Source organism: Orbicella faveolata, unplaced genomic scaffold (assembly GCF_042242905.1).
Source record: "Orbicella faveolata isolate gen_17 unplaced genomic scaffold, um_ofav_v1 contig_34, whole genome shotgun sequence".
Lineage (NCBI taxonomy): Eukaryota > Metazoa > Cnidaria > Anthozoa > Scleractinia > Merulinidae > Orbicella > Orbicella faveolata.
This window is the reverse complement of record NW_028301563.1, coordinates 13,798,128-13,869,312: the sequence shown is the minus strand read 5'-3', so window position 1 is coordinate 13,869,312 and position 71,185 is coordinate 13,798,128. Positions and strand designations below refer to the sequence as shown.

The 71,185-nt window shown below is 39.4% G+C and overlaps 5 protein-coding genes and 1 pseudogene across 7 annotated transcripts in view; all 6 read right to left on the bottom strand.

The window, feature by feature from the left end:
• Positions 1-19,784, bottom strand: part of LOC149104912 (uncharacterized) — a 31,128-nt gene extending 11,344 nt beyond the window's left edge. For both annotated transcript variants that reach the window (XM_089271441.1, XM_089271440.1), the window contains exons 1-8: positions 19,639-19,784; positions 17,915-18,011; positions 11,402-11,905; positions 10,512-10,942; positions 3,143-3,899; positions 2,509-2,620; positions 964-1,213; positions 1-266 (exon numbers count right to left, since the gene is read on the bottom strand). The exon at positions 1-266 is cut by the window's left edge and continues 526 nt beyond it. In XM_089271441.1, the coding sequence (XP_089127567.1) occupies positions 1-266; positions 964-1,213; positions 2,509-2,620; positions 3,143-3,899; positions 10,512-10,942; positions 11,402-11,905; positions 17,915-17,981 (2,387 nt within the window). In that variant the 5' untranslated portion in view covers positions 17,982-18,011; positions 19,639-19,784. The remainder of the gene's footprint in view (positions 267-963; positions 1,214-2,508; positions 2,621-3,142; positions 3,900-10,511; positions 10,943-11,401; positions 11,906-17,914; positions 18,012-19,638) is intronic.
• Positions 19,785-38,035: 18,251 nt separating this feature from the next.
• Positions 38,036-40,778, bottom strand: LOC149104911 (RAD52 motif-containing protein 1-like). Its single transcript, XM_089271366.1, has 4 exons — positions 40,691-40,778; positions 39,558-39,700; positions 38,833-38,955; positions 38,036-38,370 (listed from the first exon to the last, which is right to left on the bottom strand). Exons 1-4 carry the CDS (start codon positions 40,776-40,778, stop codon positions 38,215-38,217), a joined length of 510 nt encoding a protein of 169 aa, XP_089127492.1. The 3' UTR covers positions 38,036-38,214.
• A 1,904-nt stretch (positions 40,779-42,682) lies between these two features.
• On the bottom strand, positions 42,683-44,653 carry LOC149104910 (fibroblast growth factor 2-like). The gene is made up of 3 exons (XM_089271365.1): positions 44,536-44,653; positions 43,139-43,242; positions 42,683-42,930 (listed from the first exon to the last, which is right to left on the bottom strand). The coding sequence occupies exons 1-3, from the start codon at positions 44,651-44,653 to the stop codon at positions 42,748-42,750; spliced, it is 405 nt and encodes a 134-aa protein (XP_089127491.1). The 3' UTR covers positions 42,683-42,747.
• A 1,831-nt stretch (positions 44,654-46,484) lies between these two features.
• LOC149104909 (fibroblast growth factor 2-like) lies at positions 46,485-48,669 on the bottom strand. The gene is made up of 3 exons (XM_089271475.1): positions 48,543-48,669; positions 46,868-46,971; positions 46,485-46,664 (listed from the first exon to the last, which is right to left on the bottom strand). Exons 1-3 carry the CDS (start codon positions 48,667-48,669, stop codon positions 46,485-46,487), a joined length of 411 nt encoding a protein of 136 aa, XP_089127601.1.
• A 7,033-nt stretch (positions 48,670-55,702) lies between these two features.
• LOC149104908 (uncharacterized) lies at positions 55,703-60,479 on the bottom strand (annotated as a pseudogene). Its single transcript, XR_016201418.1, has 5 exons — positions 60,364-60,479; positions 58,846-59,095; positions 57,359-58,150; positions 56,353-56,597; positions 55,703-56,255 (listed from the first exon to the last, which is right to left on the bottom strand). The product of XR_016201418.1 is annotated as an uncharacterized LOC149104908 (transcript).
• Positions 60,480-60,552: 73 nt separating this feature from the next.
• On the bottom strand, positions 60,553-68,814 carry LOC149104907 (uncharacterized). The gene is made up of 4 exons (XM_089271364.1): positions 68,527-68,814; positions 63,918-64,373; positions 60,993-61,758; positions 60,553-60,683 (listed from the first exon to the last, which is right to left on the bottom strand). The coding sequence occupies exons 1-4, from the start codon at positions 68,812-68,814 to the stop codon at positions 60,553-60,555; spliced, it is 1,641 nt and encodes a 546-aa protein (XP_089127490.1).
• Positions 68,815-71,185: the final 2,371 nt, after the last annotated feature.

The window sequence follows — 71,185 nt, the reverse complement described above, 5'->3', positions numbered from 1 at the left end:
AGATACAACGGGCAAGGATCGGTGGGCGATGGCTCCAGTTTACCAAGGTCTTCAGGTGGCGACTTAAGCTGAGCGGGTACAAAGTACTTCACATTACTTGGCGAAGTTGAAAACTTGGCGATCAAACCAAATCGCTCCATCATGTCTAAGATGTCTTCCTTGACAAGGCCTTGCTGAATGAATTTGGAAAAGACACGATCGACAAGTTCCATGCTCAGGACACCGCTTGTCTCTACCTCCAGCCAATACTTAGATTCTACGGGATCCTACCAAAAAACAAAACACACTTACGTTGCATAATTATTTTTTGCCGAAGCAAAGGAGATTTGTGAAAATGACGTTCAACATGTCCCGAACATGTGACAAGAGAAAATCTGAATCCCCGACGGGATTTGAACCCATTACCTCCCATATATCAGCTGAGTGCTGTAACCACTGACCTATGGAGAAACTCATGGTTGGCGAGGCCAGAATTATACTACAATGCTAAGGGATTATTTTTCAGTCTAACCCTGCTGGACCTTGCGTTCTTTAATTTGTCTCATGTATGTTCACTTGCATCGGTAAAAGAGAAAAGAAACGGAAAACGCCTCTCCTAAAGAGTTTTGTCACTGAGGTATGATACATCTTAAGACTTCAGCCCGCATTTTACAGGTCCGTCTTTCACAATCTTTCTTAATCTTACTAAATTTATCTATCCCGGCAGCTTTTTGGTTTCACCAAATTTTAAGCTATTACTTTGAGACTTTATTTGAACGTAGTTTTAATCTATGGTAAATAGCTACTTTAGTAACTCACACCGCTAATGCGCTTGCCTTCGCCCAGAGGAATAGATCTCATTTAAAAGCTGTCCTCAATAAAAATCTACGTAGGTCCATATGACCAAGAGTTTGTTTGGGGAATACGCTAGGCGTTTCGTATAGAAGATAGGCTTTATAAGTGCTAAGCATAACGTCTTCGTACCGCTTTGTTGAAGGGTGGTATGGTTATCAGCATCTTGAATAGCTCAATTAACCATTGCGCCTTCAGTATGACTGTGCTGCGGTGCTTTACAATCATTCCGAGGTCATGATAAAAATGTAGCATGGCGTAGAACTGGTCTTCATCCTCGATAAAGCACACTTCTTTGGCATACGTTTGAAGTTGTTCCACATTCATGTGATACACATTCTCAGCTACCAAAGCTTCAACGACCTTTTCGAAGTTGAACCACCTAAAGAACAATCAAACAAAATAACTAATTAGCTTCGAAAAGTATTCATATATTAAACATCTCCCCCTTAAAATTTTTAAAAACAAAGTTAAACATAACATCTTACAACCATATTGCCAACATTCACCTGAAACTTACTACTCAATTATTTGTTGCTAATTTACTTTAGTCCTAGGTATTTAGTGATTTAGTGATTTGCTCCCGCCGTTTACTTATTTATTCAAATTTTTCATTTTTCCCTTATTTTGTCTCCTTTTTTTTTTGTAACCAAGAGTTTTTATCGTTTGGTGATAAAGTGTATGCTGTATTGAAATCTCCTAACCGATGACATTCCAAAACATGGGCTTCGAAAATTTCATGAGAGGGATAACTGATAGTTCCAATAGGAAAATTTCACAGAAAAAATCTTGGGAAATGCTATATGTTATCAAGATGACATATGAATGGAAAATTCCCATCGAGAGATTTTTACGGATATTTTCCCTGTAAAATTCGAAAGAAAGTACATGAAAAATCCCCATGTAATACTTCATAGAAATTTTAAGTTTAATCAAATGTAAGACATGGCTCGTCAGAAATCCTAGTTTCTCGATAAGAAGACGCATTTCTTTTTTACTAAATTCATTGGAGGGTATTTTCTTGCTTCTCTCCACTTATATAGCCTAAATACTCTCCTCGATCTTTCAATGAATGCAGTTACAAATAAAGTATATTCGTTCCAAACTCTCTTTCCAAGGATAGTATCATATTTTTTATATTAAATGTTGGTTCTCTAAGACAGAGTTGTAAATAAGCCCTTCCAGCATTTATTTGAGGTGTAGTATTAGGTTAAGCTCTAATGGTTAAATATATGGCTGTCCAAAATGATAAACAAAAACCTTTGCTAATAAACTCAAGACCAAAATCATGCAGTGAAAACTAAATGCCGGGTCTACGTACAAGGCCAAGTTTGAAATGAACGCCATAGAGTTTAATCGAGAAAATACGGTCAGCACAAAGTAATGAAAAGATTGAGGGAAAATGGAAGCACTAGTTGTGTTGATGTGATAAAATGACTGCAGACAGACAGACCCTAAATTTACTACGCTACCGATGTGTACAACTATGAAGTATACGAAAGGTTATAAATGAAAGACTTGAAAAGAAAGAGACATTCGCAACCAATTTAGTTGGAAAGAAACCCAAAAAGGTCTCAATGGGAGACCATAGCAACTGAATCCTTTTTACAGGCCTCTTGTGCAACTGTTGTTATCGCAAAGGTGTGAAGATCTCTTTCTCTTGCGATATCACTTTACTTGACTGGTATTTTCTCCCCCATGTATGGCTCCTTCCTCAAAACATCCATGATTTTGGTCCGAAGCGCATGAATCCCATCGTCACTAGCAACATCAGTGTCACTTCCTCGCCCTGTAAATTACAAATGGCGACAAGCTGTAAAGCATCCAAACGAAGTTAATCGTCAAGTCCTAGGTGAATGGCAGTTGTTACAGATGAGCTCTTATTACCTGTGTCTTCTCTACACACGTTTGCTGATTTGTGTTACTTTCTGCTACAATTCGAGAACATGGCTCAGGAAAGATATTATTAAACAAACATACTCTAAAATTAATGGTCCCTTAAACCAGAACAAAAATAAACCTTCTGAGGTATCTTTGGCAGAGGATGTAAACAATGTAAATCTTTCCAGAACTATCTTTACCGCAATACATATTCAAACTGCTCCCTCCACACAAAACGTCAATTCTAAGAAAGGCATGGCCAGTATTGAAGAGATCCTCGGTTTTACCAATTTGCTTTACTGATGAATTTCATGAATAAACCAAATGCAGACTTAAACCTGAGTTAGCTAATAGTCATATAAAGTGTCGGTTCATTGTAAGCTGAAATGTTTTATTTTAATCAGTGATCCAGCACAACAAAATCGTTTACCTGCTTGTCGTTTACGCCTTTGCGCAGGCTTGACAAACAAATTCTTCATCTTGCGCACCAATGACTTCTTGCCCAGTGTGTTGTCAATACTGAAAAATGGCCGGATAACATGCTTCTCGTATTCCTTACCAGATATTCCCTGCTGTATTTTTGATGTCGTAGCCTCGATATCCTCAAATGGTTTATCAGCATGAGTGCCAACAATGAACACTGGAGGTCGGAGATAGGGCAGCTTGCCGCCTGAGTCGCCAATCATTTCCTCTCCTGTTGGTCTGATACTGTGGATTGTTACAAGCCATGACAGCAGATTCTCCAGATTTGTCTCGTTGTTTGGGTTTTCCAAAAATTGATCACGTGTTCCTTGTCGAACACAGGGCTGGGCTGGGGCATCTAGTGCTTTGCTGAGGTTGTGCACCAGGATATACACCGCACGTGGTGACAGGAACACAGGGTGAGAAGCGTAGTACAGGTGCTGCCCGGCAAAATCCCACAAATCTACAGTGACTATGGTTTCTCTCTCGTCATCAGCCTTTTCAGCATCACCATGCACGCCTTTAAGCAACCGCCGATACGCATGTTTTAGGACGTCTTCTGTAGGTGAGACTATATCCATCATCAATGTCGAATCTTTACCAGAACTTACACCGCTGTCATCGGTGACGTCACCGACGGAATTTTTTGCTTCAGTTTGTACTCGCATTTCACTCTCTCGCGAGGAAATGGTTGAGTTCTTGAGAGTGCCAACACTTTGAGCAACCTGAAATGGAGTTTTTTGAAGAGGTAGCATTGTCGTCTTGTTAGGACCTGCTTATTGCAGTATCTATATTCGAAAGGACGCGTGCAAGAACGTCCCCTAGATTTTTTGGCCATTTTGAAAGTGCTCAAAAATAGCTGAATTTTGGCATGTTGGCTTCGTTTTACCTGAGAAACATTGCTCTGAATTTTTTTTGGCTGGGGCGCTCTTCGTTCTCGAGAAATAACGTATGCAAAAAACTCAGTTTTCCAAGCGGCATCTCTTGGAGATCTTTTGTTGAACAGAAAAACAAAAGAAACCTTATTATTTTGTTGAACAGCAAACAGGCAGACTGTTTATAGTGTATTCCACTGAATCTTAGCTGTCTTAAATCTGGGAACGGATTGTTTACATCGGTTATTGTGACGTGAACACAAAACGTGAATCGATCGAGCGGCAAACGAAATACCATCGAACAAAAAAGAGATGTGCCGCATTAGAGCTCTGTCAACTAATTTCTTAAGCATTGTGTTAAAGTACCTTGTATGCCTGCCTGGTGGTTGAGAGGCATCATAAAGCCTCGTTAAACCCGTAAGTCATCAGCACGTTTTAAAGAATCAAAATGTGTTCTGAAACTTCGAAGGCAGCTAATATACCGTAATCGTGTTATCGGCGTTCGAAGTCAGATCGAGCCAGGCAGCAAAGTCCAAGAGCAATTCTTGCCCAAGAAAAATACCCTCTGGTGAGTTGTGGCCCATTTGCCAAACGTTGCTAGTGTCAAAGTTTGGAAAGCGAGAACTGGTTTTTGACTTATAAAATTTGTCTTGTATCGACAGCCATGTTTTCCCGCGCACGAGGTGTAAAGACCCTTCCCGGCATGCATTGCGATTACGTTCTGCTCGCCTTTCTCGAACTGGCAACTAGATTGCTTCGGCTTTTTTCATTTAAAGATAATAATGGCCAACAAGTAGCGATCGATTGTAACATAGATCTGTGATTCAGGTTGCGTTGATTTTATTTCATATCGGCATGATTTGTAGTGTTTTGAACTTCTGGGATCAGCGGAAATGCAGATGTATGGAGACCCGTACGTTGCGCAGAAGGGTTAATTTGTTAATCTGTTAGGCGGTGCGTGACATAAAGCTACGATCGCGTTTGTCGAAAAATATGTATTTATGTCGTGATTTGTAGCCATTTAAGACGTTGCTGTATGTAACTGATGCTTATTTGTTCAGTGCAGATAATCATTGTCCCGGATAACCAAAGTAAGTTCCAGATGTTAACACTATTTTCCGGCCGCCATATTTTATCTATTTAAGAGGCGCCCTCTGTAATTTTCAACTATGGCCATTTGGACCAGAAAAAATCAAATTCCTCAAACTTTCTCAGATGAATGGTCTAGATAAGTGATTCACAAAAATATAACTTTCAGTTCAATTCGATTCGTATTTTAGCGCTGGGGCCACCATCTTGATTTTGTCCCTCTAAGAGGGCTTTCAGCGGCCATTTTAGGGCACATTTTTAACAATTTGCCATACAAAGAAAACGATCTAAATCCGGGTAAAAACCCTTTAGTCGAGACAAGCAAATGTTTCTTGTTACATTGAGAGGCTGTTTTGGCAATTTGATCATCACCTGATTTTTCTACAGAATTTTAAATTTCTTCCCTTTCGGACTACTCATGAAGCGCCATAAAAAAAGGCGAAGTTTAAAGGAAAATATCGCCAAAAGTACATCACTTGAGATCCCAAAACTACCGTCCACTTAAAGAGCAATGTCTCAAAAGCAGCATATCGCTAAGCAATAACTGTGAACGGCTTCCAGCTGACAAACTAGCTTTTATCGTATCCGTAGAAAAAATCATACTGAAATTCAACTGTAGATGGCATAATGCGCGCGCAAAACAACTGCGACAGACATCAGTGTTTAACTTACTTGGAAAGTAACAGGGAAAAATGTAACGGACACCGACAAAGTTTTCGAAAGGATGAAACAACTCATTTAACTTTTAAAAAAGGGGTGATTAGAGCTACATTTTATGGTATGAATTGGAAGTGGCAAGCCTATTCGACAATGCATTAGTTTTTAGCTGTGAGGAAAAGTTATGTAGACTGTATTTTGGCTAAGCCAGAGGAGTGCTGTTGCGACGATTCTGTTATTAAATACATATCAAGTGGTTTTTATGTTACCACTTACCACGTAGTTTAAAGATGATTTTTAATATGTTTAGTTTTCTGCATGTAAAGGCGAACCTTAGGAGAATCTGTGAAGAAATATCTTTACCTTTTTTTCAGAAAAATGCTATCGTCAGCAGTAGCTAATTATCTCGGAAAAATTAATGACTACCCCCCAGTTTTCTTTGTGGATTCTAATAACCCTGGCTAAGATCTACTTTTTCCACGTTTTCTTAATCTGGCGCAAACACGTTTGTATTTTGTTGGCACCATTCGTTATGAGCCTGAGGCACCCCACGGCCGCTAATGTCGTTCAGCTCTGTGATGGAACACAGCTGCATGTCTGCACAAGACTAGTTTTCAACCCTAAGCAGGGCGCTTTAAAATACCCGCATCTATCAAGCGAAGCACTAATATTGACGCTTAGCTTTTTAAAGACATTATAGATGCGTTTAAGGCACACAAGTTGAATGAGTCATAAGTAATTGGATGAGTTAACTGACACTTGTCAAAAATATCTGCAGCTTGATTCTCTGCGGTTGTTGTGTCTTCTTGGAGGACCTTCTCCTGTCTGTTTCTGAGTTTGGAAGCCATTCTCGAGAGGAAGGATTAAACGTGGCAAGGAGTCAGGAACTCACCACAGGTGAACCGCCTGATTTTGGCCTCATCTTTTGTGCGCCTCATCTTTTGTGCTACAGTAATTGCTTCGACTTTTATGACCGTTTCCTGACCCAAGAAAAACTTTTCTTGCGCACTGCTTCTCAGTCTGTTGCCTTTCGCAGCATTTGATGGCATTTCGGGCAGCGAAAGACACGAGTATAATGCTGAACAAAAAGAAACAAGGAAGAGGCTTTTTATTGGAGTTCTATCCGTATTCTGTTTGTAATAAATGAAAATTCTCGTCAAAAACTAATGGCTGTCAATGAGATTAGGATAGCTGTTTACAAATATAATGTGGAATGTTGTGCCTCGATCTCTTTGCAGACACAAAGGTTGCCATGTAAGAAATTCGTGTTAAACGGTACAGAATTCGGGACACATTTCATTCTCTGTTTATTTCTCCAGCCCCGTCTTTATCTATCCATTCAGTGTAACAAGTGTGGGCTTCGAAATTACTAACAAGGAGCTGCGTTACCTAACCTTAAAACCCCAAACATTTGATACAAAACTTTCATATTCCAACGTGATATAAGTACTAAGAGTCCAGAATAAATGCTTATAGCAGTTGACATACATTTTCTTTTATCCTAAATAGCTGACCATTGTTGAGGCCCCAAAGTGGGAGGGGGGGGGGGGGGGGGAGGTGTCGGTATATCCCTAATCCTATTAATTTTTGTCCTAAATATCTTGTATACTGTTAAATCCAGCTCAACGATTTTCTACTCAATTAATGTCCTGTTTTGTCTCATCTAAACATGCTCTACCCCATTAATATTTCCCCTAAATTTCTTGCATCCTATTAACGTTTTACCCAAATATCCAGTATCCTGAAAACCCCTAATAGGGCCTCACTGATGAACTGAGAAAGCTGATCAAGATACTCAGATCATAATCTTTTGACCTGATACTGTCTATCGTTTTCCTTTTTTTTTTTTTTTTTTTTTAATACACGACCCCCCACCCTCCCCCCCAACCTACCCTGCAAAAAAATGACCTAGGAAATACCTGCAAGCAGAAGCTCGTGTTCAAATCATTCTGGGAAAGCCAGTTACTAGTTTAGACACAGAAATGCTTAAAATGGCTTTAATGTCGGTTACATTTTCACTTCCTACCCAGCCTACCCCTACCCGTTGGAATGTGCATTTGTCAAATGTAACGCAATCTGTGGAATAATGGCGGGTGCACAACAGATCAAAACAGAACTGAGCTTAAACGAGTTCTTGATGAGGATCCTCGATTAAGAGGAGGATTTTAAAGGCTGCTAACAGACTTCTGGGTCAGTTAGGATCTCAGCAAATTGTTAAACTTCTTGTAAACGGCGGCTTATGAGGCGAAAGACAAATAATATTGATAGATGTTATGAAGCGAGCTTCATAAGAGAGTTGAAATCTGCTTAACCGTGGCGATGTCTGAGAGTGATTTCGTGCACTAATCACCGAAAATGTGGCTGAAACATACTGGAAATATAACATGAGGCATCGTGGAACATCCAGTTGTCGACATGTCGCGAGGTAAGTGGAATATATCATTATTTTCTCTGTGCATCGTTATTTTCACGTTATTATGCTAATTAAGACGGCGGTCTTTGTTGACAAAAGCACAGCTTAAACTTCTTCTTCTAACATTTTACAGTTTTAACTGCCCCAAAATTTTATTGCATGTTTTTACAGGTGAGACATTGCTCTTTAAGTGGACGGTAGTTTTGGGATCTCAAGTGATGTACTTTTGGCGATATTTTCCTTTAGACTTCGCCTTTTTTATGGCGCTTCATGAGTAGTCCGAAAGGGAAGAAATTTAAAATTCTGTAGAAAAATCAGGTGATGATCAAATTGCCAAAACAGCCTCTCAATGTAACAAGAAACATTTGCTTGTCTCGACTAAAGGGTTTTTACCCGGATTTAGATCGTTTTCTTTGTATGGCAAATTGTTAAAAATGTGCCCTAAAATGGCCGCTGAAAGCCCTCTTAGAGGGGCAAAGCCAAGATGGTGGCCCCAGCGCTAAAATACGAATCGAATTGAACTGAAAGTTATATTTTTTTGAATCACTTATCTAGACCATTCATCTGAGAAAGTTTGAGGAATTTGATTTTTTCTGGTCCAAATGGCCATAGTTGAAAATCACAGAGGGTGCCTCTTAAACATGAAATCAACATTTTTGAGCTTATATGTTGCGTGAAATCAACATTTTGCTATTTTCTAAGTGAAATCAACATCCTTGCCGTAACGCGTTAACGTGAAATCAGCATTTTTACCTATTTAGACCTGAGATCAACATTTTTGAGCTTATACGCTGCGTGAAATTAACATTTTGCTGTTTTCTAAGTGAAATCAACATCCATGCCGTCACGCGTTAACGTGAAATCAGCATTTTTACCTATTTAGACCTGAAATCAACATTTTTGAGTTTAAACGTTGCGTGAAATTAACATTTTGCTGTTTTCTAAGTGAAATCAACATCCTTGCCGTCGCGCGTTAACGTGAAGTCAGCATTTTTACCTATTTAGACCTGAAATCAACATTTTTGAGCTTATACGCTGCGTGAAATTAGCGTTTTGCTGTTTTCTAAGTGAGATCAACATCCTTGCCGTCACGCGTTAACGTGAAATCAGCATTTTTACCTATTTAGACCTGAAATCAACATCTGTGAGTTTAAACGTTGCGTGAAATTAACATTTTGCTGTTTTCTAAGTAAATGAACAACCTTCCCGTCACGGGTTAACATGAAATCAACATTTAAACATTTTTTGACCTAAACTCGACATTTCTGAGCTTTTACGTTGCGTGAAATTGACATTTTGCTGCTTTCTAAGAGAAATCAACATCCTCGCCGTCGCGCGTTAACATGAGTCAACATTTTAACGTCTTTTGACCTGAAATCAACAAATTTGAGCTTATATAAGTTGCGTGAAATTGACATTTTGCTGGTTTCTAAGTAAAATTAAAGTCCTTGTGGTCGCGGCGGGCCGATCCTTTGTTATAATAAACCGAGGCGAGACTTCGACTTATAACAAAGGCTTGGCTTGGTTATTATAACAAAGGATCGGCTTTGTTTATCATAACAAAGGCCCGGCTTCGTTTATTTGAAGGACTCGGCGGGAAAAGGGCGTCAGGTATTTTAATCAAAAGTAAACTTTGTCGAAAACGCTCCAAATTTCGCATGCAGTTTCGTTCAGGTATGTTAAGCAATATCCCGTAGTTTTCGCGCTAAAGTTCGCTTCGTTCTCGATATATTGCGTATGCAATAAACCACTCGGTTTTTCCAACTTGTGTGCCTTTTTTGCATACGTTATTTCTCGAGAACGAAAAGCAACCCAGCGAAAAAAACTTCAGAGCAATGTTTCTCAGGTGAAACGAAGCCCACATGCCAAAATTCAGCTAGTTTTGAGCACTTTCAAAAATGGCCGAAAAATCTAGGGGACGTTCTTGCATACGGCCTTTCATTTATATCTGAGAAATAGCGTAGAACTGAAAAAGTTCCCACAGGGACTCACTTTGCATAATAAATAAGTTAGCCTTATCTATCTCAGTTATCTCAGCGGATACTGAATTCAGTAGCTAAGTAGATAAGTAGCTATCAAGAAATTAAAACGACACTTAATAATTAATGTCTTGTCTCTTGGCCGGCCAGTGTCAGTACTGTTATACACTGCTCACTCCTCAACCTCTTCTACATGTACAGTATAAGGAACTAATGATCGTTAGCCACCAAAATCAGAATTTTTTGGTAGCTTTGAGTATCTTTATCAATTAATCTTAAGCATACCACTTACTTTAAAACTAGAGTGGCCCCAGACGTACAAACCTGATTCATGTTGGAGCTGTTTGTGCCCACCTCCATTGTTGATTCTTCTCCTGTCAGTTCTAGATTTGATTCCATTTCCGAGTCTCCCTTTGCTTCATTGAGTATCCAGTGATATTGTTTTTCAGCTAACATTTTTGATATGTCTTCAGAAAATTCCACCAAACTTGGCTTATTCTCGCTAACGGCATTCCAGTTTTTTACTTGATCGACTTTAATCTCGCAGACTGAAGGATCAACTTCGATTCCCTCAGTGCTCTCTTCTTTAGGGTTAAATGGCAAACCTAAGAGAGACTTCTTCAAACTTGTTTTTCCAGCACGATCCTGACCAACCAATAATACTCTACCACGGTAAACATTTACAAATCCAACCTTCAGCGCTTTTTCATAGAGCAGCTTTGTAACATCTCCTTGCGCTTGTATTTCTACAGGAGCTGTAGGTGTAATTGTAAGAACATGCTATGATTTTTCTTATTGCGCAGGCTGTATATCAGAAAGGAATTAACAAGGTGAAATTGGTTATTGTTGCATATTTTGATCACAGAGGTTTGAAGAAGTAAGTAACAAAGAAGCACAATATGCGATCATGATAATTGCGTATGTTATTCGCCTCCACATCAGAATACGTTAAATAATAAATGGTCTATAAGCAAAAATTGTAAATTTCTAACATGGCTCCAAGGCTTAGGGGACTTAAACAAAAGAAATAACAATAAGATTGAAATACGAATAAGCTGTTTCTTTTGTTTTAGTCCCTTAAGGTTCGGCGGGATAGTTTATTAGGATTGGCCCATTACCAATAAATTTAAGAAGTATGTAGTCAAGTTAGCTATGTTGCTAGGTCATGATGCACCGGGCACGGCATAAGGTAACTGGCTATGCTTTAAGCTAACCTGTAATGTCTATTGACATCCTTTGTGGCTTCAAATCCATTAGCCTCAAGAGATTTCCAATTTCTTCATATGTCAGGGGATTACCTCTCACGGACAGCTTCTTAAGATGGTTTAAATCAACGATATATTGACAGAGTCTTTTAATTTTGTTATTACTCAATCCCAGCTCTTCTAGTTTTTCCAGATTTTCCATATTTGCCGATAGTGTTGAAAGTTCATTGTTATTCAAAAACAAGTGGGTCAGGTTGATCAGGGTGACAACAACTTCCGGAAACTGTGTTAGCTTGTTGTGGTTCAAATTCAGCTTTGTAAGGTTTGCCAGGTTGCTTGTACTAAGTGGTAACTTTGCGAGCTCATTGTGTGAAAGATTCAGTATTTCCACCTCCGTCATCAGTTTTGTGACAGCGTATGAAATCCTTAACAATCTCTTCCCTTCCAGATTTAAAGCCTTGCTATCTGTACGAATTGTCTCCGTTAAAGTAAGTTCCCTCTCCAGCTGGTGCGCTACAAAAAAAAAAAAAAAAAATTTCTCATTCAGTTGTTTTAGATAAAGGTTCCTTTTGTCAATTTAGGACTCAGCTCTCTCAGATGTGCAGTATCAAAATTGCAAAACCGAAACATGCATTGTCAATAATGCCTCAGTACTATTTAAATCCTTACTGGACACGAGGAATCCATGTCAGCGGTTTAAGCTTAAGCAGCAGAATATTAAAAGCAATTGCGCCGCACCAACAATGTGGTGTTCGCCAAAGATATGGAACAGCGACCCAGGACAAGTGTCAGACTTTACAATGCTTTTCACATCCGGGCCTTACAACAATGACTCCTTGCCATAAATCCAAAGAATATCTGAAGGAATTGGAGAAATGGTACAAGCAAAGCAGTCTTAGAAGACTCTGTTGAGGTTAAGGACGCAGGATAAGGATGCGTTTAACACTACACTTTTCGCCAACTCACAAAAGAGCTGGAGCACAGACATAAGTCAAGAGTGGTACAAGTCACAGGTTAGGCTGTACTGAAATTTTATAATTTGGCTAGTGACATACCTTGCATACAGTGGCTACGCCCGCATTACGAGCAGCAGTCAAAAACAAGCTGCCCTTAAAATAGTCTTTTTCTTCGGAGTTAACAAAAATAGAGAGAATGGCAAAGTTGCTTTGGCCTCTTCTCAAACTTCACTCGAGAACCTTAAGTTTAAGGTACCAGTATACTCCAAAATTGACCATTTTTCAAAAAATTGTTTTTCGCTTTTTCCGATAAATCTTATTGCGATCTTTCATTTAAAAAAAAATTATATGAAAAAAGATTGACTCTAAGCAGTTATGAACGAAAAACCCTTCTTTGCATTACCTCTAACTGATAGCTGTCAACGGGTTGTCACCAGAAGTACATAAAAAGTTGCGTGACAGATTGCCGCGTAGTACGATTGCCTACATTTGTGTTTGGTAGTCGACGAGCTGTTCTGAGTGTTCTCCGTTTGTAGATTGTTGATTTGAGCTTAAATATGTCGTCGATGTCTTCACTTGTCCATTTGCAAGTGCGAAGAAATTACTACATAGCAAAATGCCGGGGCAGAAATGTTTCCAAAACAATCGATCAGAATTGGACCGATGATTTAGCTGGCCAGCGACAAAGGTTCCTGCTACGAGCAGGAGCAGTTTCTTGCACTGGACGAGGAAGATATTTGACATTCTCTAAGCATTACTTCCTTGGCGCCGTCCGAAGAGGTCACGGTAGCATCTCAACTCAATCGAAATCTCGTGGGTTTCCTTTATGTTGTTTACGAGTGCGCTCTTTCATTGCCTACGGCATCTCCAAGCAAATGCGTTTTACAGATCGAAAAGAAGAAACAGAACCGAAAAATATTTTCTTACTAACCTGGGTACACGAGCGGTGGAATTCAGATCTTGCAAAGGATATATCCCGCCGGAGGCAACATTTAAAGGGGTAACCCGAAAACACTGGCTCCCGGTCCGCGGATCCTCACTATGGTCCGGGTCCGCGGACTACCTATGGACCAGTCCACGTACTACCCCTACTGACCCCCTCTAAGGACCACCCCCAAAATAGAATAAAAACAAAATCGTGTCGGCGAAATTTCAAACGTTACATTGTGCAAATATAACAGACTTGGGTTCAGGCTCGGGCGCAAGTTATATCAATACACATTGCCATTTCCTTCGGTGTGGCCATTCAGTATATGAAAGACCGGGAAGCCTCCGGGTAACCTCAAGAAAACCTCTGGGAAGCCTCGAAATTTGTGCTCTTTCCCCTCTGCCATTTTGTTTAGCCCATTCTCCCGTGGGTTCGTGAACTCGTTCCAGGCTTCACAATCTGCTCAGCGGAATTACAGATACAAACAAGCTTAAAAAACTCAGAAACACATCTTACATAGCCAGATTGAGCCACGAATGGAAGGTTACAACTTTCGTTCTTTTTGCCATCGGCATCTCCTTACACTGAAAACAGCTTTTAGGCATTTTTTTTTGGGGGGGGGGGGGGGTGGGGGTGGGAACGGGGGTGTTAAAACCCAAGTCTCTTACATTTGCACAGTTTAACACTCGAAATTTCGCCGACACGATGAATCTATTAGACAACCCATAAGTGAAATCTATATTTATTATTTTTACACTATTTTGGGGTGGTCGGTAGAGGGGGTCCGTAGGGGTAGTCCGTGGACCGGTCCGTAGGGTAGTTAGCGGACCCAGTCCGTAGTGGGGGTCCGCGGACCGGGGTCAGTGTTTTTGGGTTACCCACATTTGAGCCCGCTTTGTAATTGATACCAACTCCATTGGTAAAGTAAAATGAGCCTTCACTTTATTGATCAAGGCGTCATTATTTTCACACCTTTTGTGTAATTACCTCATTGCACCGCAAGAACGCCTTCAAGTATATTTTCCTTCGTATCTCAAAAAAAAAAAAAATTCAGCGAGTGAAGCACACCTTTTGAGTTCGTTTCCAGCGAGTTTTTAAGGTTGTTCGCTGAAATTTGGAGATAATGTTGTCCGATAATCAGGCAAAAAAAAAAAACAGGTGTCGGGAAATTTTTAGTTTTCGCTTCTTTCAAAAGTTATGACTATTTTAGTGAAGAGAATGCATGTTTTATCAACTTTCAAAGTTTAACTGCGTGTCAAAAACAAACCCGACAAAAAAAAAATTATCGACTCCGTTTTTTAAGAAAGGTGTCAAGAAGACATAGCGATGTTAATCCTGTCCTCTCGCTCAAACCCGATCGGAAACGAACTTGATTAGTGAACCTCTGTACTTTGGGAAATAGAGCGCTATATTCGCTATATATTTTTTTAATATTATCTTAATAAATATACTTTCGTAATCTACAATTCTTAAACTTTCAGAAAATATATACTTTACTGGAGTTTTCGTCAAATGTCCGACCGTAAAGCGGCGCAAACGAATGATGGTTGTTTGGGGTATACTGATACCTTAATTTGACGAGGAGCAACATATTTTGCTCAAAATAGCACAACTAATATGCTATCTGGCGACACTCGGCGAGTTAAGAGCGAGTCGCCGGACACGCCCGGGGAAGCTGATTTTCGGCGCCAAATTAAAAGCTTGGAGACACAAAATTTTGCATATTTTTCACTTTTTACAATCTGCTGTGGCTTTCGAAGTTATAGTTTTTTTTATGTTAATATTCAACGCTCTGTCTAGTGAGAAATGTTTCCCGACTTCAATGCCTTTCCTGTTAACAAACATTGACATCGACAATAGTTTTTACCCGGCCCTGCTGAATTCCGATTGGTCAATTCAAATTAATAAAATAAATCGCTTTATTACAGTGTAAAAGTCTTAAGCACTACTGTGCTAATTAACGACACTGAAATGAGTAAACAAATATTGTAAATTGAACAGAAACAGGTTAAAAATCCAAACTGGCAGGAGACTGAGCAGTTGGCTATTTACAAAGCGTGGAGGAGTTGAATCTGGGACCACCAAACACAAATCCATCTAGTGGCAGGAAGGAGATTTGAACTCGGGACCTACGGATTACAAATCCAGCGCCCTAAACACTAGGCCACGCTGCCTCCTCCAGGCTCTCCTCCAGGCTCTCCACCCGTATGCAAGGTACCAAATATCAAGCTATTAAGGAAGTGTCTCAACAATAAAACAAACCCAGACAGTCACAGGAGAGGCCACTGGGGTTTGCGGTGCTTCCTTATGTTAAGGGTGCATCTAATCGTTTGGCTTGCGTCCTCCAAAAATTTCATATTTGACTATCTTATAGACCGCTAAGAACATTACCTCATAAAACGCCCAAGGACCAACCAACGATCAACCAAGTCCTAGGGATCGTATACAAAGTGAGGTGCTATTACTGTTTCTTCGCCTAGATTATGGAGAGTACTTGTAAGCGCAGAGGAAGCAGCGAATATGCAACACATGAAGACTCTTTACAACTTAACTAAAACGATCTGCAACGACAAACCAAGGCAGAGCACAGTTGTCAACGACAGAAATGGTAACGCCTTAACCAGCAATGAGGATAGAAGGAAGCGGTGGAGAGAGCATTTCATGGAGATACTCAATAGGGAGGAGTCAGCCCACCCGATCAATGAAGAAGATTGTGAACAGCAGGACATAGCTGACATAGACAAGAGACCTGTGAGCAAAGAAGAGATAAGAAGGGCAATAAAGAGGCTTAAGAATGGTAAAGCCCCTGGTGAAGATATGATAACAGCAGAACTACTGAAGGCAGACCTTGAATTTACATCCGACAGAGTGAAAGAACTTATAGACACGATTTGGAGTCTGGAAAAGGTCCCACGTAAATGGAAGAGGGGACTCATTATTAAGATACCGAAGAAAGGGAACTTAAGGGAGTGTAAGAACTGGCGGGGAGTGACTCTCCTACCAGTTGTTAGCAAGATATTGGGAAGAATTGTAATTGATCGCATTCGCATGGGGATTGACCGCAGGCCCCGTAAGGAACAGGCTGGATTTAGATCTGGTAGAGGAACGACGGAGCAAATTTTCATCTTATGCAATATATTAGAGCAAGTGAATGAATGGCAGGCAACTCTCTATATCATGAATTTCGTAGATTTCGAGAAGGCGTTTGACTCAGTGCACAGAAATGGCTTATGGATGATAATGAATCAGTATGGTATCCCACAGAAGATCATCAACATAGTTAAAGCGATGTACGATGGCTTTGAATGTGCTGTTGTCGAGGAAGAAGCAACCTCAGAGTGGTTTGAAGTAACGAGTGGTGTTAAGCAAGGATGTACAATGTCTGGCTTTCTTTTCCTGCTCATTATAGACTGGGTAATGGGGCATACTGTGAAAGAGGAGGGAACCGGGCTAAGGTGGAAATTTACATCAAAACTTGAGGACCTCGACTTTGCTGACGATGTAGCTTTAATTCCCTCAACACAAAGACACGTGCGGTTGAAAACAAACAGGCTGGTAGAAAATGCAGAAAGGACAGGCCTTCGGGTAAATGTCGGGAAGTGCAAAGTCATGAGAGTCAATGCAAGGAATAATGAAGCCATCACAGTGAATGGTCTGGCGTTGGAAGATGTAGAGAAGTTTATCTATCTAGGAGCCACAGTATGTAAACAAGGGGCCGGAGAAGAAGACATCAAGGCTAGGCTAGGGAAAGTGAGGGGAGAGTTTGTGAAGCTGAATCGAGTATGGAATTCCGGCAGTGTGTCGAGGAAGACAAAGATCAGACTATACAAAACACTGGTCAAAGCAGTTCTCATGTATGGTTGCGAAACATGGAAAATGAACGAAGGTGATGCTAAGAAAATCGATGTGTTTCAGAACTGATGCCTGAGAAGGATAATGAAGATTAAATGGCAAGATAGGATTAGTAATAGAGAGCTAATGGAAATGGCTAACGTGGAGAGGTTGAGTGAAGAAGTAAGAAGGAGATGGCGATTCATTGGACACATCCTCAGACAACAACCTGACAATGACTGTGTTACAGCCCTGACATGGACCCCAGAGGGAAAGAGAAAGAGAGGCCGGCCAAAAACAACCTGGCGGCGCACAGTAGAAAAGGAGAGGTCCAAAGCAGGGTGGCAGTCCTGGAGAGAGGTGCGCACTGCAGCGCAAGACAGGAATCGATGGAGGGCACATGTGGAGGCCCTATGCGCCAACTTGGCGCCAGGGGACAGGTGAAGGTGAAGGTGACTTGTAAGCGCTCGTGGAGCTCGTAAGGAGCAAAACATGCGAGCAACAGCGAATCAGCAATTAAACAACATACTGAGTCCAGGGAGAAACAACTGATAGATGCCCGGGTCTTGGAACGAGGTGTGACCAAATACCACAAGAGGAGTTACATGTGGGAGTTAGGGCAACGATGACGTTAACGAGGGTAAAACGTTCCCTCGCGCTTACGCATCTCTAATTCAAATTAAAAACGACAGCACACAGCTTTGTAACACAAGTAGTAACGAACCTTTTAACATTGTAGCTATGATGAAAGTCAACAGAAGTTACCAAAAATTTAGTAAAACAAAAACAGATCGGTTTTTAACTCACCTACTGTTAAGAACAACTTTTCTACATTTTCACCGGTTAATGCTGACACTTCCATAAATAGATCCATATCATTGTCATGTGCAAAAGACTGACCATCCTACACAGTCAAATTCAAGAAACAAAACCCTGTTCAATGAGCTGAACCTGTAGTTTCAGTAGCCTAGGAGGGAAACTGGATTTACACAGGTACACTGTACACAGATAACCATAGGGCGCCGTTTGTAATGATCAATTATTTATTCTACTTTTGGTCGTTTATATTTTCGTGATAACTTGGTTTATTTATGATTATTCATTACTGACCACCCATTCACAAACAGGTAACGAATCCTGCAATCTGATTGGTTTTCAGTGCGGTCCGGATTTTTCTAAATCTCTACCCACGGTCTTAAACTTTTGTCTTCCACTTTACAAGATAAGGAAAAATAAATAAGTTATTTAACGGCTTAAAGTCGGTCCGTATGGTGAAAATCTGTGACCTCGGCCTTGAAAATGCTGCCCCACGCCGAATATGCTGTCCTTTGCTACTTGAATAACGATCAATAGATTATAAGAAAAAACTCTTCCCTGATGATGGTGTATCAGTTCTTCAACAGATATGGCTTCTCTAATTGCTCTTGTAACGGCTGTACACAACCTCGCATTCTGACCTGATCCGTACGCCATATTTACTCAACCGCGGAGATCAAACTCTACGCAAACACTAAGCGCCTTCTTTATGTCACAATACTACTGGGCGACATTTGAGCCCATCGAGTTGACACTAAGGTTATTTCAAATAACCAATTTCATAAAATTGAATTTGGCTATTTGAAATAATAGCATTAACATCGTTCAAAACGTAAAAAGGACAGGCCAAAGGGTTTTTAGCTGTAAGATACCCAAAAAAAAGGTTCAGGGGATACGATGGTAAAAGTTTCAACACTGAAACGAAATAATGGTTTAATTCGTCAAATAAATATCCGAGTAACGACCTCAGTAACGCCACAATGGTTTTATCTAATAATTAATATAAGCAACACAAAACTGGTTCTGACAAATAACCAAATAACGCAAGATTGGTTTTATCAAATAACTAAATAACGTAACATTGGTTTTATCAAAAAAACAAAACCATATAAGAATGGTTTTATGACAAACCAATACAAAGATGAATCGTTTTATGAAATAACCAAATGTTGTACATTGGGTTTTAACAAATAACCAATTGTAGTAAAACCTTTTTTTGTGTGAAAAGGGACGGTCAGTAGTGAATTATGATAAAAAAAAAAAAAAAGCCAACACTAATTTAAAAAAAAAAAAAACCAACGGATAAATGCTGAGATCAATCGAAAAACGACCGAAAAGTAAAATAAATGAAAAATTTACAAACGGTGCCTCATAGATAACTGGAAGCGAGCAAAATAAAACTCTGAGCAACGTCTAGCAAGTCATAGAGTTTATTGTGTGGAAGACCAAGAGGTGCGTGATGAAAATGAGAACTCTGTGTCTATATTTGCCGTGGCAGATCACAGGTAGATATCCTGTAATGGAACCTGATACCGATTAGCTAGGAAACTTATTAGATTAAAAAAACTCAGACCGATGTAATGCAATGTATGTGCAAATTAATATAACGGATCTCCTGAAGAACTTGTATCCCTACGGTGTGACAGAATTGGATTTGATAATATAACTGCAGATTTTACACCTGACGTAAACCTATGGCTACAAACACAAGTTACCTCAAACGTCACCTTCCTGTCGCTAACAAGATCCGCTTTGTTTCCTGCAAGTGCTTTGAAAATATTTGGACTGAGCTTCAACCGACATTCGTCAAGGCATTCCCTTGCAATTCGAAGTGAATCTTGCTGTGTTATGTCATACACAACAATAACAGCATGCGCACTGAACGCGCCAAAGGTATATTGAAATCTTCCAGTGCCATAACAGTCTGTTATTGCAAGGTGCACTGCTTTGTCGTGATCGAGATAAACTCCCCTATACCAAGTGTCACCTAGAAACAGTTAAATTAAAGTGGAAAAGATCTAATAAGTCAATATTAATTCAACTCGTTTTATAAAATATGGTGGGGTCAGAATATCTCATTTGTCGAGCTCGGAAGATATACTGAAGGAATATCGGCTCAAGATCGCGACAGTACAGACCGAGCGCAGTGAGGTCCATACCAAAAAATGAAAGACCGATATTTTCCTAGTATGGTACCAAGCAAACTTGGTTAACAAACGATTTACTAAAAATGTCATAATTACTCGGGCTTCCGTAGGAAAGCCCTAGTCTTAAAATGCTAGCGTTTTGGTCGCCAAAAGGGGGGTCATGGTCACAGGCGTTCCATCCGTAGACCATGGAAACTGGGGACGAGAAAGGCGAGATTGCTCGTTCTTCGTGACAGAATGCGGTGTTTTGCGAAGAAAGTTTTGGCAAGAATCGCGCCTTATACATTCATTTCACATACAAAGATGTCGATCGTTTTCAGAAAGGCTCGGTCCACGAATTATATTGCTTGAAAACCAGCCAGGTAAGCAAAGTTCACGCTCGAAACGTTCTCGTGAGATAACAACTGAGCCGATTGCGGTATGAGTTCAATTTACGAAACACTGGCAAAAAATAGGTAGTCAATGACGGTACGTGGCTACTGCTGTTATTATTTAGAACATTGTAGTAAAGCAAATCATATTGCAATAAAACGAGCTAAACAGGAAAACGTTTTTGGACTCGTAGCTCATTAAAAACATGCGACTGACTTGTTTCTTGCACCGCGCAAAATATATCGATCTCCAAAGTTGTAAAGATAAGACTTCCGGTAACTTGAATTATCTTACCTCCAAGTTAGTTGGCTTTCTAGTAGGGTGCAAGAAAAAAAAAATAACGTGTGAATTTAGAGGCACATTGTGCGGGAGAATTAAACCTTCGATTGTGCGGGGAATTGTGCAGGATTATTGACGAACCAATGTTCTTGCCAAGTCCTAAGGAAAATCTGCATTGACGTTAGTTTAGCCAGTTATTTCACCAGTAGTTCAAATATATTTAGCAGTCTTAGCAATCGCCAATTCTTTAAGAAAAACTTTGTCTGACTGCAAAAGAAAATCATGTTGCGTGACATGAACTAGACGAGCATGAAACCAAAATAAATAGCAAAACAGAATGCCGCATCTTCCTTTATAAATGAGAGTCCTTTTTAAAAATACTCCTGCCTTGATACAATAAAAATATGTAGCTTGAATATTTCTTCATAAACTGCGTTAAGGATCGCAAATTCTTGGAAGTTATCCGCAAAATACCCCGGGCAAAATACACAACTTGAAAGTTTATGCAAATTATGTGCAATGCAATTTGAGCCTAGTCACAGGACTGTTGTTTTCGCGAAGGAGTTTATCATGATTCGTTTTGGCTCTCTCGAAAGGGATTATTCGCTCTCCAACGGAGATATGACTCTTGAAAAGGGTTTAAGATACCAACACGGCAAAGATGTTCAGCTACACAATTTACCCGGATCGCCACGACCAGCAAACAAACTTCGTACAATTTCTGCTAGCATGAGTAAAGTAATCGCCATAAATTGTAAAAAGACCTCGAAAATTCTTTGCAAACAACTTCCCAATCAATGCGTAGACAGCTGTGCTTCATTCTTGAACCAAAATGGTTTAAACTCACAACTTTCGATAGGATGAGGAGGATAGTCAACGAAGCAACTTGAATAGTAAATATCTAAGCGGAACTCTTGTGCTAAAATATCTTGATTTTTTAATTTGCTTTTATTATGTCCAATACGCGTTTTCGTATGGTACGATTTGATACTGTGGTACGAAGCCCGAGTAAACGCTCTTAGAGTGTCTAGTTGTTTAGAAAAAACCTCGAAAGGTAATATAGACTTCACTTTTGCGCATATCCTGATTGGGAGCTGACTTAGCGTTTACTCATGCCTGACACTAAACGACTGAAAATCAAAGGCCCTTTGGGCAGCCTCGTGTCACTTGTTTTAGAGTGCGAGGAAATCCACTACCAAACCAAACAAGTGCAATTTAAGCGGACTTCACGGCAGAATGTCCTGTCACTTAATTCTTCGTAGCCGGCTACGTAGTACGCAGAAACTCATTAATTCAAACTGAAGTATATAATTTATTCATGTTACAAATAAATTGCGCATACCCGTAGTCACCCATTTTCAGTGAAGGGCTCGATGTAGCAGGGTATTCTGCAGTTACTCCTGCAAGTGTAACGCTAGCTAGAGTAAACAGGAGCGCATTTTCACTTCCGGTAGTTTTACGAACACAATTCGATCTGGGCTATCTTTAAAACGGGGAACGGGAAAACGAGGAACGGGAATTCGGGGAATGGGAATGGGGAACGGGGAACGGGGAACGGGGAATCTCTAAAATGGGGAATCTTTAAAAGCGGGAATCTTTAAAATGGGGAATTTTAAAAGCGGGAATCTTTAAAAGCGGGAATCTTTAAAACGGGGAATCTTTAAAAGCGGGAATCTTTAAAATGGGGAATCTTTAAAAGCGGGAATCTTGAAAATGAGGAATCTTTAAAAGCGGGAATCTTAAAAATGGGGAATCTTTAAAAGCGGGAATCTTTAAAAGCGGGAATCTTTAAAATGGGGAATCTTTAAAAGCGGGAATCTTTAAAAGCGAGAATCTTTAAAATGGGGAATCTTTAAAAGCGGGAATCTTTAGAACGGGGAATCTTTAAAGTGGGGAATATTTAATAGCGTTAATCTTTACTGAAAAGTGAACGAGAATCTCTCAGTTTCCCACCGGAAGCTATTTATTCTGTCACATGCATCAACTCAACAGGTACAGAGACAGTTGTGGAATTTATTCATTCTAATTTTATTGCACGCTATTAAAGCACATCAGTTTAGCGGGATAGTGGAGCGGTTCAAATCTCGATTCTCACTCTTTGACATCCACTAGACCGACCAAAGAATCGAACCGCCTGGATTTATCCTAACTCCGGACTTTGACGTTTAGTTTTGCAGCGATGGATATTTGTCGTAGCCTTATCATGTGCTAATGGAAGGACTTACGACCTAACGACAAATATATGGCAGGGAAAACACGTTTTTGGTTGTTTAATCGATAAATCAAGAGTCCCCTAAATCTGGTTTTCACATGACGTCGCTAAAATTCAAACTACAAAACTATTAATCATCCTGAGATTTTACTTTCATGATGTGTAAGAGCAGCTGAAAACTAATAGTCATACAAATTTTTGCTCCAAGTGGGTTCTTGGTTTTGTAACACACTTCGCTTGAATTTCTAAGCTTTTGCGTGACGCGGCATTTACATGACGGGCAAGAAAGCTGTCATGTTGGTTAAAAGAGTGACTTATTTCGGGGAATTTGGCTATCTGAACAGTTCATGTATTAGAAAAAGTATTAATTTAAAATGTTTTTGAGTTCCTGAAGAGATAAATTCACGCGTTTGTAGCAAAACTCAGTGACAGATATTTCTGTTGATTTCCGGCCGCCATCCGGATGGGCACCAGCATGGCGTCTCCATCAAAATCTCTATAAATTTAGGTAAAAAATTTCTCCGCATATCTTGCGTAACAAACATTGCTGTGACCTGAATCTTGGCGAAAGTCTTTGCATATTTACCTTCTTTCTCTTCAAGATTCTGGACTTTATCATTTGCACTGTTTTGATTTTGATTTATTTTGAATGGCGTGACACTGAAAACCAGCAGTAAAGTAATTCGATGATCGATGCCCGAACGATGTGACGGCGAATTTCGCGTATAATCCGTCATTGCGTGCTTAATGATACCTCTTTCTACGCCATGCAGCCATGCGAAGACAATTTCAAAGTGCTCCTTGCATTCACTTTAAAGAAGAAAGAATCGGTCGCTTTGAAGGTCTTCCACAGTTTAAGTGGAATGATCTCGGCGAACAAGATGTGATAGGGGAAGGGTCGTTTGGAGCCGTTTTTATCACAAAAAACAGGAACAAGGACGGAAAGTCGAAACAGTGGTTGACAAGAAATCACCCGCTTTTAAAGATTCCCGCTTAAAAAAGATTCCCCATTTTAAAGATTCCCGCTTTTAAAGATTCCCCATTTTAAAGATTCCCCATTTTAAAGATTCCCCATTTTAAAGATTCCCCATTTTAAAGATTCCCCATTTTAAAGATTCCCGCTTTTAAAGATTCCCCATTTTAAAGATTCCCGCTTTTAAAGATTCCCCGTTTTAAAGATTCCCGCTTTTAAAGATTCCCCATTTTAAAGATTCCCGCTTTTAAAGATTCCCCGTTTTAAAGATTCCCGCTTTTAAAGATTCCCCGTTTTAAAGATTCCCGCTTTTAAAGATTCCCCGTTTTAAAGATTCCCGCTTTTAAAGATTCCCCATTTTAAAGATTCCCCGTTTTAAAGATTCCCGCTTTTAAAGATTCCCTATTTTAAAGATTCCCCGTTTTAAAGATTCCCGCTTTTAAAGATTCCCCGTTTTAAAGATTCCTCATTTTAAAGATTCCCCATTTTAAAGATTTCCGCTTTTAAAGATTCCCCATTTTAAAGATTCCCGCTTTTAAAGATTCCCCGTTTTAAAGATTCCCGCTTTTAAAGATTCCCCATTTTAAAGATTTCCGCTTTTAAAGATTCCCGCTTTTAAAGATTCCCCGTTTTAAAGATTCCCGCTTTTAAAGATTCCCCATTTTAAAGATTCCCGCTTTTAAAGATTCCCCGTTTTAAAGATTCCCGCTTTTAAAGATTCCCCATTTTAAAGATTCCCCGTTTTAAAGATTCCCGCTTTTAAAGATTCCCTATTTTAAAGATTCCCGCTTTTAAAGATTCCCGATTTTAAAGATTCCCGCTTTTAAAGACTCCCCGTTTTAAAGATTCCCGCTTTTAAAGATTCCCCATTTTAAAGATTCCCCGTTTTAAAGATTCCCGCTTTTAAAGATTCCCTATTTTAAAGATTCCCGATTTTAAAGATTCCCGATTTTAAAGATTCCCGCTTTTAAAGATTCCCCGTTTTAAAGATTCCCGCTTTTAAAGATTCCCGCTTTTAAAGATTCCCGCATTTAAAGATTCCCCATTTTTAAGATTCCCGCTTTTAAAGATTCCCCGTTTTAAAGATTCCCGCTTTTAAAGATTCCCGATTTTAAAAATTCCCCATTTTAAAGATTCCCCGTTCCCCGTTCCCCGTTCCCCGTTCCCCGTTCCCCGTTCCCCATTTCCATTTCCATTCCCATTCTCCGATTCCCCATTCCCATTCCCATTCCCATTTCCATTCCCATTCCCCGATTCCCCATTCCCATTGCCATTCCCCGATTCTCCGTTTCCCGTTTTAAAGATAGCCATTCGATCTGACACAATCTGGCCCTTATTGACAGTTATTTTTTGTTTTGTTTTGTTTTGTTTTACACCTGTTTGCTTATTTTCAGAAAGTGCGCATTATATGATAGTTTTGAATCGGCTCATTTCCATCTCTAGACTTTTTTTCATGTTAGAGTGGTATTTAGTTTTTTGAGACTTCAGCTTTTACGACCCTTTATCAAAAAGAGTTTTCTAAAATAGATTCCATTTCAGGGGCCTTTACGTGGCTCTGTAATTAAAGCCAACTTTAAGCTTAAATACGTTGTTATTTGCTCAAATTCATTTCACGGATTCAAATGATACAGAAGAGTCAAAAACCAGTCAACGCGAATCAGTTCCGTGTGATTTGTCTAGAGTGATTTGACCTGCTTCTGAGTTTAACCCAAGTAGCGTGATGCGATGATATGCTTTCATGCTGTTAATAGAATGTCAAGAAAACAGAATACAATCAGAATTGCGAAAAATCCTTACACAGGAATCTTCATTATGATCGGAATGGGAAGAATCCTTACACAGGAATACAGCAAAAACCCTTCATATCCTCGTGTCCACGTGACTCTGGTCACGTAAGCGCGAGGCAAAACGGGGAAAAGTTGGAAAAAAACGATTAACAAGCTCTGACATGTAAGTTATTTCCTATAAACAAATAAGCCATAAGCGAAAATATGGAACAGCAATAAAGCAATCTAATTGGTTAGTTTTGGTTATTGGCCTTGACTGGACTAACTTAGTCATGTAATAATTAAACTTACAATTAAGTTTAAATAATGCTGTTTAGAAGTAAACATGCATCTCACCTACAGTAGTGGGCAAAGTATCAGGACTGAAACCAGCTGGTCCTTTTAAATATCTATTAACCAAACATGTTCTTCCAACAGCAGAGTCACCTGTTCAGGAACAATTTAAAAGCTAAATTTAAAACTTAAAGGACAAAGGAGGCTAGATATCTTATCATATTTTACTTAATCAGTGAAAATTACGGAAATTACTAAGATTTGTAGAAAACAGCAAAAGAAAGAGAGTTTTTCCTACAGCTACCAAAATGGAGGAGCAAAGCGAAAAGCCATGGCAGTTATTCAAAGTGCCCAACAGTTTCACAGTTCACCGGTAGGCCCCGGGCTACTGTAGCTTACACTGCTTCACAGTTCCCTTAAACAAGATTACCGGTACTCTTCTTAGAGTTGGACACTAGTCCACAACAGGTAACTGCTTCCCTAAAGGCAGTTATCCAAAGTGCCCAACAGTTCCACAGTTCACCAGGCAGACTGGTACACATGTATATATGTTGTAGTTTAAAATGTTTTTTTTTTTTTTGGTCAGGATGATTTCAAACTAGTCTAATTTTCATCAAAGGGGTTGGAGGAGTCTGGAAACCAATAACTTATTAGGCCATTAAATATTCAAAAATTTGTAATGATTGCTTGCATAGCCAAGTGAAGATGAAAGTGGACTACAAAGTCAGAGATTGGGTGAATCTAGGTGAGTACAAAGTAAAAACGTGGGGGTTAAAATGGGATCCTGGCTGGGTAGGGTACTGGGTGGACTTGCATATAAAAACAATGAGGATCTTGGTACCTCTTAGGGGTTCTTTTCAAAGTTTTCAATGAACAGCGTTAACCCTGTCCTTTTTATTTTTGGTGTCCCCTTAGGGGTAGGGTAGGGTTAGGGACAGTCAAGGAGGTGGGTGGTGTGCATGTTATTCTTTTTCAAGAAACCCTCAAACATAAAGAAATAAATAAAGTTATTTGCAAAATCTAAGCTAAGTTAAAACAAAATAACCTGGCTTAAGACATTCTTACCTAAAATACATTATGTTTAAACTACAACATATACATGTACACCCTTGCATCCAGTCCTCCTTGTATCAAGAGGTGTTTTGACGGCAAACTATCTTGACTAAGAACAACACAATGTCCCTGACCACTTAACATGGACCATCCAGCCCCAACTCACTCACTATCAGCCACCCGATCACCACCCGTGTTACTTTCAAGAATGTAAAACATCTTTTGTTGAGCATTTTTATTTTTCCACTGGCTCAATTTTTAGCTTCCTTTGCTTAATTAGTAGATAATAACTAGGGTATCTAAAAGATAATAATGCAGCGGCACATTCTATTGATAGCAGGTGACATATTTTACGTAGTGATTCATCTACAACTTCATGCATGATGACACATGGATGGCAAGGTGTGACAAGGGATCGTGACAAAAAAGCACATAGTGATCTGACCCATGTTTGAACATAAAAAGATACACATCAATCTCCCCTTTAAAGATCTCGAGAATCGAAAGATGTGGAAGTTGTAGGAGCAGAAATCTAACTTATAAATTCTGTATTGATACGCAATAAATGTCTCAAGAATGTTGACAGACTGTGTCGAGGACGCGTCCATCGCGATGTGTGAAAATGCTAAAGCTTTAGCTTAAATTCATGTTTGGATGAAAAGAAATAGATCGCACATATATGAAATTAGCGTGTTCTACGGTTTTCGTTTGTTTTAATTATTCTGCGAGCTTTAGGAGCGACGATTTCTCTTCATTTAAGAATTCGGCCAAGTAGGCGAGACTGCTAAGAAATGGCATACTTAAAGTTTAAAATTAAGATGTCACAATTAATCGTCCAGATTTACAAACTTTCACATACTGCGCGCATTAAGAACAAAAGCAAGAGTTGTGAAAGCAGGCACAATCTCCTTCACATCGTTTTACAGGTAAATCAGAGCAAAACACAACCACTAATCTTTCTCACTGGAATCCACGCGAAAAGGTGTCCTCCTGTAGTTCGTGGCGCAACGCACTCTGGTAAAAAGTGGCGCAGTGCATTCTGGTTAAATGCGATGCATTCTGGTAAAAAGTGATGAATTCGAGAATTTGGATCCCCTTTTACATATTCTTCTTAAATCCTGTTTATGTTGCTGCTCGCTTGTTACGCTCACTCCGCAGCAATGATATATGATACAACAAAGAGTACAACTGAACCCTAACTCATACAACCTTAACCCTTTCAGATTAAACTAAATGACTTAATTTGAAAGTTACATTGTGTAATATATAAAGATCCTACAAACTTAACAACATAATTACAACTAACACCATGAGCACTCACCCAATAGAAGTACTTCATAAAATCCCCTGGCTTCCTCCATTAGACAGCGCAAGTGTCAGAATTTATCCTTAGGATAAAACTGTTGTACAGCTGCAACTGTTAAGTAATTTGACCTAGAAGTACAATGCAAACAGTGGTATTCTCTATTTATATACTTGCAAAATTCATTGCTACTTCCAAACGAATGGATCCAATGAAAAGACACTATTCAGGTCACATGAATGAGCTGCAAACCTCAATACAAATTATGCATTCCGTAAATTTTAATACAAAAAACCCCACCTGTATCATTTTGAAAACAGAATGACACTAACTGATTACGTCTTTTGATTGTTTGCTTTTAAGCTTGAACAACAAAAATTGCATATTAATAAATTTCACAAGTTTTATTTAACGATCATGTTCGAACTCACCACTAAAAACACCTATTCAGGCTGGCTGCCTAAATTATGTTTACCACTAAGTCTAACTGTTGACGACAGCGCAACTCCAATAACGCTGTCGTTATTACAACCTTCAGGTTGTCGGTACCTCTTCTTATAGTTTGGCCTGCTGTCATGAACAAAGTTCAGTCTTTTTCTTTTATACATGTAACATAGTTACAGTCAACCTGTGTTAAGCAGACCCTCTATTAAGCGACTAGCCTCTATTAAGTGGACACCAGCTTGAGTCCCTTAATTTTCTTCCAACATTTACTGTAAAATAAACCTGCATCCAGGGACACCTCTGTTAAGCCGATGCGGACACCAATATTTAACTAAGCCATTTTGTTTCACAAAACCTGCAATAAGCGGACACTTCAAGGGCTTTTTACTTCTAAAAGCTCAGCTCACTCCTTTAACATTGTTCAGCAATGTCGTTTTAAACTTAAGTAGATTATTCCAGATTGATGCATTGACTGACTAACAATTGTGCTTTGAGCAGTCTTTGATCTTCCACCGTGTTACACTGTGTTACAAACAGGTTAATAATGAACTACAGTATATAGTTACACTAATATATATTAGAACCTGTTTAGAGTGGACACCCTCTATTAAGCGGACGCTAGTGAGTGTCCCATGGTGTCTGCTTAATACAGGTTTCACTGTAGCTATATAGCAAAGCCATGCTATCAAACTCGGTAACTGTAAGACTTAAGTGTGTATCAATATAATGCACATTTTATGGTACAAGCAACATCAAACTCTTCCATCATTCCTATTGGCAATTAATTTATTGAACAATGCCACAATTGTTCGAAGGCTGGATAACACTTAATCCACAAGATAAATCCCTATCCAGTGGATAGCATGGTTTGTTTTAATTTGCTGACACTGATCTGCTGGATAGTGATTTATCCACTGGATAGCATTATCAAACAACCTGGGCCAGATGAACTGGAGAAGTTCAGAGAGTGCTCAACAAGCCAGGGTTACTCTCAGCCATACCTCAACTAACTCTGATTAGCTTCTTTCAAACTCTCCTACCTAACTTTCAAGCACATGCATTGTATGTCAATGACGCACACTGAAGTATGTATCAATTTTAAATCTTAACAGGCTGTCAACCTTAATTGTTTATGCCCTCAAACACACATGCTGGATCTCCAAATTCCCATTTACAGCCATTTGTCCCATTAATGGCTGCATTATATAAGTCTGAAGTAAAGAGTAAGGGTAAGCTTACAGCCACAAACAAGCAGAAAATCGAGTGGGATCTCTGAAGAAGGCATGAAAAGAGACAATGGGATAATTATTATTCCCAACTGAAGGTAATGGAACATGAAGTGAAGTATTTTGTAAGGTCCTTTGAGATATTTTTTGATACAAAAACACCATAATTATAACAACAGCTAAGGAAGGGGCAAGGTCTGGAAATTACAGGTAATGGGTGGTGAAAAGTTCATGCCTCACCGTCTCCCCCTCCCCCCCCCCCCCCCAACCTGCATGCTGGTTACCATCAATAATTTCCATCTTTTTTTAGTACAGCGTGGGTCAAGAGAGAAAAGATAAATTAATTAATACAATCAATTACAATCTTCCATGAAATATTTGCCTCACTTTTTTTGGAAACAGTTGGATTTCAAAATTTAAAACTGAAGACTCAGCAGCATGTCTGACAGTGTGCATGATAATGTGTATGTATGCCATTAGGTATGGAAATCTGAATTTGACACGTAATATAAAAACTAATTATATAAATAGCTCATTTCCCGAAGGTGTAAGTACATTGTATGCCATTAGTATGAAAATCTGAATTTGAATTTGAATATGATCACAGCCATATCTTTTAGCAGCAGCTGACAACATTGCTACTTCCCCCCTCCCCCCTGAATGGGAGACTAGTTTTTAAAAGAATATTCAATACCAAGCAATGTTAGGTTAGTTACCCAATTCACTGGTATCCAGTTATTACAACCATGTTTCGTACATTGATATTATACTGAGCAAGTGTTTTTTCTTTCTTCTTTTTTTTTACAAAAAAAGAAAAATTTAGTTTCAGCAGTAATCTTTTAAAATAAAGATTTTTTAACATATGTCTCATTAATTTTCTTAAAATATCTTATAAATTGCCACACATTAACTTTACATAAAGTCCAGTAGTTTTTTCACTATGACAGCTATTATGCTATAATTACTGGACTTTTTTCTTTTTCTTGTACAGTACATGGAAGCAACACAAATATGTCAGCAAGAGAGTGCAATGTGTGAAACAATCATATGTACGTAAGCTGAAGGATACAATTCTGCTTCTGTTATGGAAATATATCTGAAGTTGTTACGTATGCTTGAAGTTAGCCACAATCAAATATACTCGTTAAGTTTGTGATCAGATGTTCTATGATAACCAATAACAAGTTAATGGCTGTGTAAGTAGAAAATCAACTACGGAAAGGTCTAGTTCTGTAGAAACTAAAAGAAATAAAATCAAGGAATGTTTTACAATTGGTACTTATACATCTGGTGGTGGGTGAAGGGCAAATAAGACAAAAAATCAACAAATAGCTAATATTCCTATCCTTTAGTGTCTGTCTAATTATTACAGTCCTAGATTATCAAATTTCAGTCATTTCAATCATTACTTTATGATTACCAATTTTATCAGCTGGCTATTCACAACTGCCATGATGGAGCTGAACTCAGGTCTGAAGAGAAACAACTTCAGCTAGTCCCAACCACTCAGCCACTGTCACTACCTCCTATCTGACTCATAACCAGTCAGCTTGGCTTCCCTCTGGATTTCAAGTCTGGTGCCCCAAGCAATCAAATGCACTCTGCCTCCTATCTGACTCAATAACCTGAGCTTGTCTTCCCTGTGGTTTTTTTCTGCCCTTGAACAACATGTTAAAATTTAACCTAGAGAGAGCAGTTGACAGACCTTGCCTCTGACACATGTACTGCACTGTTTGTTTTAATAACAAGCTGTCACGTATTTATAAATTATTCTCACTGGTTGTTGGAATTCAAAATAAATAAAAAGACTGAGGTAATCCATGTTAAGTACAGTGACACCCCGAAGTAATGCGGACAAAAAAGGGTGTCTCATAAACCACAGACCTAAGACCTAAGACTCGCTCCGAATCTCAAAAACTAAGACCTAACACCCCCTCTGAATCTCAAAAACTAAGACCTAAGACCCCCTCTGAATCTCAAAAACTAAGACCTAAGACCCCCTCCGAATCTCAAAACATAAACTATGACCTAAGACCCCTTCCAAATCTCAAAAACTAAGAAAACTAACTAATCTCAAAACTTAAACTATGATCTAAGACCCCCTCCGAATCTCAAAACTTAAACTATGATCTAAGACCCCCTCCAAATCTCAAAAACTAAGACCTTTGACCCCTCCAAACCTCAAAAACTAAGACCTATGACCTCCTCTGAATCTCAAAAATTAAGACCTAAGACCCCCTCTGAATTTCAAAAGTAAGACCTAGGACCTCCTCCAAATCTCAAAAACTAAGACCTAAGATCCCCTCCAAATTTCAAAAACTAAGACCTAAGACCCCCTCCAAATTTCAAAAACTAAGACATAAGACCCCCTCCAAATTTCAAAAACTAAGACATAAGACCCCCTCTGAATCACAAAAACTAAGCCCTAAGACCCCCTCCGAATTTCTTATAGCTCCACGATGAAGTCACATTCAATTTATGCAAGCCGTTTGCGTGCGTAACTTTAGTCATTAAAATGCACGCCAGTTGATGTACATGAAATAGCATGACTGTTCACAGTACCAAAACTTGCCCATGTAGAAATGGAATTTTATTCCAGTTTAGTTGAGCTTTCCCTATTTATTTTTGTAGTTTAATATTCTTTATTTCATCTTGCACTCGTATCACTGGGTGGCTTTGTGAGAATCCAAGAACTATTAAATAACACTGTTTTGTTACTTGTGATCCAGACTGACATTAAGTTCAAATTAAAGCAAACCCAGGTCTTGAGATTCTATGGTTGTCTTCGGTCTTAGTTTTTAACTTGTACAATATTTATTTTTGAACTTGAAAAATATTATTTTCCAAGATGTAGTGGTGAAGTGATTTCACTCCATCCCTCCTTCACTCCTTCACCGGATCACTTCCTGTTAGACAATTGAAACCCCAGGGGGGGGGGGGGGAGACTCCCATATGAAAAGGTCATGGATGCTCGTTAGAAAATTTGAATTTAACTCCCAAATTAAAGAAGACTGATATGGGAGTTGCTCGAGCTTCATCAGACCCCTAAAAGATACCACTTTAAATGGAATAGGTTCAATTACTAGCCACTGTTCAAGAAAGGATCCCTCGTGTACTTGTAGACCCAACTCGCATACTCGAGAGATCAGCAGAAATCAAGCCTAAAACCAGAAATTAAATGAGAGCGTTTCTTTCAATTGTTATTTCTTTGAGTGCACCCTAAAGGTTACTTTGACGGCTAAAAATGGTGACGTTTCGTCATCAACACCCTAAGTGAGACCAGAATCCTTGATTTGTACCCAGACGATGAGCATCCCCGACCTATTCATATAGGAGTTCCCCTCTGCGTTTCGAACATCTGCTATTTAAGGCCGCTTTACAGTCACTTGCACCGTCTCAAGTTAGGTATTCTTTGAATTTCTGATGCAAGTCAATATCTTACCGCAGAAATGCTCTACATTGAATAAATTTTCGTACGAACATTTTTATAAATAAAAGCCACCTGTAACTATATAACTAGTTCATTTCCCACTCAATTGCCGATAAAGAAGACATTGAAAGTCACAAAATTGATGAGCTGTACGTAATTTTCTCCATCCCCCAACATCCCCCCGCCCTCCCCCCATGCCAGACAAATTATTTCGTCCAGGTTTGTTTGTTAATCTTAAACAAAAGTTTTGTTCTCAGTGTGGATCAACCCTAAGTAAGTTTTTAAGTTATAGCTTCATGTGTTTTTAAAGTAAACAACACACAATACAAGTAAGTTCTAACACTTGAGTAAGTTAAGCTTAACTTATGTAAATACCCAGCACCCAGGGGCATACCTGCCAACTCTCCGGTTTTCCCTGGAGTCTCCAAGTTTTTCATCAAATCTCCCGGTCTCCCGGTTAGAGCACCAAATCTCCCGGGAAATACCTAACGTGGCTTTTTTCAATTTTTTTCCATCAATTTCGTCTTTTTGGAGAATCCAAACAGGAAAATAAAACAAGAAGTGGATTTAGTGCTCTTATTTGAGCTGTTCTCAATCGAAAAACATCGGAAAACAGGAAACAGAGCGATGAAATCGATATATATTTAACGAGAATTGTAATTGGTCAGAAATCAACCAATCCAATTGCACAATACACGGAAGGAAGTTGGCGCAGTTTTCGCATGCTGTTTACACTTGAAGCGAAGATTGCCAGCATGGATTTCAGTTCGCTGCAAAAAGAATTCTTAGGTGCCCTTCCCTCAGGCTTTGAGGGTCGTAGTGAGGAGACTTGCCTCGCAGAAAGTGAAGGAGATTCCTCCAGTTGACGTTCAGCCATCAGTCAACACTTGAGGTAAGCTACTTTTGTGGGTTTTTTGAAAATTCAAGCGCTTTGAAATGTGAGCGGGTCAGAGCTGCAAGTCACGATGTCAAATAGTTTTAAATTAATAAAACTTCACTTCTGAAAAATTCATGAATTGGAAACTTTAGGCACAAGGCAAAGGATTTGAGGGCCTAATCAGTAATGTTTCCAATTCATGAATCCTGCAGAAGCACAGTTTATGAATATTATTTAAAATCAGATTTCCATATAAACTTTGTTATTTTTAGACCTGTTTTCCTTCTTATTTTTTCTGTTAGTAAAAACCCTGCTTTACAGCAGATATTGTAATGGAATATGTGGACTTTTCAGCATAGATCATAACGATAGCACTAAGATGTTGAAAGAAGATGTAAAACTTTAGAATCACTGAGTAACTTAACATTTAAGATTATGAAAAATAAATGCTGTTCTAACCGACAGACGTTGGGAACATTCAGAAGGCCTTCGGGTGATTTTCGGAGAGTATTCGGGCATCGTTGAAAATGACATTCTTACAATGCAAAGATTTCTAGACGTCTCCAGATTTCTGTATCCTGGGGGTTGGCAGGTATGCAGGGGTGATCATGACGGCACAAGGAAAATAATAAAATTCATCTGCAGTGACCAGATCTCAGCAACAAGAGCTTATTACTTTAATAGCTTTTGTTTGATGAAGCTCGTGATCTCTAAGGCCGTCAAATAACAGCCTCGACATCTAACTTTGTTAAGATTTTGGAAAACAATTTGCTGCGTATGCTATTTAACAAACGTACGTTGTAAATACGAGCTGAGTTAACCAAGTATAAATACTTTTAAGACTTTAAGCACTTCTTACCTCGGGAAAGAACGTTGCAGGCTATTGACCATCACCATTTATGGCCGATTTTTGGAAAAAATGGTCCTAGACTACCAAACACATGTCACATCGCCTTCGTAGCATTTACTGCGCATGAATGAACAGCATTTCCGCAATCTCTCACCCACCCCACCAGCACCCACTCCCTCGATTTTTTGCTCTCGCCCCAATTTTCTCGCGACCAGAGGGCGCAAAACGCAAAACGCCTTCAAAGGATTGGCGCGAGTCGAAAGCAAAACCTTATTTTTATCACACCTCGCTATAAGTTGATTTGTTATTACATGGCCCTGGCTAAATGTTAAACTTCTTCGATTTTTGTACAATTTCTTCAATCTGCGTTTCATCCCGTCTGTGTATCAAAGCGTTCGAACTTTCAAATAAAAAGAACGGGGTTGCTCATCGTATCTTTTAGGGGTTAAAAAAGCGGTTTTGGTACCTCGATCTTAAGGTGTTCAGCCTCAAAAGGTTCACAGCGGGAGCTTTTGCCGTACCTTTTGGTGTATTGATCCGAAAATCATATAACAAGAGATAATATGTTGTTTCAGAATTAGTACCTCTTAGGGGTGAAAAACATTTCAAGCCACGCCCACAAAACAGGATCTTGGTACCTCTTAGGGGTTCTTTTCAAAATTTCAGAAGATCACCCCCATCCTCTTTATATGTGAGTCCCGCCCCCCCCCCCCCCCCCCCCCAGGAGGTTTGGATTTCCCTAAGCATAGCCAGGTCTAGAGACAGATTTACAATGATAATTGTTTTGACCAAAAACGCAGCAAAATTATCCTGAGTGTCCATTTAATTGTTGATTTAAATAAATACAGAGCAACCTCCGGTTGCGACTGCCTCTCATAAGTGACCACCTCTTCTCGGCGACCAGCTTTCCAAAATACCAAAAGTTTCCCAGTCAAATCACTATATTTGGAAACTCTTGTAAATGACCACCTCTCATAAGCGACCACGACCACTTTTGGAGCTAAAAGTCTGAAATTTTCTTTCGTTTTTAACCTCCCGTAAGTGACTACTTGACAGATAATAGAGCGAAAATTGGATAATAAAGTGTTGTAACATTATTGCATTCCTGAGAAGTACTGGATTTTTCCTCGAAATTGATTTTTCACATGAATAAAACATTGAATAACATTATGGCTACTGTTGCTAGGCAACAGTAGCCATGAAAATTTAAAGAAAAAATGTACGCTCACTGTATTCTATCAGCCTTAAAAGAGACAACCTAAATACTAATGAGGTAAAATTTTGACCCAATATGGTCTAAAAAAACAATTTTCAAAAGAAGATGGAAGAAGATTATAGTAACAGTGATGCATGAAGAGTGCATTGTGAAGGACAACAAGATCAGTTAATTTAAGAATCTCTAATTCCTTAAAAAGAGGCTCAGAGTTTCAAGAAAGTTATAAAATGTATAGCCCTCTTTTGAAGAATTACTAAAGGTTTAAGAGTAGAATTGTAAGTATTGCCCCAAATTGATAAATCATAGGTGAGGAAGGGGTAAATAAGTGAATAATATAATTGATGTGATAATTTATTCCTGTTTACATAATATCTAATTTTAGATAATACTCCAATACCTCTTGAAACTTTCTTGCTCAATTCGTGTAAGTATGGTTTCCAGTTCAAATTGGAATCAAAAATAGGAGATCTGAATCACTGACAGGCATTTCTTCAATATTGTTTACAAGAACTATTCCTTCCTCTTCAGGTTCATTAAGTGTAATTTCAGCTTCAACACCATTACAAGCAAGTGAAGAGTTACATGTATTCTAAAGTCCTAATGGTGTATTGTGTTCCTCGTCTGAATTACTCACAGGCTAATTTCTTCAATATTGTTTACATGAACTGTTCCTGCCTCTCCAGGCTCATTAAGTTCAATTTCAGCTTTCAACACCATTACAAACAAGTGAAGAGTTACTTTTATTCTGAAGTTCTAATTGTGTATTATGTTCTTCATCTGAATCACTGACAGGCATTTCTTCAATGTGGCTTACATGAACTATTCCATCCTCTGCAGGCTCATCAAAACTGCAATCAGGCATGTCTTGTTGGTTTATCTCTACTCCAACTTTGCCATTCTCCAAAGATATAATAATCACTCTTCTAAATGCATTTTCATATGCATGTCTGTGGGCCAGTTTCTTGGCATATCCAAGCAATTCAAGTCTTTTGGCAGGGTCTTTTTTTCTGTGAACCATAAAATTTACAAAGAATTTGAAAGTTGAAAAGTCACATAATATTTATTTCCTGACAAAGTTTCCAAAAGAAATCTACTAGCCTTGGGCTATTGGACACAAATTTCTTTCCACATGGAAGACTCTCACAATTGCTCTATTGACAGATTATGATACCATTGCTTAAGGACATTCGCACGAGCATTTCCAGTATATAGATTTTGTAATAATTTTTACTGCAGTCAGATAATGAGTTACCTGTGTCAAAAATGCAAAAAAAATTGGGAGTCAGCAACTTCATTTCAGAGTCAAAGCATGTGACAAATTGGCGTACATAATTCAGCATGGTTTACAGATGGTCTACATGGTCTTAAATATCAAAGGTGAGTCAACGGAGGTAAATGATATTAGTCATATTTCATAAAAGTGGGTCTGTTGCATAAATAATTCCAAATATTGCCAACATAACTTAATCCTCCAAGAGGCATTTGAAACCACTCCACAGATAAACAACGAACTAAAAAGAACAGAATTCGATGGTGCATTTTGCAAAAAATTCAAACTTTTAATTGATAGATTTTCTTTCTTTTTTTGCTAAACAGAGAAAATCAGTAGAGGAGGTGATCTATCAAAAGAAAAATAGGGGTCACTGAATGCGCAAGATCGCTAAATCCATAGCAATGGCCATCTCCCCTGTTATTGTTCATTTTATTACTTAGCACACACTTGATGATGTAGAGTGTGAATTTTCCTACACAGTAAGGATGCACAGAAACAATTCATGTGAACATCCTCAAGCCACTGTTTGAATTTAAAAATATCAGTGTTGACACTTTGACAGCCCATCAATCTGTACTAACCTTGCTCTATCATGTTTTGATCTCCACCATGCCCAGTGCCATCACAAAAGAATTCACAATCTTTAATCTCCAGTCTAACCACACATCTATACAAAGAATTGTTCTTTTCCTGACAATCACTGTTATCAATTTTATTCTCTAGCCTCTCTAGCTGCAAAAAGTGCAATAGTAAAAACTTGTGAGAGGAACGATTTCTTTTCCATGTTTCTGTTACATCAAGGGGAGTGGCTCCTCACCTAGGCAAGTGGCTACACTCCTCTTAAGTCACTAAACGTGAAGAGTTACAGTAAGTGCCTGCACTGATGACACATTGTGGTGACCCATATTACCCAAATGGAAGTGTTTGGACTTGACTGAGGTTCTCTCAGAAAACCCTAATTCACAAAAATTTAGAAATCATACATCAGAATTTTAACATCAACAACGACTTTACTTTACAAATTCAGATAATTGACTTTGGTAGCCAGTAATTAGTAAAGCTATTATGTACTAGGTAATCTACCCTAAACAAGAGATCTAATGATGGTATTTAAAGCTCAAAGACAAATAAACAAATAAATAATCACCATTTCTGAGTGACCATAACAAAATGAAGAAAGGAAGATTCCATTACCTGAACAATTTTTGTTGACCACCCATTAAATCCAAAGTAATGATTAGCAAGCACTGTGCACTTCGCCATGTACAAAGGGTGTCGAACAACTTCTGTGAACTTTTTCCGTTGAGCAAACTGGACCTGCATATACAATGCTAACCAATAAATTCTTAATTAAAGCTAACTGAGATAACACCGTACACAGGTAAAAAAGTCTGCATTGGACCTAGAGGTCCAATTACCAGCAGAGCACATCCTGGTTTCTGTAGTATTAAGTGTCCAGGAGTATTTTGACACCTCCCTAATGGGACAGCATGTCTATGGGAGGGTTTACCCACCCCCACCCCTTGTGGCGTTAAAGTCACCTGTACCCATTTGTACATGTAGATCTAATCTAGGTAGAGGGAATCACTGTGAGAGTTAAGTGTCTTGCTCAAGGATACAACACAATGACCCTGGCTAGGGCTCAAACTCAAATAACTTGATCTGACGTCCAGGACACTTAAGCCCTCTGGCCTGGATTCTTCGAAATGTGGATAACACTATCCACCAGATGAATCACTATCCAGTGGATAGCGTGGTTTGTTTTGTTAACACTTATCTACTGGATAGCGATTTTAATACCTAGTGGATAGTGCTATCCACCTTTCAAGCAACCCCGGCCTGGCCTAAAAATTATGCAACAGTTGATAAAGAACATTATTACCATGAGAACTCTGCCACAAGGGAAAACTAAAACTAACCTTTAAAAGTTGGCCTCCTAAAAGTCTCTCTCCACTTATTCTCTCTTTTGCCTTTTTTGCTGCCCTTGCTGAATAAAACTTGACAAAGGCATATAGAGAACTGTAGTTCAGGTCAGAACAATTCACAGTGGACTCCTCAGGAGCTGATGACAAAATGATAATTTTCATGTTATTAGATAATCACCCAGTTAATTAATAATCACTTTTTGACTTTACTTTAGTCTATTACATGCAGCCTTGATTAGGTTCCTTCTCATGCATGGTGGGGAAGTAATCAGATTAAAAATGGATCATCCCAAGTTGGCTTGTTAAGACAGCTTAAACCAATTTTACATGTTGAATGTTTATAGTGGTCAATGCACTTAGCTACACCATCCTACAACCCTGCAAAAAACTGTCAAGATAGTATTGTCAATAATTGCATGTGATACTATGATGTAATCAAACCAGACTGTAGCCCCCCAACCCACCCCTCACTACCTCCATTCAATGTTGTTTTGGTCTGAAAACCAAAGGATGAAGTTCTTCTGTTATCCCCGTCCCCATCAAAAACACATGATTACAAACATTACAAGTCAGGGGAAGGGTATAAGCTCCATCTATTTAACGACATTTTGGAATCTACTCAGTACAAATGGAAAAATGATAATATTTTTTTCAATATAGTTTTTGTCACAACTAGTTTAGACCAGGGTTGTAGCTCATTCAGCTAAGGCAAAACACTTAAACTGACAGACTGGTAATGAATTCTAGCAGACGCATATCACCTACACCAGGTGATAGGCTTCTGGTTCTAGCAACAATGTTATACTTATTATTCTTTAATGGGTTTATCATTTCCATTACTTAGTAGTTGCTGATAGAGTGAAAACCTCAAAATTGTCTGACATTGAAGGTGGCTCTGAAATGCCTCCGTTAAGTTTCAAGTACTTATGCTGAGCAAGTTGCAGTCAAAATCATGTAATCACCTAAGAAAATTAATAGGCTTACTGTATAGGGCCACTCCATCTACACATTTTACACATAAAAAACTGACGTCAATTTGTTAAAGTATCCAAGTCTTCAGTGTTCACAGTTCTGACGTTAAAAAGAGTTTCTATAATCAGAAAATTAGAACAAGAAAAATAAGTTACCTTCTGAACTATCCGATGAATCGATCACTTGTACTTCATACACCAATCCAAACTGCGAAAATATTTTAAGCAGTTTCACCTGAATCATTGAAAACGACAATTCTTATTGTTCAGTTGTACACCATTTTTGTGCATATTACGTGGCAAAACATCTTATTATACACAAAGAAATCCTTACTTGTACCACTTCTTTCTTTAGCCGTCTTGAAATGTTGGTGACATACAGATTAACTTCATTCTTATGAGGACGAAAAAACTCGATTAGTTCAACTGTGGCTTCTTTTTTGGCAAATGAAGTAAATACTATTAAAGATTGCCAGGATGAGACATAATTTAAAATTAAAATAAAAACGTTCGTTGGCTAAAAAGTTTCAAAAAGAACATGAGCTTTCGGCTGTCGATCTACAGCCCGCCACGGATAAAAATGGAATGCAAAAGGATAAAATGTATGTAAAAACAGGCGATATAAAAATAAGAAGAAGAACAATAGCAAAGTAAAAATGTGTAAATTAGGTAATCATTGTTTAAAAAGAGTACTATACTTTTACTTTGCTTTTGTTCTTCTTATCATTTTTATCTCGCCCTTTTTTCATATACTTTATCCTTTTGCATTCCATTTTTATCCATCGAAGGCTGTAGATCGACAGCCGAAAGCTAATGTTCGTTTTGAAATTTTTTAGCCAGCGAACGTTTTCATTGTAATTTTTAATTATGAAATAAATACTACAGAGGGAGACAAAACGGGCCCAACAGCGCATGTCCAAATTATGGAGGGTTATGTGTACCTTTCACTACTGTATACAGAGTTGCTCATAGTCAATTGTTCCATGAGTGCATACGTATTAAACATAATATAAGGCCCTATGTCAAGTAAAACCCTAAGGAGACCAAATAAATGATGGCGGAGAACTCTCGAAATTGAGATGAGACGGACCTTACATGACCAGAAATGTGGAAGGCGGCAAAAGATCGAAAAATGCAACTTCGTTTTCAGGGCCCTCTCTCTCCCTCGAGAAAACCCAAGGGAGGAAGAGAGAGGACCGTGGGAACAAGGTTAGGAAAGTTGCGAGCTTATGCCTCACAAAGGGTTAAGAGGACGAGTGAGTGATTACCCTGTATAGCATTTATAACTGAGGGCTATAACTGAGCCAGACGTGAGTTACACAGCTACCCATAGAATGCGAAGCTCTTCGTGGGAAAGAAAGTAGGGAAGGAAGAAAGGAAGAAGAGCCTGCCCGCATCACTTAGAGCCCAAGAAACCCCGCTGATGCAACGCGGAGCGAGTTGTCAGAAATCAGTCAATCAGCGCTGGAACACCAAATATATATGGATTCACACCTTGTCCACGCGATCTGTGTCGCGCTAGAGGATACTGGGGTACCGGATGGCGACGACTAATGCAAAACATAATTTGACAAGGGAGAAAACATATGCCAGAAAAACTCAAACGACTATTGCAAATGTTTCAAAATCTCACTGAAAATCTTGTCCACATAAAATGTGTTTTGTCCAGCAAAAAGGGGTTTCGGTATATTATTATTATTATCTAAGTTTAAAACAAGGGAATCAATGTAGGACAAAAATCTTATCTGTCACAAAGAGTCCGGCGTAAACCGTGAGCAGGTAGAGAAATTAAAAGACAGAATACCGTAAATCACAACTGCTGCCAAATTTCGGCTGAGCAAAATAGAACTGCCTTTCAGGATATTCAGCGATCGTTGCTCGAACACTCTCCCACCCCCACCCCCTCTCCTTCACCATTGAACGCCTGTCACGCAGGCTATATTACGTTCAGATGGGAGCGCAGTCATAATTCACCAGTCTAGTCAGCCTATTCTATAACCCTGTCTTGAATGTCACTTCGCCATGGGGGAGTTTCTTGGAATCAGGGGCGCTTTTAAAAAAAAAAACGGTACTCGTCTAGGGAGCGCGTATTGGAAGAAGGGTGCTAAATCGAATCATTACGGTGGCCTTATTATATCGAGCACGCTTACGTTTATATCTTTTTATTCTTTACAAGTTAGTCAACTTTGTGAATCAGTCGCTATCCAATCATCTTACAGCAAAGATTCTTTCACGAAACTAACAGCCCTCTGACCGCGTTTAGTTTTGGGCCCAGACTTCGCCTCGCCTTGTTTCGTCAGCGCTAGATACCAGTCAGGATTGAGCATGGATTGATACGAAGTGCACTCGGTCCCACAAATCTCTTTGAAGACACATTCTGGCCGAGATGAGGAGGTCTGTAGAATTTTAAAAAGAGTTACCAAAAAAGTAATGTAATAGGATTGAGTCAGAGCAAGATCAAGACTCAACAGGTATAAAGAAAAAAAAATAGTACCTTCGATCCCCACCCTTATCAGTGATATTGTTTTTGAGTCTCTACCCAGTTATTCCAAACACTATCGTCCTCTAGACAATTCAATTCAAAACCAGACAGTTCTTACTTACTGTGGTATATAACTCTCCGTTTGCACTCATTGCAATGTACTTTCCTGCCGCTTTTCCTTTTATCCTGACCACACCGACCTCCATCAACTCCATTACAAGGAAAACTATTGACAAAGAAACACAAGAAATAGCAGCTGCGGCTGGGTCACAACTGTCAGTGTTTCACTGATTCCTGTTTGTGTATTATGGAACAACTGGGACCTGTTGCCTAAGTACAGTGTTAGTTCGGTTCTGAATGGGATGATAGTGCTGCAGGTTTCTTTTAACAAAGTTACGACAACGACCACTACGCAATATGGCGGCCATACTCTTGCTAATAAGTCGACCGAAACATGCAGCCTTGGTTTACAGCGTACATCTTTGATATTGGACATTCAGGTTATGGTCAATTGACGCCTATAAAAAAACAAGTACTGGTTTTCGATTGGATCACAGGCTCAAGCTAAGTTAACGTCTTAAAACAGTTGGGCATTGATCTATGGCGAGAAAGTGAAAAACTTAAATTAATCATCTTAGTCAGTTACATAATGTTTGTCTAGCTAGTTTTCTGATTTTCTGATGACTTCGTGCAAAGCATCGATACATTTTAATATTGTAACTGTATAACAAAGCTACCAAAGGACACGATTGCAGTGTAGACAATTGCACACAGGTAACCCAATATTGTAACAGGACTACCCAATTTACTTAAGATCGCCTTCCAAGTATTCCATTTTAAAAGAACAGCGCAATGTACGGCGAATGACAAAGAGTGAAAATCATCAACAACGAATTACGATTTTGGTGTTCCACCAAATTATTTAAATTAACATTGAAAGCGGAAAACTGGCCGACAATCAATTGGTCAAAAAATTAAGTTCATCACCGTAATCGTGTTTTTCTTTTTCGTGTCTGGTTTCACGTAGACAATGCTATATTTTCAATAACCGTCAGAACTCCTTTTCTTCTAGTTTCAAGAAGTACTACCTGACCTCAGTGAAGTTCACATCAAAAATACATTTTTTTCATTGGCACTGGGCCTTTTCGAATGCAAATTTGGATTTCTTGAAACTGAAAACTGCTTAAAGCCATGTAGATTTAAAGAAGTTTTACTCCTAACTGACTATTACGCATTTCCTTTGATCTAAGTTTAGAGAATATCACTCTCTATGAAGGCGACATCCCTTCCTTGCTTGATGATTTTCTTTAATCTCCTCACCTGCTTACTTGACAATGTAACAACATCGTAAAGAGAAATAAGAAAATGATCGCTCTCGGAAATAAATGGCTAAAAATGCCAAGAAAACGTTTCACTTGAGTTTTGGCTGGGTTACAATTCCTAGGCCCGAATGTAACACGCAGGCATTCTGTAAGTTATACGTTACATTATAATTAGCGAAATAAATTTCTCTACTCACTGTAAATATCATTTTCGTCCCGGCTTCCCTGTACGCCGTTCTCGTTTACTCTGAGGTAGAAGCCATGACTGCATTTTAAATGCTTCGGTGACGACGTGTAGGGAGTGAAATGAACCATGTCGTTTGTTGTTGTTGTAAGTGGATTTGCGATACACTGAAGCTATTTTGAGTGTACTAGTCTAATCGTGACTGACGCTTACCTAGTTAAAAGAATTTCGTTTTCACTCACCCTGCCAATTCCCTTTGCATTTTCATTTTTTTTGGAAGGGCACGTAAATTTTTCCTCTACATCGTTTCTTTTGGCCGGCGGCTGCTTATTGAAGAACTTTCTCGCATCCTTGTTGGTACTATACTAACACTGACGTGCTTAGCATTTGAGACGCCGCCTTAGACCTCAAAAGTGAAAATTCCCTGGTGCCGAGACGGGATATGCCTTTTGCCTCTGTTTCAAACTAACTTGGTCTTTGCCTCTGTTTCAATATGAAGCTCGGCGCAAAAACTATGGCTATAGTCTATGAGCCCTCGACAAAAACTCTTTAAATGACAAAAGGGCACGATCGCACACACGACACTTTTGAAAGGGGAATTTCTCCTTAAACGATAGCTAAGAAAAAAAATTTCCTGACCGCTCGTGAAGTATGAGGGAAAGACAACTGGCTGGGCCTCGTTGACAAGGAGCTCATAGAAAACCTGGGGACATTTTGCAATTATTAACGCTTATTGATGGCCTTTGTGTACCATCAAATATTTTCTTATATGTAAATTATTGGTGGAGGTGGCTACCTTGAGACGTGGGTATTTCCTTATAGTGTCTTGCTTTACAAACGCAGCCCTATTTTTGAATAAAAATCGAAGTTTCCTTCCTTTAAGTTTTAAGACGACAATTACATGTAAAGGACTTGTCATTTGTAGTTTTATATTAGGCTTCTTCCACATGCTATGAAAGTCTCGTTTTTGAAACTGAAAAATGCTTGAGTGATATAATGGGGAAAGGAAGTATATGTTAAATGAGATGATAGGAAAGTAAAAAAAATCTACAGTAAAAATGTATTTTACGCAAAAAGTACAAGAACATTTTCGGCAAATGAGTAAAACTAGGCAGGATGTGCAAAGTTTCAAACAACGTTGCAAATAACTAAGTAAAGTTCTCTACCCCGTTCTCAATAATTCCAACTGAGGTGGAAGTCATTGTTGGAAAGGGAAAACTTTCTGTCTCCTTTCAAAAACGAGGCCACATTTGTCACAAAATAAACATGACACATCTTCAACTTTTACCTGATTCAAGACTTCCATGTATATAATATTGGTATATTTTATTTTAGGAACGAATATTCAACCCGTTAACGTTACGCAAGAGCGGAAATTCACTTGACACAAGGAATGAATTCGGTTTCCATGCTTTCAAAATATAGTTTTTACCAAGACATTATATTCTCTTGCTTTCACTCAGAACAATGCAAAGAAATGCCAAATTATATTGTGTAATAAGATTGTTCCGAAAAATACAGATTCGTACTTCCAAGACTGTCTTTATTTTAATCCACTTCTGTTGTTGTCACGATTTATCTCATCTTCCGTTGCAAAAGGATTTCTGCAATTTTTCACGTGCTGTTCTACAGATAAAATCAAACCCTCCTATAATATAATAATACCTTAGAACTTCTTCAAATATCAGGGGCGGATCTAAGGTGAGGGTGCAAGGGGTGAACAACACACCCCCCCCCCCGGAGATGAGGCCCTCCTCGTATTCGCTTTTAAAATTTGTTTACCTCACCAGTCAGTTACGCAATTCCTTAGTGGTGCACCCTCTCCTAAGAAAAATCCTGGATTCGTCCCTGAATATCGTCTATTTTAGCTATACTCTAGTCCAACTAAAATGAAGTTATTGCGCTATTACCATTATTAAATGCACCAAGAATTTAATATCGAGCGGAAAATCTATTAGCACATTAAACTCTTCTTGATAAAAATTCCACAGCTCTCTGGCCGGATGCAGCTTTGGACCCTGGCTTTGCTCTGCCATCGTTTGTCAGTGCAAGGAACCAGCCTACGTGAGGCTTGGACTCAAATGAACTGTAGCCATTCGTGTTATGATGTTCTTTGCAAGAACAATCGTCCACCAAGGAGCTCTGTTGAAAGTCAAGTACAAAGGTTAATTTAAATGATCTAGATTCGATCGAGCGAGAGAGCGAGCACGCGAGTGAATGAGTGAGGGAAGAAACGAAGGAAGGGAAGCTGGGTGACTGCGAGCGCGTGCATCAATTCGCGCGCGTTGCGTGCGTGTATGACTAAATCCTCATTGGCATTAATCATAGACATCATTGATACTTGCGTAAGTCAAGAGGTTTCCTTTACTGTCCATCCCGATATATCTGTTAGATACTTCTCCTCTTAACACAATTTCCCCTGGCGCAACAGATATCATTTCAAGGGTGGCTGCAAATCAATTTTAGAATAAACATTTCTCTGTCAACGGCTCTGGCAAAACGAAGTCACAGATAAATGTAAGTTGGCAAATTTGGGTGTACTTCAGCGTGACCCCGTTTGGCAGCTTATGTGTGTACATCTTTGCTAGCTTTCCAATGCAACCAGATCTTAAAGTTTATCTTGATCCTTACTTCAAAGCCCTGTCAGACAAGGAAACTCTTCTCAAAATTCTTTTGCGATACAATTAAGTTGCCAAAGAAATTGCTTAGCGTGTTGAAAACACCCTTAAAAAAAGAGAACATTCATGAAACATGCAGCAAGCGCTACCAGCCCAAATCTTAGCAAGAAAATCTTTGGTACTGCTTATGCGCGGTGTTTTCTTACAAAATTTGTATTTATTATATAAAAATATAAAACAAGTAGAATCCATGATATGTTGCTGTGCGTCTGTTCAGTAATAGATCACAGATGACGTCAAAATGTGGTAAAAAGATCAGTGCACAAGCGGCCAAATCCGTTGATCCGAAAGACTATTCACGCCCCTCAACTCACCTCTCGCAAGATATCAAGACATAGATCAAGGTCTTATGCCTCTAATTAATTGGCCGAGTCTTTGACGTAAGGTAGGTTAGCGACGTAGCCAGTGTTAGGCAAACCGAGGCACTTGCCTTAGCCTTTTGTTTTTGTTTTTGTTTTTGTTTTTTTTGCTTTTGTTTTTGTTTTTGTTTTTCGTTTTGGTTGTTTTTCTTTTTAAAGGGGGAAAGTAAAACATTGCTAAATACCTAGGAAAAGAATTTGACCACAGACATTAACTCACTTTCTGGGTAAGGCCCTGTAGGGCAGGCCTTTTGTAGCAGTAAGCCAGACATAACAGTGTTTTGAAGTCACTTAACATTACAGTCGATCACTGATTTTTTTTTTTTAACAAATAAATTAATTCAAAACTTCTCGTCAAACCACTCGTCTGCAAAATTGTTTCGCCGCGCCCAGATATAGAATTTTCCCAATATAACGTAATTCCTATCAGACTATATTCCAAATGACAAACACATATGCTTAACCTTTTAAAAAAAATTATTTGATGCTTAATATTTTGACCTTTGCAACAACCCTAGCGCGACTTTAACTTGTCTTGCACGATTGTCACGTGACTCTCTCAGAACCGGTGTGATCTTTTTCAGTCCAAAAGACGGCCGAGATGTAAACTAATTAAAGATCAATGTGGCCTTACACAAACTGGTATACCTGTTGAAAGCGTTTTCACCTGATTAAGACAAACCTTCCAAGTCATCATAATTCTCCACAAATTCTTAAGGACTTTATGAAGAGAGAACCCTTTCTCCTGGTTATTTACGTCGAATCTTCGACACAAGTTGTGAACAATACCAACCGGCAAGCATAAAATGATCCAAAATTAAAACTTTAAAACCATGAAGCCGGGCTAATTTGTTTATCCTGGTTTAAGCTCTGATCTTTCATTAGCGAACTTAATAGGAACAATTGCACTCGCTGTTTAAGACCTGTTGGTTTACAGTGCGTACGATACATGTGTGTGTAGTAAACAGAAGAATTAAACTTACTATAAACATCACCGATTCGTTGTTGACTCCCCTCAACTGTGTCATCTCTTACTCGCAAAAAGAACCCGTGACGGGAGATCAATTGCGTCTTTCGGGAGACGTTTGTTGTGTGCTGAAGAGAAGTCATGACCGGCGCTGCGATCTGTACACAGTTTCAGGCAGGGCCTTTCACTTTCAAGGGTGAATATGCAAAGTTTATTGGTGCAAACCTAACAGATTCCTCTTAGCCGTCAAAGCTGCCCAATTCGTTTTCTGTGCATTACTTCAATCACCAAAATAAAAACCCAGGCGCCTTCCCACGAAATTGTTTTAACCAGTATGTCTACAACCGTTTGCTGTAACCTTTAGTGGAAATCACAGTACCTTGGAAAACAATTAAGAGCTTTTCCTGCGTTATCTGAGATAAAAGCTTTTCTTTTGATGCTTTATTTAAGGGTGGTTAATTTGCATGTTGCATCAGTTGATCAGTCATGCGTGCGAGTATTGGGACGGTGGAATTTCAATTAGATGTAAAAATAGTTCACAGATGACTGTGACTTTAAGAGGACACCTACTATATCGTACATGAGTTGATATCGATGACATTACACTGATTTGCATGAGACTTCAGACTTGACAAGCGGTTTGAGCGATAAGTTAGGAATGTGCGAATCTGACGCTCTCCAGAGGCCGTGTGACGTCATAAAAGCATTATGTCAAGCGTTAGCAGGATGGGAGTGCCTGGGTAATAATACTTCGTCACAACTTTGCCTTTGGGTCTCTTTCTTTCTGAAATCTCTGTTAAAAATGGCTAGCTCCGTGAGCGGGCAAGATGAACCAAATACTGTGATGTGATTGGCTATCCTAGCGGGCAAGATGGTACTATTTGACCCGCTCGGAATTTTCGCTCTGTCCCGCAAGAAAAATTTCCCCGAAATCCATATAATAAATCCCTTATTGACCAGGCATGTTAAAAAAATGTAAAGTGTAATGTAAATCTTTTTATAGTGGTCATGCACTTAGCTATACAAGCACTACGCTTAGCTAGTTTACAGGCATGCCACTAAAACAAAGGAAACAAATATTTCAAATAAAGGTAACATAGTTAAAAATCCCAACTGGCAGGAGGCAGACCAGTTGGCTATTTAGGTCAAGATGGCACAGTGCGTTCGTTTGTTGCAAGTTTACCTCGACTCCGTGTCGGTCTATAAACATGAATGTCCAGCCATCTTGACCTCACGCTTGGTCAATAACCCATATTTATCAGTTAAATTTTCGGCGATTTCTCGGCTATCGGTTAAAACTTCTCAGTTATCACGAATTTCTGCAGATCTCGGATCTTTGCCATCAGTAATTAAAAAGTTTGACTAATTCTCAGTTATCAGCTGAGCCCCGTTATGCCCTCACACGCGCATGCGCACATTCCCCGATAGCGATCATGGCGACTAACGGGGAAGTTGCGCGAATGGAGATTTGGGAAGTGCTGAGCACAGCGCCGAAATTGAAAACAGTCAATAAGAGACAAATACAGGGAGCGGAAAAAGAACAAAGCATCAAATAAAAATGCGCAGAAAACATTCGGTCCATTAAGCGTCTTAGTCTCTCTACGTTATTTTAGCAGAGTGGATCACTTAATTTAATTTGATCCTCTGTACCCTGCTGAATTGGTGGTTCTGAAACCACTTGTCTCTGTTTGTTTGTTTCCTGTTTAGACTGGAACTTGTCGCGTTTTGATCATCGGAAGGACTTGGTTTAATCACACTAGATTGTCTGGATTATTCTATTTCGAATTAATTACCAGGGCCGGGTTAGGATTAGCGAGAATTTTAAGTTTAAGTTTAATTTTTTTTTTAATTTTGATTTCAGTTTTGTAGTTTTTCGCCGACGTTTTCTGTTCATGGATTGTCTAGATTAAAGGAGCTACGTCGCCGTTTGCGCGTCTTGAAAAGTTTAACCTAAAATTTTTCAAGGTCGTCGTCTGTAATCCGTGTCAATCTTGTCCATCCTTAACCCTCCTTGTTCATTTATGGTTTGCAATTATTTCTTACATGTTTTTTTATCTTAGTTAACTAGTATTTTCTGGTTTCATTCAATATGAAGGTTATTTTGTACGTGCCCAAAATAACACAAAATACCATGACTGAAATCCTTTAAGGGAAGCTTTTTCGAGTTAATTACCAGGGCAGGGTCGTTCAAAGCCCGGTTAAGCTAACCCAGGATTAGCGAAAATTTTAATTTCAGTTTTGCAACTGTTTTGCAACTTGTCGCTGACGTTGTCTGTTCATATTGTTTGCCCTTCAGGTTTGAATTGGAATAATCTCAATCTATACAAAGCATAAGCAGTGAAAAACATTTTTATACAAAAAAAGATTAATACATACTTCGGTTAACTTTTAATCCTGGGTTAACGTTTAATAGCTGGCTTTCGAAGCCGTTTCTTCTATAAAGTAGTTAGGACTGGGAAGACGGTGTGAGTGAATTTTGATAAAAGTAAATGGAGAAAACAGTAATTTATAATCAAACGGCGATCTACAGTTTTGCCATCTTATTTTAAAACTAAAAAGCAATGTGAACAAAACTGTTTGACGCCATTTTTTTGTTTCCCTCTTCAGTCAGGAAGCAATGTCTTAGCACTACATTGACGGCCGAAGCTTAAACTAAGAACCCAGTGATATGGTCTCAGGTAGGGGAGATCAACTTCAGCCTCTCTCTGAGGCAACTGCAGTATCGAGAGTTTATATGTGAAAGCGTCGTCCCTGTAGGCCGAGTCAAAGTTGACCCCGCATGATTATTCATAACGCTTATTGAATAATTAAATGTGCAACTATCCCTCTTTCTTTGAGTTTCCCTCGGTCATTCGATCACAGTGGGTTTTGCCGAGTTAATTTTCACTTCTTTGATACGAATTTCTGCTTTAAATCCTAAATCTAGGCATTACCTGACACTCGCCACGCCAGGAGTTGTCCCGGTTAGGCGAGTCAAAGCGTTTATATGAAGAAAAGTTGTCCCGCTTGTCAGGGTTACCCAACCTGCCGAGACGAGACAACTCGCCCATCCTCTTGTAAACGGTTGGTTGAATTTTGCAAAGAAATGAGCTAAAAGTTACCTCTGCCAGGGTAACTCGGGAAGAGGGTTGTCTCGGGTATCCGAGACCATATAAATGGGGCCTGAGGAAGTAACGTAATTTTTCGTTTCAGAAAAGAAAGCCACGCTAGTTTTAGTTCTGGGTGTTGAAGCGAAACAATAAATATTGAATATTGCTTTTATATCATAAAGGAAAATTGAGTATTGCTTCAAGATCGTGCGTTGAGGATTGAATATATATATGTACTTCGTTTCAACTCAGAAACAAAGAATTTCTGTCAATGCAAAACAAATCAAGACGACATAAGCTAACAATAAATACAGATCATTCATGAACTTCTAATTCGGAAAATCACTTGTTGCGTTCGACAGAACGCAGTTCTAATCGCGTAATGCATGAAAATTCGAGATCTGTGTATGTATCTATCTGGGGACACTAATTTGGACCCCACCCCCCACCCAAAAAAAAGTTTTTCAGGGGAAATGACGTCATCTCTTTGTTCATCCATGTACTTTCTTTCGAGTGTTGCGGAATATTGTGTACTTTCGAGTGTCGAGGCAGCTTATTGTAGACTGTAGTGGATACTGAAGTCGGTTATTTTTAAGTTCGAAGTCAGTGTTAATGGCGTTTGAAAACCTTGCAGACATGTCTTCACGAAATGTGTAAGACTTTTCGAGGCAGCTCATTGAAGACTGCAGCGGATAAGTTATTTATTTAAAGTTCGAAGTCAGTGTTAATGGCATTTACAAACCTTGCAGACAAAGTCTTCACGAAATGTGTACGACTTTACGTACGAACAGAAAGATGCAGTTTGGCTGCGTGTTGTGTACCCTCTTCTCTTCGACAAAAACCAACGCTGCTTTCTGCTGAATAAATCAAAGGAGGAAATGTGTAGTTTCAGTCTCTCGCCTAGATTTCTGTGCACAAAATGTGTAACATAAACCCAACGCGCGACAAAAGTGTTTAACCAGAAGAAAGCTTTCAACTCCCACAGGATTGCTTTGATACACAAACATGTCCTCTGTTTCATTGTTTCGGAAGTGAAAATGCCCTGAAGCTGTTACCCCAAAGCCAAGGCGATTCAAAGTCGTGTTCGTAAACAAAATAATTGCCCTAGTTCTGGTAATAAAAGCACGTCGTCTCGCATACCGACGGAACAAACATGATTGGTGTCGATTTATACGGTCAGTATAAAACACGCTCTGGGGACTGCTGACTGCTGACTGCTGACTGCTGACTGCTGACTGCTGACTGCGGACTGCGGACTGCGGACTGCGGACTGCGGACTGCGGACTGCGGACTGCGGACTGCGGACTGCGGACTGCGGACTGCGGACTGCGGACTGCGGACTGCGGACTGCGGACTGCGGACTGCGGACTGCGGACTGCGGACTGCGGACTGCGGACTGCGGACTGCGGACTGCGGACTGCGGACTGCGGACTGCGGACTGCGGACTGCGGACTGCGGACTGCGGACTGCGGACTGCGGACTGCGGACTGCGGACTGCGGACTGCGGACTGCGGACTGCGGACTGCGGACTGCGGACTGCGGACTGCGGACTGCGGACTGCGGACTGCAGACTACGGACTACGGACTGGGTATAAAACATGAACTTAGGTATAAAACGCGGACTAAACATTACGGACTGGGCATAAAACGCCGACTCAGGTATAAAATGCGGACTGCGGACTAAGTGCGGTCTACCGACTGCAGTCCATGTATTTTACTGACCGGTCGTAACTAATATCACATAATACATGTATAAACGAGAACATACCCTCTCGTATGCACGTGCTATGAGATCATTTCACTTATTTGCACCCCTGCTGAAGGGAGACCAATTTTACGCGTATCTAAAAGCTCAGGCACCGGCAAAATACTTTCCCTAGAATTTTTGTTTTTTTAACATACCAAACCTACGAAAACTCGAACGCACTCTTTAATCTACGTTTTCTACTAGTCTTAACAATTTACCGGTAACCATTTATACACCTGAGCGAAGAGAGGCCTTGTGAGAGTGAAGAGTTTTGCCCTGGAAAAACACAATGACCCCAAGCAGGGCTCGAACCAGGACCGCTCGATCCGAGTCCAGCGCACTAGTGCTTCTCGTCACCTTTCTTTACTCGGCCCGTCATCACTAAAACATAACTGAACGTTTCTCTTTAATATTTATTGTTTCTCTAGGCAATCTTGGAGTGCCCATGATCTACTTTTTACTTTGTCACGTGAATCTATACTATAAACCAATTCAATTCGCTAAACTCCTGGAGCTGAAAGCTCGAAGCACAAAAATCACATTTTACATAAATCTAGCCTTAGTAGCTTTAAGTATCACAGTAACACACGATGTGCCCGGAAGATAACAGTCATCCGTGAATATTCCTGTTAATTCTTAGCAAATTCAAATTCTAAAACTGTTTCAGACAATTTTACAAAAAATGTTTAAAAGGCGACACCTTTTCCAGAATTTCGCTTTATAAAAATCATATAAATTTATTCATGGGTAAAGGTCCTGGGCGATCTTGACGATCGTTAAATGAATTGATCAGTCTTTCGATCAATTTACTTGGACACATTCCTGCTCAAGGTTTACTTGTACTACAGGGTTAATTGGAGACCCCTACAAAAATTAAACAGGCTAAGTTAGGACATATTTACAGGTTAACTTTTTGAAGATATAAAATACCATACTGTTTCAAAGTTTCTTTTCAAAAACTAATTATATTCTATCTCTCATTTGGAGTAACATAATTGCCTTTTACATTGTCACATGTAGGTCTTTTATGAAAATGTTCGACCTTTCCGAAGCACTGAGTGTAAACTTAAATTCTTAGCGACAGCTACACTATACAATAAATTCTCAAACTGAAAAGTATTAATACTTTGCGTGAAAAATATATTATCAAAGCACCCGTCTTTTGGAATGTTTTGCAAAGACTTTGTGTAGCACTGGAAGCTAAAACGGACTATTTGTCAAATTAAAAAATTGGGAGACGTAAAACTTTGAGCTACTTCTGAAAGATAACATCTCAGCATTCCAAGAGGTTATACAGTGGAATCCCGTTACTATCATTACAACTACATCATCATATTGTGGTCGAATTCAAGGGATTCTTTGAAGAAAATTACAGGAAAATGACTGACTAAGCATTTTCTTCTGGTCAAAAAAAGTGCCCGTAATAATGGGTTGATCGCACTGACGGAGTGGTCTTGAGGCGGGCTTCAACTGACGTTGATGTTAGAAGTTACGCTTTTAAACTTATTTCCTAGTTGTATAATATCTGTGCTACACAATGTACATGTTAAAATAACATGAAGTTCTTCAAACGCAGTCTTTCCTTCAGTTTTAAGAAGTTGCAACATTTCATTGTTTCCTCAGGAGTTTCTTGAGTCATGTATCGCCACAGTGAAGCGGTCTAGCCTTCTTAACCTGTGAGAGAGGACAGTGTATGTAACAAATAAACGAGTGGTAGAAAATGTCACTGACAAGATAGATTTGCCACTGACGAGTGTACATATCTTGTCTAAAGAAGATTTCATTGAGACGAATAACTTGTTGACAGTCCAAACCAAACCAAAACTTCTTAACAATAATAAGGAAAAAGATACTAGCCATCAGAAGCGCTACTATTCACATAGGATTGGCACCAAATCGTTGATTCAGGGATTTGCTTGTAAAACGAGTGTTATCCCTAGATCGTTGAGCTTTGCTTCCAGTTCAAGAAAAACTATGAAAAATGTTGATAACAGGGGCCAGTTGATCAATGGGCAGATAACGCTATCCACCGGTTAAATCACTATCCAGTGGATAACTGTTGTTTATGTTTGTATTTTCTGATGAAAATTAAAATAATCGTCTTCGTATATACAGCAAGTACATTGGACTTCTTTTCGTTCCTCTGATAAACGTTTCAGCACATTGGCGCCGGAAAACTAAGCGCCTCACATCTTCCTCATAAATGTCTTTTCCACGACAAGACTTCTCCCACGTATGAAATTTATAACTTCTTTCCAGGAGTGGTGTAAATTATTTCCGGTTAACCTCTACATGCGACTACCCTTAAATGTCTTGTGTAAAATGAATTGATATTGGACCTTAAGAGCAAACTACGCCACCATTGAAAGTCTTACCATGAACTATTCGCCACATTTTTTGAACAAGAGCTTCGCACTGCTTCTCCCAGCTGAAAGTATCTTCGTAACTTGTTCGCAGTCTTTGAATCTCTTGCAGCCGCTCTGCTCGGTCTTTCAGGCGGACGGCTGCGATTGCCTTGGCCCACTCTTTAGGCTCGGCTGACTCCACCACAAATGGCTTGCCTAATGGTAACGAACGCAGTGCATCTCCAAAACCCGAGTTTCCACTCGCAAGAATGGGAAGACCAGCAGACAAGGCTTCCAGCGCAGTCAGTCCAAAACCCTCCGTCCTGGACGGCATGATAGCAAGGTCGACCTCGTAAAACAACTCCTTCAATCTCTCTTTGTTTTGCACAAATTTCCTGACGACCAGTTGATCTCTTGAGATTCCACATTGTAGCAAGTTCTCTGCGACGTCCTGTTCTTTTCCATCTGGTGCACCCACAAATATCAAACGGTATGAATTGTCCTTCAGTTCACCTATTGCTTTAGCAGCAATGTCATATCCTTTGAGACTGAAGTCTTCTTGATCACCGCGTCCAAAGGTCAGCACCCTAAAGTTCTTGCTCTCCTCAGTGGTTTTCCTTTCGACTGAAAATTCTCTGAAAATACCTGGAGTCAGCGTCTATCCTTTCTTCCTCAGAGCAGGCTGACGGTGGGACTAATAGAGTGACTTCTACTTCCATGTGTTCTGCCAGCTGGAAGGCAAGCTTTCTGTTTACGGTTGACAAGCCTCCTTTTTTCGAACGCCACTCACTACCTAAGAGAGTTACTTTCAAAACTCTCTCGGACGCCCCTGGATTATCTTGTGCTGGCTCGCCCTGAGATGTGCCAGCTACAGAGGAAAGACATAAATCCTGCAATAAAATGAAAACGCCTTAATAAAAATGCATCGCAGCCAATTGTCTCGGTATATATTGTAAGCGGACATGAAATGCACTTATCTTGCAATGTAAGACTGCATCACTTTTTTTCAACTTGGTATAGCTGTTTCAGTAACTGTCACATTCTTCCTTTCGAATGCTGCCCTAATGGCAAGTAATATTGACGACTGTTACACAATTATTCCACGAGCGCGCGTTGGATATAAGATATTAAGCTGATTTAGCAACAGGACGGGAACGTCAGATGACGACTGCAGGGCGCGCGGAATAACCTCGATTCTGTTCCACTTTGACCATATTTGGGTATTTGTACTGCACGCGCCGTGGTCAAGTGACGTTCCCGTTCTCTTGCTAAATCAGCCTACCAGATAGGCAACGAGGTGCGTAGCGCCAAGTTGGCTATAATCGTGTAATATCCAATAAGCGCGAGTGGAATAATTGTTTTACTAAAAACGCCACCAAAATATAGAAAGCTAAACTAAAATAAAAACGCCGAGAAAATCACGCGTACGTTTACCGTATTTGTAGAGAATGGTATAATAGCTCATAACCCACGATGACTAAGCCAATAGAAACTCTCCAATTGCATTATCCAACGATCCAGTTTTTAATAATACCTGATATAGATAGATAATACATTTTGCGTTTGTTTTGTAACACCCATGCTGAACTACGATGTCCACCACTGGTGTTATTACTTGTGAAACACATTACGTTTTATTCATAAACCATACCTGGCTTGTTCTTTGTGAGTACCATTTTTCCAGACCAGGAACTATGAGTACCTTGCCACTGAAGCTTTTCATGCAGATCAAGTGTTCTCCTTGTTTTATTTCAAGGAGGTGCAAACAATCTTCGTGTGAGCACAAGGCTTGGCTGTGGTTTACACACTGCTGACTTCCCTGCAGACAGTAGGGGCATGCAACACAGAACTCGTACCGCAGATTACCAAGGTACTGGAACTGCTTCAACAAATCTTGCAAAGTGTCTTCCACAAACGATCGCACACTTCTTGCTGTTTCTCGCGATGTCAAAACTGAAACTGCTTCATCTCGAGTTCTCTGCCTGACGGAAATCTTGATGAACTTCTTCTTGCAAATCAGAATCATATCATGTATTATTTGCCGACCAACGACAAACCAAGCTCCATCTCGGTACAGGTTTGGGGGTTGTACGGATCCAATCTTGGAACACCAAGATATTGATCTTGAAACAAACTGAGAGAAGAATCCATGCGGAACAAAACCATCCACAAAGTGAAGATACAACGGGCAAGGATCGGTGGGCGATGGCTCCAGTTTAGCAAGGTCTTTAGGTGGCGACTTCAGTTGAGCGGGTACAAAGTACTTCACATCACTTGGCGAAGCTGAGAACTTGGCGATCAAACCAAATCGCTCCATCATGTCTAAGATGTCTTCCTTGACCAGGCCTTGCTAAATGAATTTGGAAAAGACACGATCGACAAGTTCCATGCTCAGGACACCGCTTGTCTCTACCTCCAACCAGTGCTTAGATTCTACGGGATCCTAACAGCAAACAAAACACACTTACGTTGCACAATTCCTTTTTGATGAAGCAAAGGAAGCTCTGTGAAAACGAAGCTCAACATGTCACGAACATGTGATAAGAGAAAATTTGAGTCCCCGACGGCATTTGAACCCATTACCTCCCAGTTATCAGCTGAGTGCTATAACCACTGAGCTATGGCGAAACTCATGGTTAGCGAGGCCATAATTATACTACAATTCTACGGGATTATTTTTATAACCCTGCTGGACATTCTTTAATTTGTCTCATGTATGTTCACTTGCATCGGTAAAAGACCAAGAGAAAAGAAACGCAAAACGCCTCTCCTAAAGAGTTTTGTCACTGAGGTATGATGTATCTTAAGACTTCAGCCGGCATTTTACAGGTCCGTCTTTGATAATCTTCCTTAATCTTGCTAAATTTAACTATCCCGGCAGCGTTTTGGTTTTACCAAATTTTAAGCTATTACTTTGAGACTTTATTTTAACGTAGTTTTAATCTATGATAAATAGCTACTTCAGTAACTCACACCGCTAATGCACTTGCCTTCGCCCAAAGGAATAGATCTCATTTAAAAGCTGTCCTCAATAAAAATCTACGTAGGTCCATATGACCAAGAGTTTGCTTGGGGAATACGCTAGGCGTTTCGTATAGAAGGTAGGCTTTTTAAGTGCTAAGCATAACGTCTTCGTACCGCTTTGTTGAAGGGTGGTATGGTTATCAGCATCTTGAATAGCTCAATTAACCATTGCGCCTTCAGTATGACTGTGCTGCGGTGCTTTACAATCATTCCGAGGTCATGATAAAAATGTAGCATGGCGTAGAACTGGTCTTCATCCTCGATAAAGCACACTTCTTTGGCATACGTTTGAAGTTGTTCCACATTCATGTGATACACATTCTCAGCTACCAAAGCTTCAACGACCTTTTCGAAGTTGAACCACCTAAAGAACAATCAAACAAAATAACTAATTAGCTTCGAAAAGTATTCATATATTAAACATCTCCCCCTTAAAATTTTTAAAAACAAAGTTAAACATAACATCTTACAATCATATTGCCAACATTCACCTGAAACTTACTAATCAATTATTTGTTGCTAATTTACATTAGTCCTAGGTATTTAGAGATTTAGTGATTTGCTCCCGCCGTTTACTTATTTATTCATATTTTTCATTTTTCCCTTATTTTGTCTCCTTTTTTTTTTGTAACCAAGAGTTTTTATAGTTTGGTGATAAAGTGTATGCTGTATTGAAATCTCCTAACCGATGACATTCCAAAACATGGGCTTCGAAAATTTCATGAGAAGGATAATTGATAGTTCCAATAGGAAAATTTCACAGAAAAAATCTTGGGAAATGCTATATGTTATCAAGATGACATATGAATGGAAAATTCCCATCGAGAGATTTTTACGGATATTTTCCCTGTAAAATTCTAAAGAAAGTACGTGAAAAATCCCCATGTAATACTTCATAGAAATTTTAAGTTTAATCAAATGTAAGACATGGCTCGTCAGAAATCCTAGTTTCTCGATAAGAAGACGCATTTCTTTTTTACTAAATTCATTGGAGGGTATTTTCTTGCTTCTCTCCACTTGTATAACCTAAATACTCTCCTCGATCTTTCAATGAATGCAGTTACAAATAAAGTATATACGTTCCAAACTCTCTTTCCAAGGATAGTATCGTATTTTTTATATTAAATGCTGGTTCTCTAAGACAGAGTTGTAAATAAGCCCTTCCAGCATTTATTTGAGGTGTAGTATTAGGTTAAGCTGTGATGGTTAAATATATGGCTGTCCAAAATGATAAACAAAAACCTTTGCTAATAAACTCAAGACCAAAAACATGCGGTGAAAACTAAACGCCGGGTCTACGTACAACGCCAAGTTTGAAATGAACGCCATAGAGTTTAATCGAGAAAATACGGTCAGTACAAAGTAATGAAAAGATTGAGGGAAAATGGAAGCACTAGTTGTGTTGATGTGATAAAATGACTGCAGACAGACAGACCCTAAATTTACTACACTACCGATGTGTACAACTATGAAGTGTACGAAAGGGTATAAATGAAAGACCAATTTAGTTGCAAAGAAACCCAAAAAGGTCTCAATGGGAGACCATAGCAACTGAATCCTTTTTACAGGCCTCTTGTGCAACTGTTGTTATCGCAAAGATGTGAATCTCTTTCTCTCGCGATATCACTTTACTTCACTGGTATCTTCTCCCCCATGTATGGCTCCTTCCTCAAAACATCCACGATTTTGGTCCGAAGAGCATGAATCCCATCGTCACTAGCAACATCAGTGTCACTTCCTCGCCCTGTAAATTACAAATGGCAACAAGCTGTAAAGCATCCAAACGAAGTTAATCGTGAAGTCCTAGGTGAATGGCAGTTGTTACAGATGAGCTCTTATTACCTGTGTCTTCTCTACACACGTTTGCTGATTTGTGCTACTTTCTGCTACAATTCGAGAACATGGCTCAGGAAAGATATTATTAAACAAACATACTCTAAAATTAATGGTCCCTTAAACAAAAACAAAAATAAACCTTCTGAGGTATCTTTGGCAGAGGATGTAAACAATGTAAATCTTTCAAGGGTTATCTTTACCGCAATACATACTCAAACTGCTCCCTCCACACAAAACAACGTCAATTCTAAGAAAGGCATGGCCAGTATTTGAAGAGATCCTCGGTTTTACCAATTTGCTTTACTGATGGATTTCATGAATAAACCAAACGCAGACTTAAACCTGAGTTAGCTAATAGTCATATATAAAGTGTCGGTTCATTGTAATTATTTTAATCAGTGATCCAGCACAACAAAATCGTTTACCTGTTTGTCGTTTACGCCTTTGCGCAGGCTTGACAAACAAATTCTTCATCTTGCGCACCAATGACTTCTTGCCCAGCGTGTTGTCAATACTGAAAAATGGCCGGATAACACGCTTCTCGTATTCCTTACCAGATATTCCCTGCTGTATTTTTGATGTCGTAGCCTCGATATCCTCAAATGGTTTATCAGCATGAGTGCCAACAATGAACACTGGAGGTCGGAGATAGGGCAGCTTGCCGCCTGAGTCGCCAATCATTTCCTCTCCTGTTAGTCTGATACTGTGGATTGTTACAAGCCATGACAGCAGATTCTCCAGATTTGTCTCGTTGTTTGGGTTTTCCAAAAATTGATCACGTGTTCCTTGTCGAACACAGGGCTGGGCTGGGGCATCTAGTGCTTTGCTGAGGCTGTGCACCAGGATATACACTGCACGTGGTGACAGGAACACAGGGTGAGAAGCGTAGTACAGGTGCTGCCCGGCAAAATCCCACAAATCTACAGTGACTATGGTTTCTCTCTCGTCATCAGCCTTTTCAGCATCACCATGCACGCCTTTAAGCATGTCCTTCAACCGCCGATACGCATGTTTTAGGACGTCTTCTGTAGGTGAGACTATATCCATCATCAATGCCGAATTTTTACCAGAACTTACACCGCTGTCATCGGTGACGTCACCGACGGTATTTTTTGCTTCAGTTTGTACTCGCATTTCACTCTCTCGCGAGGAAATGGTTGAGTTCTTGAGAGTGCAAACACTTTGAGCAACCTAAAATAGAGATGTGCCGCATTAGAGCTCTGTCAACTAATTTCTTAAGCATTGTGTTAAAGTACCTTGTATGCCTGCCTGGTGGTTGAGAGGCATCATAAAGCCTCGATAAACCCGTAAGTCATCAGCACGTTTTAAAGAATCAAAATGTGTTCTGAAACTTCGAAGGCAGCTGATATACCGTAATCGTGTTATCGGCGTTCGAGGTCAGATCGAGCGAGGCAGCAAAGTCCAAGAGCAGTTCTTGCCCAAGAAAAATACCCTCTGGTGAGTTGTGGCCCATTTGCCAAACGTTGCTAGTGTCAAAGTTTGGAAAGCGAGAACTGGTTTTTGACTTATAAAATTTGTCTTGTATCGACCGCCATGTTTTCCCGCGCACGAGGTGTAAAGACCCTTCCCGGCATGCATTGCGATCACGTTCTGCTCGCGTTTCTCGAACTGGCAACTAGATTGTTTCGACTTTTTTCATTTAAAGATAATAATGGCCAACAAGTAGCGATCGATTGTAACATAGATCTGTGATCCAGGTTGCGTTGATTTTATTTCATATCGGCATGATTTGTAGTGTTTTGAACTTCTGGGATCAGCGGACATGCAGATGTATGGAGACCCGTACGTTGCACAGAAGGGTTAATTTGTTAATCTGTTAAGCGGTGCGTGACATAAAGCTACGATCGCGTTTGTCGAAAACTATGTATTTATGTTGTGATTTTTAGCCATTTAAGACGTTGCTGTATTTGGAAAAGTGCTTATTTGATGTTTATTTGTTCAGTGCAGATAATCATCGTCCCGGATAACCAAAGTAAGTTCCAGATGTTAACACTATTTTCCGGCCGCCATATTTTATCTATTTAAACCTGAAATCAACATTTTTGAGCTTATCCGTTTCGTGTAATCAACATTTTGCTGTTTTCTAAGTGAAATCAACATCCTTGCCGTCACGCGTTAACGTGAAATCAGCATTTTTACCTATTTAGACATGAAATCAACATTTTTGAGCTTATACGCTGCGTGAAATTAACATTTTGCTGTTTTCTAAGTGAAATCAACAACCTTCCCGTCACGGGTTAACATGAAATCAACATTTAAACCTTTTTTGACCTAAACTCGACATTTTTTAGTTTTTACGTCGCGTGAAATTGACATTTTGTTGCTTTCTAAGAGAAATCAACATCCTTGCCGTCGCGCGTTAACATGACTCAACATTTTAAGAACTTTTGACCTGATATCAACAAATTTGAGCTTATATAAGTTGCGTGAAATTGACATTTTGCTGGTTTCTAAGTAAAATCAAAGTCCTTGCGGTCGCGGCGGGCCGATCCTTTGTTATAATAAACCGAGGCGAGACTTCGACTTATAACAAAGGCTTGGCTTGGCTATTATAACAAAGGATCGGCTCTGTTTATCATAACAAAGGCCCGGCTTCGTTTATTTGAAGGACGGCGGGAAAAGGGCGTCAGGTATTTTAATCAAAAGTAAACTTTGTGGAAAACGCTCCAAATTTCGCATGCAGTTTCGTTCAGGTATGTTAAGCAATGTCCCGTAGTTTTCGCGCTAAACTTCGCTTCGTTTTCGAGATATTGCGTATGCAATAAACCACTCGATTTTTCCAACTTGTGTGCCTTTTTTTGCATACGTTATTTCTCGAGAACGAAAAGCAACCCAGCGAAAAAAACTTCAGAGCAATGTTTCTCAGGTGAAACGAAACCCACATGCCAAAATTCAGCTAGTTTTGAGCACTTTCAAAAATGGCCGAAAAATCTAGGGGACGTTCTTGCATACGGCCTTTCATTTATATCTGAGAAATAGCGTAGAACTGAAAAAGTTCCCACAGGGACTCACTTTGCATAATAAATAAGTTAGCCTTATCTATCTCAGTTATCTCAGCGGATACTGAATTCAGTAGCTAAGTAGATAAGTAGCTATCAAGAAATTAAAACGACACTTAATAATTAATGTCTTGTCTCCTGGCCGGCCAGTGTCAGTACTGTTATACATTGCTCACTCCTCAACCTCTTCTACATGTACAGTGTAAGGAACTAATGATCGTTAGCCACCAAAATCAGAATTTGTTGGTAGCTTTGAGTATTTTTATCAATTAATCTTAAGCATACCACTTACTTTAAAACTAGAATGGCCCCAGACTTAAACGTACAAACCTGATTCATGTCGGAGCTGTTTGTGCCCACCTCCATTGTTGATTCTTCTCCTGTCAGTTCTAGATTTGATTCCATTTCCGAGTCTTCCTTTGCTTCATTGAGTATCCAATGATATTGTTTTTCAGCTAACATTCTTGATATGTCTTCAGAAAATTCCGCCAAACTTGGTTTATTCTCGCTAGTGAAATTCCAGTTTTTTACTTCATCGACTTTAATCTCGCAGACAGAAGGATCAACTTCGATGCCCTCAGTGCTCCGTTCTTTAGGGTTAAATGGCAAACCTAAGAGAGACTTCTTCAAACTTGTTTTGCCAGCACGATCCTGACCAACCAATAAAAGTCTACCACGGTAAACATTTACAAACCCATCCTTCAGCGCTTTTTCATAGAGCAGCTTTGCAACATCTCCTTGCGCTTGTATTTCTACAGGAGTTGTAGGTGTAATTGTAAGAACATGCTATGATTTTTCTTATTGCGCAGGCTGTATATCAGAAAGGAATTAACAAGGTGAAATTGGTTATTGTTGCATATTTTGAACACAGAGGTTTGAAAAAGTAAGTAACAAAGAAGCATAATATGCGATCATAATTGCGTATCTTATTCGCCTCCACATCAGGATACGTTAAATAATAAATGGTAGTAGTATAGGACGCTTATATGACCGGTAACCAATCAGGAGCCGAGAAAGACAATAGGCTATTGTTTGGAGAACAATGGACGCTATTGTTTTCCAAATCCAAGATGGCGCTATTTATTTTCAGCCAATCAGGAGCCGAATTAAGAACAATGGATGCTATTGTAATAGTAGTAGTAATAGTAATAGTAATAGTAATAGTAATAGCTAGTAGTAATAGACGCTCATATGAGCGGTAACCAATCAGGAGTCGAATTAAGAACAATGGATGCTATTGTTTTCCAAATCCAAGATGGCCGCCAGAAATTTCAGCCAATCAGGAGCCGAATTAAGAATTCAAGATGGCGGCGCCCACGAAAGTCAGCCATGTTGGAAAACAGCCCACCAGCCTCGACGGAGGACTGGGATCGGTCTCACGGATTTCCATGACGACACAAATCACGCCAGGGTCACGCAAAAAATGTCATGCAACTTCAAAATCGATACTTACAGTGTCCTGTGGTCCTAAACGACAGAGGTCTGTCCGGCAAGTGGCTAGACTGAGAGACTTGGGTCCGAGTCTAGCCTATATAGGGTGTGGCAAAGCATCATCGGACAATGACATCACCGGTATCCAATCAGAATACTCAGAGTGGTTGGTTTCCCCAGTCCTCATCTCTAAAGGAGAGCACTGAACCAAACATCACACAATGTCAAATGTCACGAACTTTAATATCAAAACTTTTGCGCTAACATTAAAAGATATGACGTCATTGCCATGTTGATTGAGTAAAAAGACCGGTTTCTATCGTCATCGCACAATGTTTCAAACGAACTTTAATGTCCAAAACGTTTGCGCTAAAATTACAGAAAGCTGGTCGTTGTGTCTCAAATAAGATAACACTATCAAAAGAAACGGAACAGAAATAATTTGATCTAGCGTGAATGCAATCCTTGACTAGTAACGAATAATAAGCGAAGACAAAACTTTATAGGCTAAAAGGTGAGAAGAAAAAAAAACACAATTGAAATGCCTCAAGTGAAAATGAATTGCTAATGGCAGTTTGCAATAAAATCTAAACTCCTTGATCTCGACTGTTCCCTTGAGAAAAGCATCATTCAAAGGAATCTTGAACAAACAAAAGGCATTTTGGGCGACCATTGAAGAATTAACATAATCAGTCAGAGATGAAACATGGAATAAATTAAAACCGAAAAGCACATGATTAGAAGCTGAAATCATGATAGACTGTATCTTAACCCTTGAGAATATCAAAGGAATTTCAAACAAACGATTCGCGCTTGAAGTAAAGATTTAACTTCATTTACAAACACTGGAAATCGCTCCCAATTCAACAATTATAGTTGTCTAAGCGGGTTTCCAATAGCGCCAAAATAAATCACTTACATCAAATATAGTCCTTTCCTTCAAAGCGTCACACAACTAGCAAGCAACTAGCGAGTTCTTCCAACCGACAAGAACCTAGGCCCTGCCCTGATGTCAACAGACTGGGTGAAAACTGAGACACTTAGACATTTGAGCGATGAACTCTCTTATTCTAAGGTCACCCTAGAAGACTGGTATGTTTATCGTGACAATATAATTAAGCGTCGTGAACAGCTTATGTCAACTTACTGTCAGTTAATTGTTCCTAATGTCGCTAGATTCCTCCGTAGTTACGATCATTTTATAACTCCGGCTAAATTTTATGTTATCCCTAAGATACATAAAACACCTATGGTGGGCAGACCTATTGCTGCTAGTCATTCATATATTACTAGACCTATCAGCATTTTTGTTGATGAGCTTATCAAGCCTAAACTACGTATGCCTACTGTACCTAGGGATTCTAGCGAGTTGATTCAATTATTGGAGAACACGGTTTTGCCCCACTCCAATTGCTTTCTTGTCACCGCGGACGTTGTTTCCCTTTATCCCAATGTGGATACCAAGAAAGCATTGGTAGCCCTCGACCTCCTCCTTCGAGAGGCTCTAGCGCCCGAGACTCCACTGTTGATTCAACTCGCTAGGCTGGTTTTAGAGAATAATTTCTTATCCTCGGAGTTTAGCTCCGACATCTTTCATCAAGAGTATGGTATCGCCATGGGCACCCCATTTGCCGTCACGGTAGCCGATGCATTTATGTATCATTATGAGAAAGATATCGTACAGAAATATTCTAGTTATCTTACTCTTTACCGGCGGTATATCGATGATATTTTCGCCATTTGGGTTGGCCCCAAAGATACCCTTCTAGAATTTCTGGACACTCTTAACAACAAAACAGATCGTATAAAGCTTACTTCTTGTATTAGCGATAGTAGCATTTCCTTTCTGGATTTGTTTCTCTATAGGGATGCTTCAACAAACGTATTGTAGTTTTCTACATTTCAAAAGCCTCTTAACAAATATCTATATATACCTTTCGAGTCGTTTCATCCATCTAGCAACAAGAAAGCCTTTATTAAGGGGGAATTAATGAGGTACGCTAGAAATAGTTCTTCCCTTGAGTCTTTTTCCGAGACCAGGGAGAAATTTTGGAGGCGGCTACGAGTTAGGGGTTATCCTTTTAGATTTCTGCTCCCACTGTTTCGTGAAATAAGATACAGTGACAGGAGAAGGTGGCTTATGCAAAAACCTAAAAATAGGTCTAGGGTTAACAAGACTATTGTCTTCAAAACCACTTATAACTGTAGTCACGCACGTATTAAGCATGTTATTAGCCAGATGCTTCCAGATTTGGATTGCACTGTTTGTTACAAATCTACTGTAACTTTAGCTAATCTTTGTAAGTAAGTTTATTAATTTTTTGGGGCCCACAGTTTTAGCTAAAACTGTGGCGTGTCACACTTAAAATATGTCACACCTTAATAATATTTTTACGCCTGTTTCCTAGACGCATTACCGAGCGGTTTGTATACGCAAATCCGCAGGTGTCGTTTTTTGCGAAATGCAGAATTGTATCTAGGTATATATACAGGTATACTTGATTGTATTGTTAAACTCCCTGAAGAAGTGTGCGCTAGTCACACGAAACGCGTAGGAGAAAATAAAAAAGTTTTACAACTCAAGTAGTTCGCAGACGTGCTGCTCACTGGTTTTACTTTAAAAAATTAAAGCATCCATTGTTCTTAATTCGACTCCTGATTGGTTACCGCTCATATGAGCGTCTATTACTACTAGCTATTACTATTACTATTACTATTACTATTACTATTACTATTACTATTACTATTACTATTACTATTACTATTACTATTACTATTACTATTACTATTACTATTACTATTACTATTACTATTACTATTACTATTACTATTACTATTACTATTACTATTACTATTACTATTACTATTACTATTACTATTACTATTACTACTACTATTACAATAGCATCCATTGTTCTTAATTCGGCTCCTGATTGGCTGAAAACAAATAGCGCCATCTTGGATTTGAAAAACAATAGCGTCCATTGTTCTCCAAACAATAGCCTATTGTCTTTCTCGGCTCCTGATTGGTTACCGGTCATATAAGCGTCCTATACTACTAATGGTCTATAAGCAAAAATTGTAAATATCTAACATGGCTCCAAGGCTTAGGGGACTAAAACAAAAGAAATAACAATGAGATTGAAATACGAATAAGCTGTTTCTTTTGTTTTAGTCCCTTAAGGTTCGACGGGATAGTTTATTAGGATTGGCCCATTACCAATAAATTTAAGAAGTACGTAGTCAAGTTAGCTATGTTGCTACGTCATGATGCACCAGGGCACGGCATAAGGTAACTGGCTATGCTTTAAGCTAACCTGTAATGTCTATTGACATCCTTTGTGGCTTCAAATCCATTAGCCTCATGAGATTTCCAATTTCTTCATATGTCAGGGGATTACCTGTCACGGACAGCTTCTTAAGATGGTTTAAATCAACGATATATTGACAGAGTCTTTTAATTTTGTTATTACTCAATCTTCTAGTTTTTCCAGATTTTTCTATTTGCCGATAGTGTTGAAAGTTCGTTGTCATTCAAAAACAAGTGGGTCAGGTTGATCAGGGTGACAACAACTTCCGGAAACTGTGTTAGCTTGTTCTGGTTCAAATTCAGCTTTGTAAGGTTTGACAGGTTACTTGTACTAAGTGGTAACTTTGCGAGCTCATTGTGTGAAAGATTCAGTATTTCCACCTCCGTCAGTTTTGTGACAGCATCTGAAATCCTTAACAATCTCTTCCCTTCCAGATTTGAAGCCTTGCTATCTTTACGAATTGTCTTCGTTGAAGTATGTTCCATGTCCAACAGTTCCACTACAAAAAAATAATAATTCCTCATTCAGTTGTTTTAGATTAAGGTTCCTTTTGTCAATTTAGGACTCAGCTGTCTCTGATTTGCAGTATCAAAACTGCAAAACCGAAACATGCATTGTCAATAATGCCTCAGTACTATTTAAATCCTTACTGGACACGAGAAAACCATGTCAGCGGTTAAAGCTTAAGTAGCAGAATATTAAAAACAATTGCGCCGCACCAGCAATGTGGTGTTCGCCAAAGATATGGAAAAGCGACCAAGGACAAGTCTCATACTTTACAACGCTTTTCACATCCGGGCCTTACAACAATGACTCCTTGCCATCAATGCAAAGAATAGCTGAAGGAATTGGAGAAATGGTACAAGCAAAGCAGTCTTAGAAGACTCTGTTGAGGTTAAGGACGCAGGATACGGATGCGTTTAACACTACACTTTTCGCCAACTCACAAAAGAGCTGGAGCACAGACATAAGTCAAGGGTGGTACAACTTTAAAAGTCACAGGTTAGGCTGTACTGAAATTTTATAATTTGGCTAGTGACATACCTTGCATACAGTGGCTACGCCCGCATTACGAGCGGCAGTCAAAAACAAGCTGCCCTTAAAATAGTCTTTTTCTTCGCAGTTAACAAAAATAGAGAGAATGACAAAGTTGCTTTGGCCTCTTCTCAAACTTCACTCGAGAACCTTAAGTTTAAGGTATCAGTATACTCCAAAATTGACCATTTTTCAAAAAAATTGTTTTTCGCTTTTTCCGATAAATCTTATTGCGATCTTTCATTTAAAAAAAAATTATATGAAAAAAGATTGACTCTAAGCAGTTATGAACGAAAAACCCTTCTTTGCATTACCTCTAACTGATAGCTGTCAACGGGTTGTCACGAGAAGTACATAAAAAGTTGCGTGACAGATTGCCGCGTAGTACGATTGCCTACATTTGTGTTTGGTAGTCGACGAGCTGTTCTGAGTGTTCTCCGTTTGTAGATTGTTGATTTGAGCTTAAATATGTCGTCGATGTCTTCACTTGTCCACTTGCAAGAGCGAAGAAATTACTACATAGCAAAATGCCGGGGCAGAAATGTTTCCAAAACAATCGATCAGAATTGGACCGATGATTTAGCTGGCCAGCGACAAAGGTTCCTGCTACGAGCAGGAGCAGTTTCTTGCACTGGACGAGGAAGATATTTGACATTCTCTAAGCATTACTTCCTTGGCGCCGTCCGAAGAGGTCACGGTAACGTATCAACTCAATCGGTATCTTGTGGGTTTCCTTTATGTTGTTTACGAGTGCGCTCTTTCATTGCCTACGTTATCTCCAAGCAAATGCGTTATACAGATCGAAAAGAAGAAACAGAACCGAAAAATATTTTCTTACTAACCTGGGTACACGAGCGGTGGAATTCAGATCTTGCAAAGGATATATCCCGCCGGAGGCAACATTTAAAGGGGTAACCCGAAAACACTGGCCCCCGGTCCGCGGATCCTCACTACGGACCGGGTCCACGGACTACCTATGGACCAGTTCACGTACTACCCCTACTGACCCCCTCTATGGACCACCCCCAAAAGAGAATAAAAACAAAATCGTGTCGGCGAAATTTCCAACGTTACATTGTACAAATATAACAGACTTGGGTTCAGGCTCGGGCGCAAGTTATATCATTACACATTGCCATTTCCTTCGGTGTGGCCATTCAGTATATGAAAGACCGGGAAGCCTCCGGGTAGCCTCAAGAAAACCTCTGGGAAGCCTCGAAATTTGTGCTCTTTCCCCTCTGCCATTTTGTTTAGCCCATTCTCCCGTGGGTTCGTGAACTCGTTCCAGGCTTCACAATTTGCTCAGCGGAATTACAGATACAAACAAGCTTAAAAAACTCAAAAACACATCTTACATAGCCAGATTGAGCTACGAATGGGAGGTTACAACTTTCGTTCTTTTTGCCATCGGCATCTCCTTAAACTGAAAACAGCTTTTAGGCATTTTTTTTTTGGGGGGGGGGGGGGGAGGGGGATGTTAAAACCCAAGTCTCTTACATTTGCACAGTTTAACACTCGAAATTTCGCCGACACGATGAATCTATTAGACAACCCATAAGTGAAATCTATATTTATTATCTTTACACTATTTTGGGGTGGTCGGTAGAGGGGGTCCGTAGGGGTAGTCCGTAGACCGATCCGTAGGGTAGTTAGCGGACCCCAGTCCGTAGTGGGGGTCCGCGGACCGGGGTCAGTGTTTTTGGGTTACCCACATTTGAGCCCGCTTTGTAATTGATACGAATTCCCTTGGTAAAGTAAAATGAGCCTTCACTTTATTGATCAAGGCGTCATTATCTTCACACCTTTTGTGTAATTATCTCA

Coding starts and splice junctions, on each gene's coding strand:
- LOC149104911 (XM_089271366.1), bottom strand. CDS start 40,778: ATGATTCAGGTGAAACTGCTTAAAATATTTTCGCAGTTTGGATTGGTG. Junction 39,701..40,690: donor TTCATCGGATAGTTCAGAAG/GTAACTTATTTT, acceptor TTTTGTCATCAG/CTCCTGAGGAGTCCACTGTG. Junction 38,956..39,557: donor TAGGAGGCCAACTTTTAAAG/GTTAGTTTTAGT, acceptor TTGTATATGCAG/GTCCAGTTTGCTCAACGGAA.
- LOC149104910 (XM_089271365.1), bottom strand. CDS start 44,653: ATGGTTCATTTCACTCCCTACACGTCGTCACCGAAGCATTTAAAATGC. Junction 43,243..44,535: donor GGACGAAAATGATATTTACA/GTGAGTAGAGAA, acceptor CTTTGTCAATAG/TTTTCCTTGTAATGGAGTTG. Junction 42,931..43,138: donor ACGGAGAGTTATATACCACA/GTAAGTAAGAAC, acceptor AAAATTCTACAG/ACCTCCTCATCTCGGCCAGA.
- LOC149104909 (XM_089271475.1), bottom strand. CDS start 48,669: ATGACTTCTCTTCAGCACACAACAAACGTCTCCCGAAAGACGCAATTG. Junction 46,972..48,542: donor ACGAATCGGTGATGTTTATA/GTAAGTTTAATT, acceptor ATTGATTTGCAG/CCACCCTTGAAATGATATCT. Junction 46,665..46,867: donor AAGGAAACCTCTTGACTTAC/GCAAGTATCAAT, acceptor GACTTTCAACAG/AGCTCCTTGGTGGACGATTG.
- LOC149104907 (XM_089271364.1), bottom strand. CDS start 68,814: ATGGAACATACTTCAACGAAGACAATTCGTAAAGATAGCAAGGCTTCA. Junction 64,374..68,526: donor ACGAACTTTCAACACTATCG/GCAAATAGAAAA, acceptor GAAAAATCATAG/CATGTTCTTACAATTACACC. Junction 60,684..60,992: donor AAGGCGTAAACGACAAACAG/GTAAACGATTTT, acceptor TTTTTGTTTAAG/GGACCATTAATTTTAGAGTA.